Below are 72089 nucleotides of genomic sequence, written 5' to 3'. Positions count from 1 at the left end.
AGAAAATAATAGCAAATGAAGCAATTGACAAACAACTAATCTCAAAAATATACAAGCAACTCCTACAGCTCAACTCCAGAAAAATAAATGACCCAATCAAAAAATGGGCCAAAGAACTAAATAGACATTTCTCCAAAGAAGACATACAGATGGCTAACAAACACATGAAAAGATGCTCAACATCACTCATTATCAGAGAAATGCAAATCAAAACCACTATGAGGTACCATTTCAGGCCAGTCAGAATGGCTGTGATCCAAAAGTCTACAAATAATAAATGCTGGAGAGGGTGTGGAGAAAAGGGAACCCTCTTACACTGTTGGTGGGAATGCAAACTAGTACAGCCACTATGGAGAACAGTGTGGAGATTCCTTAAAAAACTGGAAATAGAACTGCCTTATGATCCAGCAATCCCACTGCTGGGCATACGCACTGAGGAAACCAGAAGGGAAAGAGACACGTGTACCCCAATGTTCACCGCAGCACTGTTTATAATAGCCAGGACATGGAAGCAACCTAGATGTCCATCAGCAGATGAATGGATAAGAAAGCAGTGGTACATATACACAATGGAGTATTACTCAGCCATTAAAAAGAATACATTTGAATCAGTTCTAATGAGGTGGATGAAACTGGAGCCTATTATACAGAGTGAAGTAAGCCAGAAGGAAAAACATAAATACAGTATACTAATGCATATATATGGAATTTAGGAAGATGGTAACAATAACCCGGTGTACGAGACAGCAAAAGAGACACTGATGTATAGAACAGTCTTATGGACTCTGTGGGAGAGGGAGAGGGTGGGAAGATTTGGGAGAATGACATTGAAACATGTAAAATATCATGTAAGAAACGAGTTGCCAGTCCAGGTTCGATACACGATACTGGATGCTTGGGGCTGGTGCCCTGGGACGACCCAGAGGGATGGTATGGGGAGGGAGGAGGGAGGAGGGTTCAGGATGGGGAACACATGTATACCTGTGGTGGATTCATTTTGATATTTGGCTAAACTAATACAATTATGTAAAGTTTAAAAATAAAATAAAATTAAAAAAATAAAAATAAAAAAAAATAAAAACAAAACTTTTGTGCACCAAAGGAAAATGTTAACAAAACGAAAAGGCAGCCTACTGAATGGGAGAAGATATTTGCAAGCAGTGTCTCTGTTAAGTGGTTAATATCCAGAATATACAAAGAATTTGCACAACTCAACATAAAAAACAATCTCAGTTTAAAAATGGGTGATGGGCCTCAAAAGACATTTTCATAAGATATACAGATGGACAACAGAAGCATTAAAATATTCAATATCAGTAATCATCAGCGAAAAGTAAATCTAAAGCACGATGAGATGCTATCTCCCACCTGTTGAATGGCTATCGTCATCAAGAAAACAAATATCAAGGTTGGCCAACTTGAGGAGAAAATGTGGGATTGTAAATTGGTGCAGCCCATTTGTAAAATGGTGTAGATGTGCTTCTGGAAATTAAAAATAGATCAGGCCATGTCATATGTGCATGTTTATGCAAAAAAAAAGGGAAACATTTATTTGAAAAGAAAATGCACATTAGTGTTTAATGCAGCATTGTTTAGTATGGCCAAGATGTGGAGTCAACCTAAGTATCTATTGACAGTTGAATGAATATGGATGATGTGGTATGTATATATATATTTATTCAGCAGAATATCCCTCTGCTGTAGGATATCCCTCTGCTGTAAAAAATGAAACCCTGCCATTTGCAACAATGTGCATGGCTCTAACGAGTATCATGCTAAGTGAAATAAGTAAAACAGAGAAATAAAAATGCTGTGTAATCTCACGTATATGTGGAATCTGAAAGGCAAAACAAAAGGAAGCAGAAGAAAAACAGGTTTGTAGTTAAAGAGGACAGAGTGATTGCCAGAGAAGAGGAGGGTGAGGCAGCAAAACAGGGTAAGGGCATTAAGAGGTATAAACCACCAGTTAGAAAATAAGTAATCCACAGCGTTGGAATACAGCATAAGGAATACGGTCAGTAATACTGTACTATGTATGGGAACGGATGGTTCCTAGCTTTATCACAGTGATCATTTCATAATGCATGTAAATGTCAAGTCAACACAAAATACTCATAAAAGTAAAATAATATTGTATATCAACTGTAGCTTAATTTTTAAAGCAAAATAGAAAAATATGCCCACATTAGCATATGGAATAGTATTAATAGATTTCAAAGAGAAGTCTTAAATTACTAAGAAAATTTATTGCCATATAAGTCCATGATTACAAGTTTCTCTTTATTATTCCTGTAGTTTTGGTCTTTCTTGTGCAAGAAATTTATCCATTGCCATTAACTATATAAATTTATTAGTGCTGTATTTTAAATCTCCAATTTAACAATTTTATCTTTGGTCTGTATATTTCATCAGTCTTGTCCAAATGACTCAAAATCTTGAGCAATCTTTGACAACATTTATTTCTTTTTAATCTTGGCTGTTTTTGTTTTCTATCTTATTGCTTTCCATCCTAATATCCTCTTTTATTTCTTTGATTTTATTCTGTTGTTTTTCCAGTTTCTTTAGGTTTTTTAATTCTTTTTTTCTTGTGTTGTGATATATTGGAGGTTGTGTCTTCTAAGTATTAAGATGTTCAATTTTTTTTTTATCATCACTGTGTGTTTGCATGTTCAGAGCCTAGAGTTATAAAAATGTCTAGTTGAATATTTATTTTAGTCTTTTTAGTGGATATAATATAGAATATGGACCATTGCCAGCTTTTAGGTGCCTCTTACTGACCTGTCTCAACTCATAAGCAGCAATTTAGAGAAAGTGTATGACTTTTATGGTAACTGGAACTAGACAGTTTTCATCATCCTTGATGCAATTAAGAGGTCAATCTGTTCAGAGTAGATAACAGGAATAATTAAAATCAATAAGGAGAGCATTTAAAATTTTTTTCTTTTTCTTTTTAGCATGCTCAGCATATGCAAAACAATGTGTTCAAACTATTCCATAATTTCAGTGTTCAGATATGTTTTATTACAGAAGTCATGAAAATGGGAAAGCTCCCCAAGCTAGAATAAAGAAATATTCAGTTAATGAATTTGAAGTGTTCGTATTTGGATATGTATCTATATTGCACAGTCATAAATCCGAAATCTATTTCTATTTTGTAATCTGACATTTTTATTTAGGTGGTAAATGCAAATGTCTTTAAAATTAAGAGTTTATTGACTCAATTTGTGGGAAAGCTTCTGGCTCAAAAACAATTCAGAAATAATATATTTATCTTAGTTTTTTCTTAAAACTTGTTTCCTGAGCTTCACAAGCTCCTTCTCATCTTGTGCTTCAAGGAGTCAAGGCAACGGCAGCATGTGGTTGCCGGGATACGCGGGCAGACCTTGCCTGATGAAGGTATAATGTAACAGCTTGATTTGGCATCAAAACGGAGCAATCTTGGAGGAAAGGTGATTTGGTGAGTGGCAACTAGAATTTGAAAATGCTGATTTTCCCGTAAGTTAACAAAACAAAAATTTTAGAAAGTTGGTAGCAGGCACACATGTGTGTGTGTTATCTGTATACTAAAAGTTGCATAGATATATATTCCTTCTGTGAAAACCACATGAGAAGAAATAATGATTTATTATTAATATTTGTTAAAGAGTTTGTGTTTCTTATATAAAATCAGTAGGTAATAAAATTGCATCATTTCCAGGATTAGCTTATCATACCTGCTTAGTCTTACAGTTTAAATACTGTGGCAACAATTGACTTTTCATTTATTTTTTATCGAGATAATGTTGGTATTTAATGTTATATGTCTCATGTGTACAGTATTATATTTCTACTTCTGTATATGCGACATTTGTGACAACCACCAAAAATTTAGATTCTATATTTATTTTTCATAGGTAGTAAATATTGCTCTCACCGAATTTCCAGAAAAAGATTAAATAAACTGAGATTACTGAGTTTACCATTTGCTATTTACACATTTCCAAAATAAGCATCATTTAAAAAAAATTAGTAAAGAGAGTCTCTGAGTTAATTTTAGCATTGTGACCCTATAACTATGTTCTTTGAAGTGTTCAACAGTTAGAATTTGTTAGGAGATGGAGTTCTGAAGCCCTAAGAGATATTCAGAGTTGCATGATATTTATTTATATAAGGAAAATATTTATAGAAATTTTTATGTATTTTCACAACATTGAAGCTATACATAAAGTGTTATATAACAAGCTATTGATAAAATATCAATTATGTACTTTCTTATTACAATTTGATACATTTTCTCCCATAGAATCCTTAATTTTGTGATTATATTTAGTTATGTTTTTAACTTAACTTTTTTATTTTTTATTTTTTAACTTTACAATATTGTATTGGTTTTGCCATATATCAACATGAATCCGCCCCAGGTATACACATGTTCCCCATCCAGAACCCTCCTCTCTCCTCCCTCCCTGTACCATCCCTCTGGGCTTATTAACTTTTAATGGAATCAAAGTGGTTAAAGATGATTGATAAAGAGGACTAAAAATGAAGGGGAAAAAAGATTAAACTTCTAGGTGTACTAGGAAATGAAAATTTTAAAAGACCTGTGAAGTGACTTATGAGTCGTTTACTGTTTAAAAATTGCAGAATTTCTGTAAATTAAATTTTCTCACTCCTCCAACCTTACCATGTTTTTAGAAAGGGCAAATATACAGATATAATCATTTTTAAGATAGAAAAACTCTTAAAGGAATATCAAGTTGTAAGAAATTTCTGTGTCAAAATCTTACATAACATATAGAAATTTAATTGAGGATATTAATTTCTGTGCTCTAGATGCTGACACATAGCCATTTAACATCCATGTCATTGACAGATATTTATTTCACCCCTGCAAGATATAACATATAAAAATTTAATTATGGATATTCATTTCCTTCTTTAGCCTTGATGTATACCCATTTAATATCATATCATAGTTACATATTTTTTCATCACTGCAAGCTGTGAAATGTTAAAATTAAACTGCGAATACTCATTGCTTTTTTGTAGTTCCATGCACATAAGAACCAACCACCAAACTGTAGACAGATATTTTGCTCTCAAATACTTGTAATAAAATGATATTTTCAATCATTAGTAAGTGAATTAAGGATTACTGTAACTATAAATTTAGATATGACCAATTATCAAACAATAAATAATATGAAGCTAAAGTCATTTAATACAACTTCAAAAATAAGACTTTTGTTTTTGTAAAAACGAAGGATGTGTGTTAAACATTGTCAAACTAGAAAGAAACAAACTTAAAAATTTGCACAAAATTCCTAACACTTGAAGACAGTCTCTGACAAGATTCATCCATGCTATAGACAGTATCTCTTTACTGTATATAAAGATATACAAAGATAGATAGGGGTCGCACAGAGTCGGACACAACTGAGCGACTTAGCAGCAGCAGCAGCATTTAAACAAAGAAAATGAAGCTAAAGTCAAAGTGAAGAAATTAATGAAAATGAATTTCAGATGAAGTTTGTTTTACCACAGAGATACAGTTACTAAAAATTGATTTAAATTTAGAAATATACCCAGAATTGATTAGCTCTACACTGGATCAACAGAGAGGCCTTATCAATACTGATATCTGAGTCTCCCCCTCACAGGTTTTGATTTAGGGTGTGGTTGGATTATCAAGAGCTTTAAATATGATTACAGTGTAAAGTCAGAGTGAGAATCATGGTTTTAAAGCAAGGAACATTATAGTGAAAATCCTAAGTTATGTAAAATTATACAATGTTAATTTTGTAACGTTAAATATCCTTTAACTATATAAAAGTACACATAGAAAAAAGAGAAGAAATTAGCAGACTCACGATTCTATTATTAGTCTCTCACCTCCCTATTTTTTTTTTTTTTCGTTGTTGTTGTTGTTACTTTAACGTCTAGGAGTGAAATGTGTTTTTTTATAATCAGATAATTCTCACTGTTGTTGAATTGGTTTGATGACCAGGATACCCTCGGCTAGCCCCACCCTTTTTTATTGAATATATTTTACTTACAATAGTGTATTAGCATACTATTGACTGGGGGATTTTTGCAGAAACTAATGTCTGTGGCCAGTGATGTAAATGAATATTGAAACACTCCAGTTAATAACATTCAGGTAACAAAAGACTTATTAATAAGTCTCTGGTCAATAAATTGTTAGTTTCAAGTATGTGCATGCTGTGTGCTAAGTCACTTCAGTCACGTCCGACTCTGCGACCCCCTGGACTGTAGCTTATAGGGCTCCTCTGTCCCTGGGATTCTCCAGGCAAGAATACTGGGATGCGTTCCCTTGCCCTCCTCCAGAGGAACTTCCTGACTCAGGGATCGGACCTGTCTTGAGTGCAGTCTAAGTGCAGAGGCTCCTGCAACTGCAGGCAGATTCTTTACCACTGAGCCACCAGGGAAGCCCAGTTTCAAGCAAACAACAAAGCCATTCATTTCTTTTTAATATAAATTACACTCCATTTAAAATTATTATAAAATATGGGTGATATTCCCTTTGCTGTGCATTGCAACCTTCTTTGTTTTATATGTAGTTTTGGTACCTCTTAACCCCTACCCTTATCTTGCTCATCTCCCCTCCCACTGGTAATGCCTAGTCTGTTCTCTGTATCTGTGAGTCTCTTTCTGTCTCATAATACTCAGTCACTGATTAATTTTAGAATCCACATGTAACTGAAAGCATATGTATCGGCCTTTCTCTGCCTTATTTCACTAAGCACAGAACTCTCCATATCCATCCATGTTCTAGCAAAAGACAAAATTTCATTTTAATGGTTGAGTAATATTCCATTCCATACACAAATACCACATCTTTATGCATTCTGTTAATGGATACTTAACTGCTTCCATATTCTGCTGCTGTAATTAATGCTGCTATCAACACTGGGCAGCATGTATTTTTACAATTCGTGTTTTAACTTTATTCTTTCATTCCATTCCTACATACTTAGGAATGGAGTTGTTGAATAATATGACAGTTCTATTTTTAATTTTTTGAGAAATCTCTATACTGTTTTCAGCAGAATCTATACCAATGTACATTACAACCATCAGTATACTAATGTTCCCTTTGATCCACTTCTTTCATCAACCTTTGTTATTTGTTGTCTTTTTGTGCATAGCCATTCTGACAACTGTGAGATGATATATTATTATGGTTTTGATTAGGATTTTCCTGGTGACAAGTTTTCATTGAGCATGTTTTCATGTGTCCATTGGGTATCTGTATGTCTTCTTTGAAAAAAAAAAAAAAAACGCCTATTAGGGACTTTTGCCCCATTTTTTTCTTTTCTTTTTTTTAAGATTTTATTAAAGTATACTTGATCTATAATATTGTGTTAATTTCTTCTGTATAGCAAAGTTACTCGTATATATATATGGAATATATTATATATTCCATATATATATATATATATATGAGTAACTTTGCTATACAGAAGAAATTAACACAATATTATAGATCAAGTATACTTCATATATATATACATATATATATATATGTACCTATGTATATTTATCGGAGAAGGCAATGGCACCCCACTTCAGTACTCTTGCCTGGAAAATCCCACAGACAGAGGAGCCTGGAAGGCTGCAGTCCATGTGGTCGCTGAGAGTCGGGCACGACTAGACGACTTCATTTTCACTTTTCACTTTCATGCATTGGAGAAGGAAATGGCAACCCGCTCCAGTGTTCTTGCCTGGAGAATCCCAGGGACGGGGGAGCCTGGTGGGCTGCCGTCTATGGGGTCACAGAGTCGGACACAACTGAAGCGACTTAGCAGCAGCAGCAGCAGCATGTATATATATATATATTATTTTTCACATTCTTTTTCATTGTGGTTTGTCACGGGATACTGAAAACTGTTCCCTATGCTATACAGTAGGACCTTGTTGCTTATTCATCCTATATATAATAGGCTGCCTCTGCTAATCCCAAACTTCTATTCCTTTCCCTCTGCTACCTCACCTCCCCATTAACAACTATAAATCTGTTTTCTATGTCTGTAAGTCTGTTTTTGTTTTATAGATATATTAATTTCCTAAATCAAGTTCTTTGTTCCTTTGATATTGACTTGTATGAGCTATTTATATATTTTGAATATTAACCACTTATCATACATCTCATTTGCAAATAGTTTCTCCCATTCAGTAAGTTGTCTTCTCTCTCTTTTTTTTTTGATAGTTCCATTTACTGTGGTAAAAGATTTTATATAATTATGTTCTATTTGTTTATTTTTGCTTTTCTTTGCTATGTTGACAAATTAAAAAAAATGTTTCTAAGCCTTCTATAAATGAGTGTATTGATTATGCAGCAATTTTCTCTAGGAGTTTTATGATTTCCAGTCTCATATCCAGGACTTTCATCCATTTTGAATTTATTTTGTGTATGGTGTGAGAAAATGTTCTAATTTTATATAGGGTTGTGAAGATTTCACCAAACCACTTATTGAATCAAATGTATTTTACCCATTGTATATTTTTGCTTTTTTTTTTTTTTTTTTTGCAATAGATTAGTTGACCGTATGGAGAAGGCAATGGCACCCCACCCCAGTACTCTTGCCTGGAAAATCCCATAGACGGAGGAGCGTCGTAGGCTGCAGTCCATGGGGTCGCTAAGAGTCGGACAGGACTGAAGCAACTTAGCAGCAGCAGTTGACCGTATATGTTAGGGTTTGTTTCTGGGCTCTCTATTATGTTTCGCTGATCTATGTATCTGTTTTTTGTCAACATTATGATGCTTTAATGACCATATATTTGCAGTGTAATCTGAACTCAGGGAGCATGATACCTCCAATTTTATTTTTTTTCTCAAGATTTCATTAGCAATTTGGGAGCTTTTCTTTCCTCTTTTTTCTTCCAAAAAAAAAAAAAAAGAAGAAGAAGAAGAAGCTATTTATGTTTCCATACAAATTTTAAGATTATTTGTTCTAGTTTCATGAAAATGTCATGGGTATTTTGATAGGAATCACATTAAATCTGTAAATGGCTTTCAGTAGTATGAAGTCTTTCACAATATCTATGCTTCCAATCAATTAACTGGGATATCTTTTCATTTATTTGTATCATCTTCAATTTCTTTCATCAATGCCTTGAAGTTTTAAAGAGTATATCTTGTTGCCCTCCTTGGTTAAATTTATTCCTAGATATTTCATTCTTTTGGAAGATTTTCTCTTTCTGACAGAGAGTTCATTATTAATGTATAGAGAAGCAATAGGTTTTTGTGTATTAACCTTGTATCCTGAAAATTTACTGATTCATTTTTTAGTTCTAATAGTTTTTTTGGTGGACACTTCAGAGTTTTTTATGCCAAGTATCATGTCATCTGCAAGTATACTTTTATGTCTTCCCTTCTAATTTGGATGCCCTTTAATTTACTTTGCTGATTGCTATGACTTGCACTTCAAATACTATGTTAAATAAAGGTGGTGATATTCGGAATTCTTTTTTTCTTGATTTTAGAGGAAAAGATTTCAACATGTGAGTACTGAGAATGATATTATCTGTAGGTTTGCCCTAAAGAAGTAAAGTGAAATTCGCTCAGTCATGTCGAACTCTTTGCGAACCCATGGACTATACAATCCATGGAATTCTTCAGGCCAGAATATTGGAGTGGGCAGCCTTTTCCTTTACCAGGGGATCTTCCCAACCAAGGGCTCAAACCCAGGTCTCCCACATTGCAATCAGATTCTTTACCAACTGAGCCACAAGGGAAGCCCAATAATACAGGAGTGGGTAGCCTGTCCTTTCTCCAGCAGAAATTCCTGACCCAGGAATCAAACTGGGGTCTCCTGCATTGCAGGTGGATTTTTTATCAACTTAGCTATGAGGTAAGCCCAGTGGTCTTTATTTTATTGAAATAAATTCCTTCTATACCAACTTTGCTAAGAGTTTTTTTTTTTATCATAAATGGATGTTTAATTTTGCTAAATGCTTTACAACATCTATTGAGATGATCACATTATTTTCATCCTGCATTTTATTAATATACTGCATATCATACTGATTTTTTGCATATATTGAACCACCTTTATGTTCCGGGAAGAAATCCTACTTGCTCATGGTATATGATCCTTTTTATCTATTGTTGAGTTCAGTTTGTTCATATTTTCTTAACAAATTATATCTACATCTATATATCTCAGAGATATTAACCTGTAACTTTTATTTTTCAGTTTTAATTTCTGCAGTATCTGTCTGATATTGGTTTTAAGATAATAGTGGCTTTATAGAATGAATTTAGAAGTGTTCCCACCTCTCCAATTTTTGGAAATGGTTTAGGAAGTATAGGGATTAATACTTTTTTGTATGGTTTGTAGAATTCCCCTGTGAAGTCATCTGGGACTGTACTGTTGCTTTTTGAGAGTTTTTTGACTAGTGATTCCGTTTCAGTACTAGTGATCTGTACTATTCAAACCTTTCTTCCTTATTCATTTTGGAAGATTACATGTTTCCAGAAATTTATCTACTTCTTCTAGGTTTCCCAATTTGTTGATATGGAACTAGTCATAATATTCACTTATAATTGTTTACATTTCAGTGATATCAATTATAATTACTCTTTTATTTCATGTTTTGTTTATTTGTGTTGGGGGAGTGTGTAATTTCCTTGGTTCTGTCTCACCCCAGCCAAGATGTGAAATGCAGTCAAGTGTTACAGCTCAGTTACAGCTCAGAGTTTTATTCAGCAAGAGAAGGAAATTACACCCTCACGAGTGCAGGTCGATCCCAAAGGAGAGGCCTTTATTTTTCGGGGCTCCAAAATTAAAATCAGTCTTGGCTTCCTCTTTTTATATGTTTGTCTACTGCTCCCTGAAGCCACCCTATGTAAATTGGGCTAGCCAGGAGGAGTGTGTGTTTCACCTGAGGTTCTCACTCCAGCCCTCAGATATTCTTTTGTTCCATTTTTGAGGGCTTTTCCTTTCTTGTCTTTAGCCACAGACATTTTGGACTCCTTTTTCCTATTCTAACTACCTAAACAACAATATGGCTTCAACAATATGTGGACTGTGAACTTCCAGATGTTCAATCTGGTTTTAGAAAAGGCAGAGGAACCAGAGATCAAATTGCCAACATCCACTGGATTATCAAAAAAGCAAGAGAGTTCCAGCAAAACATCTACTTCTGCTTTGTTGACTATGCCTAAACCTTTGACTGTGTGGATCACCGTAATCTGTGAAAAATTCTTCAAGAGATAGGAATACCAGGCCACCTGACCTGCCTCTTGAGAAAACTGTATGTAGATCAGGAAGCAACAGTTAGAACTGGACATGGAACAACAGACTGGTTCCAAATAGGAAAAGTATGTCAAGACTGTATATTGTCACCCTGTTTATTTAACTTATATGCAGAGTCCATCATGAGATACACTGGGCTGGATGAAGCACAAGCTGGGATCAAGATTGTCAGAAGAAATAGAAATAACCTCAGATATGCAGATGATACCACCCTTATGGCAGAAAGTGAAGAGGAACTAATAAGCCTCTTGATGAAAGTGAAAGAGGAAAGTGAAAAAGTTGGCCTAAAGCTCAACATTTAGAAAACAAACACCATGGCCTCTGGTCCCATCACTTCAAGGCAAATAGATGGAGAAAGAGTGTCAGACTTTATTTTTCTGGGCTCCAACATCACTGCAGATGGTGACTGCAGCCATGAAATTAAAAGATGCTTACTCCTTAGAAGGAAAGTTATGACCAACCTAGACAGGATATCAAAAAGCAGAGACATTACTTTGCCAAAAAGGTCCGTCTAGTCAAGGAAATGGTTTTTCCAGTGGTCATGTATGGATGTGAGAGTTGGACTATAAAGAAAGCTGAGTGCAGAAGAATTGATGCTTTTGAACTGTGGTGTTGGAGAAGATTCTTGAGAGTCCCTCAGACTGAAAGGAGATCCAACCAGTCCATTCTAAAGGAAATCAGTCCTGAATATTCACTGCAAGCAATGATGCTGAAGCTGGAATTTCAGTTCTTTGGCCACCTGATGGGAAGAGCTGACATATTTGAAAGGACCCTGATGCTGGGAAAGATTGAAGGCAGGATGAGAAGGGGATGACAGAGGATGAGATGGTTGGAAGGCATCATCAACTCAATGGACATTAGTTTGAGAAAACTCTGGGAGTTGATGATGGACAGGGTGGCCTGGTGTGCTGCACTCCATGGGGTCGCAAAGAGTTGGACACGACTGAGTGATTGAACTGAACTAAACTGAATTACCTAAAGTTCCCCCCTTAAGAGATGAGATGACCAATTTTGGGGAGAAGGGGGTGGGAGGTCTCTCTGGCTAGTTCCATGAGATCTGGGATGGTGAGGGGGCATGGGCCTCCCCCTCTTGCAAGTCTCAAGCCTCAGAGTCCTTATATCAAATCAGATCAGATCAGTCGCTCAGTCGTGTCCGACTCTTTGCAACCCCATGAATCGCAGCCCGCCAGGCCTTCCTGTCCATCACCAACTCCCAGAGTTCACTCAGACTCATGTCCATCGAGTCAGTGATGCCATCCAGCCATCTCATCCTCTGTTGTCCCCTTCTCCTCTTGCCACCAATCCCTCCCAGCATCAGAGTCTTTTCCAATGAGTCAACTCTCCGCATGAGGTGGCCAAAGTACTGGAGTTTAAGCTTTAGCATCATTCCTTCCAAAGAAATCCCAGGGCTGATCTCCTTCAGAATGGACTGCTTGGATCTCTTTGCAGTCCAAGGGACTCTCAAGAGTCTTCTCCAACACCACAGTTCAAAAGCATCAATTCTTTGGTGCTCAGCCTTCTTCACAGCCCAACTCTCACATCCATACATGACCACAGGAAAAACCATAGCCTTGACTAGACGAAACTTTGTTGGCAAAGTAATGACTCTGCTTTTGAATATGCTATCTAGGTTGGTCATAACTTTCCTTCCAAGTAGTAAGCGTCTTTTAATTTCATGGCTGCAATCACCATCTGCAGTGATTTTGGAGCCCAGAAAAATAAAGTCTGACACTGTTTCCACTGTTTCCCCATATATTTCCCATGAAGTGATGGGACCGGATGCCATGATCTTCGTTTTCTGAATGCTGAGTTTTAAGCCACCTTTTTCGCTTTCCTCTTTCACCTTCATCAAGAGGCTTTTTAGTTCCTCTTCACTTTCTGCCATAAGGGTGGTGTCATCTGCATATCTGAGGTTATTGATATTACTCCCGGCAATCTTGATTCCAGCTTGTGCTTCTTCCAGTCCAGCGTTTCTCATGATGTACTCTGCATAGAAGTTAAACAAACAGGGTGACAATATACAGCCTTGACGTACTCCTTTTCCTACTTGGAACCAGTCTGTTTTTCCATGTCCAGCTCTAACTGTTGCTTCCTGACCTTCATACAGGTTTAACAAGAGGCACGTCAGGTGGTCTGGTATTCCCATTTCTTTCAGAATTTTCCAGTTTATTGTGATCCACACAGTCAAAGGCTTTGGCATAGTCAATAAAGCAGAAATAGATGTTTTACTGGAATTCTCTTGCTTTTTCCATGATCCAGGGAATGTTGGCAATTTCATCTCTGGTTCCTCTGCCTTTTCTAAAACCAGCTTGTACGTCAGGAAGTTCATGGTTCCCATATTGCTGAAGCCTGGCTTGGAGAATTTTGAGCATTACTTCATTAGCATGTGAGATGAGTGCAATTGTGCGGTAGTTTGAGCATTCTTTGGCATTGCCTTTCTTTGGGATGAAAACTGACCTTTTCCAGTCCTGTGGCCACCGCTGAATTTTCCAAACTTGCTGGCATATTGAGTACAGCACTTTCACAGCATCATCTTTCAGGATTTGAAATAGCTCAACTGGAATTCCATCACTTCCACTAGCTTTGTTCATAGTGATGCTTTCTAAGGCCCACTTGACTTCACTTTCCAGGATGTCTGGCTCTAGGTCAGTGATCACACCATCCTGATTATCTGGGTCATGAAGATCTTTTTTGTACAGTTCTTCTGTGTATTCTTGCCACCTCTTCTTAATATCTTCTGCTCCTGTTAGGTCCATACCATTTCTGTCCTTTATCGAGCCCATCTTTGCATGAAATGTTCCTTTGGTATCTCTGATTTTCTTGAAGAGATCTCTAGTCTTTCCCATTCTGTTGTTTTCCTCTATTTCTTTGCATTGATCACTGAAGAAGGCTTTCTTATCTCTTCTTACTATTCTTTAGAACTCTGCATTCAGATGCTTATATCTTTCCTTTTCTCCTTTGCTTTTTGCTTCTCTTCTTTTCACTGCTATTTGTAAGGCCTCCCAAGAAACCATTTTGCTTTTTTGCATGTCTTTTTCATGGGGATGGTCTTGATCCCTGTCTCCTGCACAATGTCACCAACCTCATTCCATAGCTCATTAGGCACTCTATCTATCAGATCTGGTCCCTTAAATCTATTTCTCACTTGCACTGTATAATCATAAGGGATTTGTTTTAGGTCATACTGAATAATGTAGTGGTTTTCCCTACTTTCTTCAATTTCAGTCTGAATTTGGCAATAAGGAGTTCATGGTCTGAGCCACAGTCAGCTCCTGGTCTTGTTTTTGCTGACTGTATAGAGCTTCTCCATCTTTGTCTGCAAAGAATATAATCAATCTGATTTCGGTGTTGACCATCTGGTGATGTCCATGTATTGAGTCTTCTCTTGTGTTGTTGGAAGAGGGTGTTTCTTATGACCAGTGCATTTTCTTGGCAAAACTCTATTAGTCTTTGCCCTGCTTCATTCCGTATTCCAAGGCCAAATTTGCCTGTTAATTCAGGTGTTTTTTGACTTCCTACTTTTGCATTCCAGTCCCCTATAATGAAAAGGACATCTTTTTTGGGGTGTTAGTTCTAAAAGGTCTTGTAGGTCTTCATAGAACCATTCAACTTCAGCTTCTTCAGCATTACTGGTTGGGGCATAGACTTGGATTACTGTGATATCTAATGGTTTGCTTTGGAAACGAACAGAGATCATTCTGTCATTTTTGAGATTGCATCCAAGTACTGCATTTCAGATTCTTTTGTTGACCATGATGGCTACTCCATTTCTTCTGAGGGATTTCTGCCCGCAGTAGTAGATATAATGGTCATCTGAGTTAAATTCACCCATTCCAGCCCATTTCGGTTCTCTGATTCCTAGAATGTCGACATTCACTCTTGCCATCTCTTGTTCACCCACTTCCAATTTGCCTTGATTCATGGACCTGACATTCCAGGTTCCTATGCAATATTGCTGTTTATAGCATCAGACCTTGCTTCTATCACCAGTCACATCCACAGCTGGGTATTCTTTTTGTTTTGGCTCCATCCCTTCATTCTTTCTGGAGTTATTTCTCCACTGATCTCCAGTAGCATATTGGGCACCTACTGACCTGGGGAGTTTCTCTTTCAGTATCCTATCATTTTGCCTTTTCATACTGTTTCATACTGTTCATACTTTTCATACTGATCTCCAGTAGCATATTGGGCACCTACTGACTTGGGGAGTTTCTCTTTCAGTATCCTATCATTTTGCCTTTTCATGGGGTTCTCAAGGCAAGAATAATGAAGTGGTTTGCCATTCCCTTCTTCAGTGGATCACATTCTGTCAGATCTCTCTTTATATCAGTGTCCGTCTAAGGGTGAGTGATATTTTCTATGGTCAGCTGTAGTTTTATAGATCCTTGTTGAACTGACACTTCATGTTATAGCTAGTTGACGTGGGCAGAGACAAAGTGGGTTAGACAATGATACATGCAGCAATCATAAGCAGCATCAATACGGTGGAAACAGGGAATAGTAGAGGCATTAGCCAACTCCAAGTTCCCCCCTCCCCAGGAAAAGGATCCCCATAAAAAAGATTGTAACCACCCTGAGATCTCTTCAGCTTGTTCTTTGAGACCCCATAGGATCTGAATGGTTTTCTTGAGTACTGTGAGATTTTCTTTAACTTCAGTTCAGTTCAGTCGCTCAGTCGTGTCCAACACTTTGTGACCCTATGAACTGCAGCACACCAGGCCTCCCTGTCCATCACCAACTCCCAGAGTCCACCCAAACCTATGTCCACTGGGTCTGTGATGCCATCCAACCATCTCATCCTCTGTCGTCCCCTTCTCCTCCTGCCCTCAATCTTTCCCAGCATCAGGGTCTTTTCAAATGAGTTAGCTCTTCATATCAGGTGGTCGAAGTACTGGAGTTTCAGCTTCAACATCAGTCCTTCCAATTAACACCCAGGACTGATCTCCTTTAGAATGGACTGGTTGGATCTCCTTGCACCCCAAGGGACTCTCAAGAGTCTTCTCCAACACCACAGTTCAAAAGCATCAATTCTTCAGAGTTCAGCTTTCCTTATAGTTTGACTCTCACATCCATACATGACCACTGGAAAAACCGTAGTCTTGACTATGTGGACCTTTGTGGACAAAATAACGTCTCTGCTTTTGAATATGTTGTCCTGGTTGGTCATAACTTAGCTGGAGGTATTTACCCAGAAACAACACGTCTCATTCAAGATGGCTAAAGTCTCTCTTTATTCAGGGATCAGGAGCTCTATCTCCTGTCTATTTTGGAGTACAACCCCTGCCAAGCTGTGTTGGCTAATTAGAGCTATCCTGAGCCATCTTATCTCCAGAAACTTAATATTGGGGGTGTCCATTAGAATGGCACTAACTTGTAGTCCTAAATAAGTATCTGAGATCTCCCAGGGGCTCACAGGTATATTGCATGTCCTCTTCTGTTTTCTTCCATGGCTTGACTCATGAGTAGTGAATCCAGGAGTCCTGTCCTGGAACTTTGACCCCTCTGGGGATAGAAAGTATTACAGGGTAGGGGCCCTTCCATGTGGGCTGAAATTGAGCCTTTGGGGATCCATCTTACTAGATTTTAATTATGACATGAGTCCCTAGAGCATAGAGTGGTGGCTCTTTAGAATTCTTAGGGTCCTGGTTGACACTCCACAAGAGTATATCTTGTGGGTTTTTTTTTTTTTTAAACCACCTCCTCAGCCTTCTCAGTGTTGGTGGGAAAGCCTTCAATCCATCCTGTGAATGTATCCATCATGACTAGTAGAAATTTGTACCCTTGAAGAACTGGCATCTGAGTGAAGTCCATCTGCCAGTCCTCTCTTGGGTTGGCCCCATTCCGTTGGGTGGGCTGGGCCAGCTGGGGTCTTTGAGCTCCTTGGGGGCTGTTTAATTGGCAAGTGGACAAGAGGAGACTATAAGACTTGCCTTATAGTCATTTGGAGGCCTGTTCCTCTGAAAAACCTTTCTAGTCATCGTTGGAGGGCCTTCTCCCCTAAATGAGTAGTGGCCTTTAAGGAGTTAACCAACTTCCACTGACGTTCCCAGGCAGAAAAAGGAGTCCCTCCTTTTGGAACCACCCCATATGATCATCTTGAAAGCCTTAACTCTTAGCTTTAAGAGTCTCACCTTTAGTATATGAAGGAGTTTTTGGCTAATTAGATCTGTGGAACTAAGGTGGCAACCCCTATTAGGTCATTTTCCCATAATGCTTCTCTCTTAGCTGCCTGATCAGCTGCTTGGTTCCCTCATGCCACTTCTGTGCTCCCTTTCTGGTGTCCTTTACAGTGGGAGACTGAAACCTCAGCGGGTAGATGGACTGCCTCCAAGAGCCTAAGCGTTTGATCACCATATTTGATTGGGGACCCTCGGGTGGTTAAGTGGCCTCTTTCTTTCCAAATAGCAGCATGTGCATGTAGCTCCAGAAAGGCATACTTGGAGTCAGTGTAAATGGCTGCTCTTTTTCCTTTTCCAAGCTCTAGAACTTGAGTTAGGGCTATAAGCTCAGCCACTTTGTCTGAAGTACCTGGTGGCAAAGGGTTAGCCTCTATTTATCGTCTCAAAGTTGGAGACTACGGCATATCCCAGTTTTTCTTTTTCCGTCCAAGACAAAGCTGTGTCCATCACTGTAACAGATTTCCTCAGGATTGGTCAGAGGATCTTCTGACAATCCCTCTCAGGGTTTTGTCCAGTGATCCAAAGTTTCTAGGCAAGAGTGAAAGGGAAGAGAGCCCTTGGGGGTAGGCAGGAGGGTAGTTGGGTTAAGAACCTCACAAGGGGATACAGTGGGCTTGGATTTTCCATTAGCACAGTTTGATATCTGAGGATCCTTTGATCAGACATCCATAAATGCCCCCCCCTCCCCCATTCAGGAGTTGTTTCACTTGGTGGCTGGTAAAAATAGTTTGCCCTCAAGAGAGATTTTTAAAACATCTTCTATCAGGAATGCAATAACTGCAAGATTTTGAAGGCAGGGAAAGATCTCTTCCATATAAGGGGTAGGACACTCAGGGACTACCTGAAACTGGTGTGAAAATATTTGTCCATCCCAGCAACAAAGGAGTGCCTGGGTGAATATTTTGTAATTGTTTTTCCTGAAGCACCCCAAAGTGGAACAGATTTGAGAGGAGAAGGCTCTGGAGTAGGAGGTCAGGAAAAAGTGGGTAGCCCCTGTATCAACCAAGAAGTTCTTGGACCTACCTGCCACATCCAGTTTCACCCTTGGCTCCAGCCCCGTGATGGTTATCTGTGACAGGTGGGCTGGCTGGAGCGGGCCACTTCACTCCTGTTGAACCATCGTGAGGGAAGGCTTGCCGCTTGACCTTGAGGCTCTTGGGTCCCAAAGGCAGAGTGCCGCCCAATGTCTCAATTGATGGCATTTGTAGCAAGCCATTTTAGGAGACTTGTCACAGTTTAGACACTCTCTGGCCCAACATCCCTCCTGTCTACAGATTAGGCATTTGCCTCGTGCCTTGTCCTTCAAGGACTCAGGGTTTGCCATAGGGCTTCCCTGGAGGGCAGCCAGCTTCTGGGCATGCCTTGTCTCTTTCCTTCTCTCCCTTTCCTGGGCATTGACCTCCCTCCCCTGTTCTCTTTTATAAAAGGTATTGGTGGCTGTCTGGACCATCTCATCTAGAGAGGAAGCAGGGTCCTGCTACTGTAGCTATTGTAACTTTATCCTGATGTCTGATATACATTGGGACAGGAATTTGTCCTTTAAAATCATCTTTCCTTCATAAGAGTCTAAGTCTAGATTGGTAAACTTTTGGAGGGCCTACTTTAGGCTTGCCAGAAAGGCAGTGGGGTTCTCATTGGACTCCTGAGTTATTGATGAGACTGGGCATGGTCCCAAAACTAATAGGCTTCCTTCTGTTTCCATGGGTCAACTTCCTTAGGGGTGAGTCTTCCTTAAGCTTTTCCTACCCAGTACTGTTGCAGCCTGAGAGTCGGTATCTCCGGGTCAGGGTGCAGATCCCCAGACAGGTTGAGGTGTGACAATCTCCTGGAGATCCAATCCCCAGGCAGGGTGAGGCTTGTCAGACTTCTGAGAATTGGGTCCCTGGGCATGTTGAGGCAGGCCGATCTCCTGGGAGCCCTGGGCTGGTGGGTTCCTGAGCAGATCAAAGTGTGATAACCTGCTGAGGACCATATCCTCAGGCAGGCCGAGGCAGGTCAACCTCCTGGGATTCCCCGGGCTGGAGTTGGGTGTCCCCAGGGCTCCAGAGTGACTAGTGCTGGGTAGGATTAAGGGGTTGTAATCTTAACTCATTGCCAGTTTGTCCACTGTGGATGGGAATAGATACCATGATGTAAAGCAATCCAAGCCTGTGCCCTGAGACTGGGAACCTGGCAAAACAGCCATAAGGCTTATCCTCTTATTGCTCTGAGGGAATGTAAATCACTGGTTTCTTCCCTCGTCCTCCGTAAGAGCAGTTTAGGGTTTTTCCAATGGTCAATCGTGGTGACACACCCAGAGGCGCCATGACAGTTGCAAGGCACTATTAAAAGACCATGGAGTGGGTGGTTCTCCAGTTGTTGGAATGATTCTCCCACTCATTAGCATATGAAATCATCCAGCTCACAAAAACTAACCACACCACATTTCATGGCCGCTGCATACACCCTCTGTGATGGCCCACACTCTGTGGAGTGTGCATCTCTCTGAATCTGAACACATCTAACTCTTACCTATCAATGTGTATCTCACTGAAATCTTTTTGCAATAAGATGTCAAGAACCTGAGCTTCATTAGGTCCTAAAACCAGGAACCATGGGTTTTGGCCAGGTTAAAGTTCTGGTTTGACACGACTGAGTGACTAAGCATAGCACAGAGTCCCTGCCATATGGGTTTAAGTCCCAATCGGGTAAACAGTTTCAAACACACCTTTCAGAAATGTAAAGATGATGGCCTGCCCAATGCTTTGTAAACAGTGGCATAGATGGAGAGAGGAACTGAAGGACAGGAGGAAAAAGCAGTGGGAAATCGTGCCGAGGAACTCCTTTCATAACTTGCTGGAAAACTGCTAAATGCGTGACCTGTGTCTACAATTTTCATTGGCCTGATCCTTGGCACAAAGGAGATTAAAGACAGCAGAACCCTTACCCCCTTGGGCAACAGCTACTAAGGCGCAGCAGATAGTGGAGCCTTCAGGACACACTGGGGAGTAGCCCCTGCCAGAGTCCCTCAGTTGCACCCACTGCTGCTTGCCTGTTCACAGGGGGTTTGAGGAAACAAGAAACAAGAGATTGTAAAGGAATTAAGATTTTGTTAGCCGTATGTCCTTCCAGCCATGGGGTGAGGACCTCCTACCTTAATTGAAGGTCTTCTGGAATCTGAGACTAAGCTGCATGAGCTTACTGCTGAGTTTCTTTTTGTCCTGGTTTCCAGCACGCTGGGCTTCTTGTCACTTCCACTGCACTGGGTGTCCTTCGCCTTCAGCTTCCACAGCATGAGCTTTCACCGAGTTGGACTCCTGCTGTGCTTGGTGTCTGCCTCACTGAGGCCAAGCTGAAGTTGTTTCAGCCAGGTTAAATCTGAGACACAGCACCAGATATGTCCTGGGAGTGTGCAATTTCCTTGGCTCTGTTTTACTAGAGCAAAGATTTGATACGGCGGGCCAGTGTTACAGCTTGGTTACAGCTCAGAATGTTATTCCACAAGCAAAGGAAAGTACACCCTTGAGGGGTGAGGGTGGGCCAACCCCAAATGAGAGGTCTTGGCTTCCTCCATTTATGTGTTTGTCTCCTCCCTGCTGAGCCTTCCATATGTAAGTTGGGCTGGCCAGGAGGGCTGCTTGTCTTACCTGAGGTTCTCTCTCACTCTGGTCCTCTGATTTTCTTTGGTTCCATTTTCATGTGTTTTTTTTTTTTTTTTTTTTTTCCTTTCTTTGTCTTTTAGCCACCACCATTTTGGACTCCTTTTTCCTATTCTGACTACCTAAAGTTTGGATCCTTAATCTTTTTCCTTGATGAATCTGGCTAAAAGTTTATCAATATTTTATCCTTTTATAAAACCATTTCTTGGTTTCATTAATCTTTTCTGTTGTTTTTCTTTTCATTTCTGTTTTATTTATCCCTTCTCTGGCCTTTATTATTTCCTTCATTATGTTGACTCTGAGTTTTACTTGTTCTTCTTTATCTAATATTCTTGCCTGGAAAATCCCATGGAGGGAGAAACCTGACAGGCTACAGTCCATGGGGTTGCAAAGAGTAGGACGTGACTGAGCAACTTTGTTTTATTTTATTTTCTTCTTTGCTTTATCTAATACCTCCAGACATCAAGTTAGACTGTATATTTGAGTTTTTTCTACTTTTCTGAGGTACTGTTATACTATATATTTATAAAATTATCTCTTAGAGTTAGCTTTGCTGTGTCCCATAAATTTTGCAATGTTGTGTTGTCATTTGTATTTGTCTTAAGGCTATTTATAATTTCCTCTTTCATTTCTTCATTGACCCATCGGTTTCTTGGTAGCATGTTGTTTAGTTTTTGTAATTTGCCCATTTTTCTTCATAAAGTTGATTTCTGGTTTCATATCGTTGTAGTTAGAAAAGTTCTTGACTTAACTTTTATCTTTTGTCATGTGTTTGGACTGCTTTTGTGGCCAGCATATGATCTATTCTGGAGAAAGCTTCATGCGTAGTTGAAAAGAATGTGTATTCTTACATTTTTGTATGGAAACCTGTAGATTTCAATTAAATCCAACTGGTTTGTCATTTATGGCCACTATTTCCTTATTAAATTTCTGATCTTGATGATGTAAATGGGATGTTAAAATTCCCTATACTTAATTATGGGCTTCCCTGATAGCTCCATTGGCAAAGAATCCACCTGCAATGCAAGACACCGTGGTTTGATTCCTGGGTTGGGAAGCTCTGCTGGAGAAGGGAAAGGCTACCCACTCCAGTATTCTAGCCAGGAGAATTTCATGGACTGTATAGCCCATGGGGTCACAAAGAGTGAGACACAACTGAATGACTTTCACTTTCATTATTCATTATGGTATTATTATCAATTTCTCCCTATATATTTCTTAATATTATCTGTCTATATTTAGGTTATTCCACTAATAGGTATATAACTAAAGGACTTGAAGACTTAATCCATTACAATGAACAAATGAACAAATAAACAAACGAATATGAATATTCATAGCAGCATTATTTATAATTAAGGCTTCCTTGGTGACTCAGATGGTAATAAATCTGCCTGCAATGTGGGAGACCTGGGTTCTATCTCTGGGTCAGGAAGATCCACTGGAGAAAGAACTGGCAGCTCCCTCCATATCCTTGCCTGGAGAATCACATGTTCAGAGGAACCTGGTTGACTACAGTCCATGGGTCCACAAAGAGTGGGACACGACTAAGCAACTGACACACAAAAGGTAGAAACTACTCAAATGTTTGCCATCAACTAATAAATAAGCAAACTGTGATATATTCCTTCAATGGAATATCTATCAATCATCAAAGTGAATGAAGTATTGATACATGTAACAATATGGGTGAATATTATGCTAAATTAAAAAGGCGCAAGAGACCATGTGTTTCACAATTCCACTTATGTGAAATGCTCAGAAGAGGTGAATTCATAGAGACACTGAGCAAATTAGTGGTTGCTAGGGGATGGAGAAAGGAGATAATTGAGAATGACTACAAATGGATATAGGTTTTCTGTTTGGATGATAGAAGTGTTCTAGAATTAGATAGTGGGGTGATCACACAACCCTACAAATATACTAAAAACCATTGGAGTGTACACTTTAAAAGGGTGAATTTTATGGGATGTAAACTATATCTCAAAAAACAATGACATTTTATGCATCTAGATAAAGTCATCCATTGACATTAAAACTATTAGGTGAAAGATTGATGAGGAATTTATAATACGTGAATCTATCTGACAGGCAGTGAACTTATTCAAAATTGGACTTTTAAAGTGCCTTCTGATATTATACAGTGGGAAGAACACACCATATAGATAGTATTCTTTCTAAAAAATTGAACGTGGGTTTATCAAGTCTATAAGATTGTAGGAAATATGAAGGATAGATAAACATATTAAATTATGTTTATATCTATATATATATACCACAAGAATATAAGAAATCAAGTCAAGAAGGTGGGAAATTCAATAAGAAAGCAATTCAATCTTTTTGATAGCAAGTGTTCTGGAAAGAAAAAATGTAAGGAATGGTAATGCAGACTCAAGGAGACTTAAAACATAAGAGATAAAAATTTGAACAAGAAAAAAGATATTTTTCTAAAAATTTATGGAAATGTGCATGGCGGATATTAGGAGATATTAAGAAATTATTATACCCCTTAAAGTTCATAATTCATTAATACCATCTAACACTAAACCTGTGTAACTTTGCATATTGTTGACTATAGTTGATAACTGGCATTTGCGATTCATAGTACTATTTCTTCTCTTTTGTGTATGTTTGAAAATTTCCCCGTAATACAAAATTAAAAAACAATAAGCCTAATATTCAGTGGCAATTGGTCAGTATTAATGAATTCACCTTCTGATCTACAATTGCTTTGCTGGAGAAGGCAAAGTTGAGTCAATGAGATCTTAGGCCTTAGAATTATAAACACTTTGGTTTGAATATGGCTTTGCTATGTTTAAGCACTATTACCTTGGACAAGTAATATACTTTTCTGGATCAATTTTCCCATTTATGAACAAGAATAATATTACCTACTTAAGAAAGCTTTGGAGAAACATGTGTAATATATTTGACATAGAATAAATGCTCTCTCAGTGTCAATTATCTTAAAACTTGACACAAAGTACTCTCTATTGAATATGACTCCCAAATAAATGAAAAAAGTATATATTTTTTCAATTTTAAGTTAATTCTCATTAAAGGTCAATCAATGATCATTCCCTAACTCTTCATGAATCTCCGTAATGTATTAGGGAAACCAAAATAGGCAACTCATAATACGTGAAAATAATTTGACAGTTTCTTATTTTTTAAGGAGCTGCCTGATACAAGGTGTCCCTATTTTGAAAAAAATCATGAATACTAAAAATGCCAAGAAGCTTATTTCTGAAGGAAAAAAAAACCCAAAAACCTGTTTTAAGATATTGGAGGGGGAAAAAACAATAAAAGCCAAACTATTCTAGCCATTAACAGTAAATTCAAGGTGAGGTTTTGAAACTGTCTTCCTTCATGAGATTAGCCATCTTTAAGCTAAATTCAAGATACTATACAGAAATTTTGCTAAGCATTCTTACTTTACTTTAGCTTACTTGTCTGTCCCCAACTTTGAATCATTTATCACCTCATTTCCAAGAGCCAGAAGCTATTCAGGTAGCTTGTATTTCAAGCCTATTAATCACTTCTGTATGTATAGATTGCTTTCCTCATTGAAGAGGATAAAGAAAAGGAATATGACCTCAAGATTTAAATTGTTTAATCTCCTTTATGACTTCCTATTACGTTTGTCAATTGTTGTCACTTTATTTTCTTCATAATCAATAACATATATAGTTTTTATATTTTGGGGGTCCTTATAGTTCTATTTACATCTAATAGAAAACTGGTATATGTTCTTTTTATAATTTAAATTTATTTGTTTTTAATTGGAGGATAATTGCTTTACAATGCTGTGTTGCTTTATGCCATGAACCAGCCACAGCGATACATATGTCCCTTCCCCTTGAGCCTCCCTCCAACCTCCACGCATCCCACACCTCTAGGTTGTCATACAGCACCAGATTTGAGCTTCCTGTGGCTTGGAGTAAATTTCCACTGGCTGTCTAATTTTATATAAGGTAATATGTATGTTTCTATGCTACTCTCTCAATCCGTCCCTTCTTCTTCCCCCACTGTGTCTCTTCTTTATGTCTACCTCTCCAGTGGTGCCCAGCAGATAGGCTCATTAGTATGAACTTTCTAGATTGCATATATATGTGTTAATATATGATACTTGTTTTACTCTTTATGAGTTACATCACTCTGTATAATAGGCTCTAGGTTCATCCACCTCGTTAGAACTGACCCAAATGTGTTCCTTTTAATGGCTGAGTAATATTCCATTGTATATATGTACCAAACTTCTTTATCCATTCATCTGTCAATGGACATATAGGTTGCTTCTGTGTCCTAGCTATTGTAAATAGTGCTGCAGTGAACACTGGGGAATGTGTCTTTTTCATATTCTTTATGAAGAAAAATCCAGAGTCTCTGAAAATCTCCTATGTACATATTTTCTTTATCTTTGCATATTTGAAAGTTCAGCTCACGAACTTGGAGAGTAAATTAATTTAAACATTTTATTAGTCCTTATTCTGAGCCTGAAATTACATAGTAATATAACATTAAATATATTTAAATTAAATAATTTGAATTTAATGTAGTCTATATTAAATGCACATTTTTCTGTTTATTTTTAAATTAATAGGAGCAAATAGTAAAAAGTGGAAGTGAAATAAAACAATTTACTGTAAAACAACAAAAAAATAGAATGAAATCTACATTTCCCTTATCAACTTACCAATCTTTTCAATCAGAAATGTGTATATTATTTTAAAACAAAATACTCTACATAATATTGTGACACCTTCTTTCTAGTTAACAACATATTTTAGTGACATTTCCAAATCAGGAGAAATAGTTGTGTCATTTGCCTTAAAGAATACACAGTATTTCACTTTAAAACTGTACCAAGATTAATTTTAATTACCCTATTTAGATAATTTATTTTTATTTATAGATTGATGATATTGAAAATAATGCTACGGTTAATATCCTTCCATTTGTATCATGGCAAAGTACTGCAGCTTCTTAGAGAGTTGGATTGCTAGTGTAACTGGTACATTTATACCCAAATCAGTTTCTGAAATATGTGCATTAATTGACAATGATAGCAAAAAGGATACTTGTGTCTAATTTTTTCAAATCCTTTGTTTTTACCAAATATATGCAAGTTTTATTTTACTACAGTGGGTAAAACATAGCAGTTTGCAATTTTATTTCTCATATTTTTCAGGCTATGTGTGATACACAGCATTTTCAAATATTTGGGAGACTTTATTTTATTTTGTTTAATTTTGTTTTATTTCATATTCTTGTGTCAAGCTAATGGTATCTTTTCCCCAATTTTTCCTTTTTTAATAATTGATTTCTATAAGAACACATTTGAAGAGATTAGCCTTTTGTCTCTAGGAGGTACTACAATTATTTCCTCAAGACTGTCATTTCAGTATTGAATTTATTTACGATATTTTTTTCATATTTGAAGTCTATTTTTGCTTTTAAAAATATTTTCTATTTTATTGTGTCCAAGCTTTTCGTTTTTCCTAATTTATTAAAACTATTAGGTTCTATGTAGAATAAACGACTTTTCTCTTGAATGATTTCTTTTTAATTAAAAGTTCTGTTAGATTTAATCCTTTTACTTTTATGGTTTCATTTAAATGTTTTTTCCAAATGTTCCTCATTACAAGAATATTTTAAAATGCTGCCATATTAATTTTGGAGATTTTCTACCTTTTTATTTGTAAAAAAATGTCCAAGGAAGTAAGTATTTTCTTTAAATTGCTTTAGTTAATGTGTTTATGTCTAGTTTGGTATTTGGTATTCTATTCAGTATATTGTTTCATTTAGCTATATGTCTGTTGTGTACAGATATTGAGAGTCAGCAGTTTTAATCACTAGGACTTTAGAAAAACTTTTAATATTTTCTGATGCTTGTTTGTTTGCATTGCCTTTCTTTTATGTATTTTACTTGATTTTTCAATCATGCTTGTATTTTCAGAGAAGCTAAACCAAGACTCTATAAATTTGAGACAAAACTTGGAAAATAATTGAACAAGGCAGCCCTGGATTTTGTGAACAAATTACAGAGAGAAGAAAGCCCATTCAGGTGAGTCTCAAATTCATAATTGTTTTTAATATGGAGGCACTTTTCTGATTTGTAAATGGCTCGGGCTAAAGGCTAAGCATATGAAAAGAAAGCAGGGATTGCTAAGAGGTAAGAACTCAAGCAAGATGGCTTTGGGAGCCTCATGAGGCCGGGGCGAGAAATATTTAAGTGGGAAGTCATTTCAGGGGGAAAACAAAACAAAAACAAAAACATAAAAACTCCTAATAGCTGCAGACTCTATTGGTAGGATGAGCCATTTCTTTTTTGGAGAAGGGAATGGCAACCCACTCCAGTGTTCTTGCCTGGAGAATCCCAGGGACGGGGGAGCCTCATGGGCTTCCGTCTATGTGGTCACACAGAATCAGATACAACTGAAGTGACTTAGCAGCTATTGGTAGGATGAGCCATTTTTAGCAAAAGGCTTCAGCTTCAGATGCCACTGACTAGCAAGGGCAGATGTGGTTCCAAGTGAGTGGCACAACTGCTGAAGATTGATCAAAATAAAAAATACTCTGTCTCTAAGAAAGCACAAGTAGAAAACAAAGGTATACTTGAAAGCACTTTTCTCTAACCTGACTTTTTTTGCTAATTTGATCAGTTTACTTAAACTGGAAGGATTTTACACAATCAGAATTTCTCCTCTGACCAATCACATATCCTCCTTCTATCTTGAAAAATGATGATCACCCAACCTGGAAAGCATATGTAGTGGGAAATGATTGTGTGCATGCGTGCTCAATCACTTCAGTCGTGTCTGATGCTTTGTGACCCTATGGACTATATGTAGCCCAGCCGTCTCCTCAGTCCATGGGATTCTCCAGGCAAGAGTACTGGAGTGGGTTACTCTTTCCTCCTCCAGGGGATCTTCCCAACCCAGGGATCAAACCCACAGGTCTTGCATTGCTGGTGGGTTCTTTACCGCTGAGCCACCTGGGAAGAGCAGGGAATCTGGTACTTGGGGTCATATTCAGGCATGTTTACCTGTTAGGTGAGATTTGATCCACCCATGTGCCTTCAGCTTTCCATGCCACTATTACTCTTTTCACTTGAAAATAAATATACTATTATTTACTTACTGGGCTTCCCTGCTAGCTCAGTCGGTAACGAGTCTGCCTGCAGTGAAGGAGACCTGGTTTAGATCCCTGCTTCAGGAAGATTCCCTGGAGAAGGAAATCGCAAACCACTCCAGTATTCTTCTCTAGAAAATCCCATGGACAGAGGGGCCTGGCTGGCCACAGTTCATGGGGTTGGAAGAGTCATACAGGACTTAGTGACTAAACCACTTATTTACTTTCCACAATTGTTAGGATGATTAAATAATTTAATAGAGAAAAAAATCTTTAGTACTAAATACATAGAAAAGCTCATTAAGTAAGCTGTCATTATTATCAGGAAAAATAAAGAAATATAACCATTGTGTAGATAGGCCTGGTAATTTAATTAAATAAAATCTGTTAGGAAACGAAGAGCTAAATTACAAAGCAAGTATATTACTCTAAATGTAGATTTCTCCTAGTAAATATTAGATATCAAAGTGAAATAAAATAGCCATAGAGTTTGAGAGTTATAATGGTTATATAATGACTGCATACCAAGTAATATGTAATTTATATATGAATATAATATAATATTCAATGGACATGAGTTTGAGTAAAATCCAGGAGTTGGTGATGGACAGGGAGGCCTGGCGTGGTGCAGTCCATGGGTTTGCAAACAGTCGGATATGACTGAGTGACTGAACTAAACTGATAATATAAAACATATTCAGATATTTCTAAAAAATCATATATACTTCTCATAAATTGGTGAAAGGGATAAGACTCCCTAAAGAACATATTAAAAGTCTTATGAAATAATCAAAGTGAAAGACTCAGGATTATTTGAAAATCATACTAATTTTCATATGATAATATTTAAATTAATTATATCATGAGTAGAAATGTACTCTAAATTTTCAAGAGTAAGATTTAATATATGTAACAATAGTAAGAAAACAAAGGAAGAAGCAAAAATCAGCTTATAAAATAGTAATCAACCAATCTATAATGAAATAAAGATTAATGAGATCTTTTAGTTTGAAAACCCTACTCAAATGCTTTCATATTACAAATTACTCAGTATAAGCAAAGGTGAGAAGAGTTGACTCATTGGAAAAGACTCTGATGCTGGGAGGGATTGGGGGCAGGAGGAGAAGGGGACGGCAGAGGATGAGATGGCTGGATGGCATCACCGACTCGATGGAAGTGAGTCTCAGTGAACTTCAGGAGTTGGTGATGGACAGGGAGGCCTGGCGTGCTGCGATTTATGGGGTCACAAAGAGTCGGACACGACTGAGCGACGAACTGAACTGAAGCCTGGAAAATGTAAACATAAAATGAGCAGATATTTTAGTATCAACATAAAATATGCAATAGAATGTAATAGCATAGCTGAAAATTAATGTCTTTTTAATGAAAAAGTGTTCAATATGTAATGGAAAAGTTTATTCAGTATCGATTTATATAAAACATATATCGCTAATTACAGTGGAAAAGTAGAGTAAAAATACAGTTGAGTTTTCTAAACATTTTTCTCAATTTGAATGTATCAGATTCAGGAATAAATAAAAACATGGAGAATGAAAGCATTTCAATTAAAGATTGATGTCAAAATTCATATCGTATAAATAACTTTATTAAAACTAATGTAATAATTATAAATGTTACCATGTGTAAGAAAAGTTTAAGTAGTGGTAAGTTTGAAATAAATGTTTGACAAGGATATACACAAAACTGTAACCATATTCTACTAATAAATGTGTGAATGGATCAAATTTTGTGGAGGAGAAATAGGATCATGATAATATATGTGTATATATTTACCCATATCAGAGTTATTTTCAAAGCATGTACCGTTTGACCAGAAAATATTACCTTAGGAGTTCACCTTTAATGTAAAACCTGAAAATTACATAAAAACTTAGATACAAAGATAACTGTGACTACAAATTTGTAACAGCAGCAAATTATCACAGAAGCAGTCTTTGGCTACCCATGTGTATTTCTTAAATAACTCTCATACGCTTTTCATAATGAAGCCCAGATAAAGAAAGTGAATAGTCAATGCCTGTTTGAACATGCAGAAGAGAAAATACCTGTCATTGGTTCCTTTATTTTTTATATTTAAAATTGTGACTTAAATTGAATAGCTTTCAACAGAGATGGAATTTTAAAATAAACAGCTATTTGAGGTGTATTAGAATATAGCATTGTCATGTCTTACTTGTGAAAAATAGTTTCAACCTTATTGCAATCGGCTGTATGTATATAAATTACAGATATTTTCCCTGAGCATTCCAGTTCTTAAAACTTTTTCTCAGAGTGATATTTGAATAAATTTATACAGATATACAAGGATATCCTCTGAGCAATATGTAATAGTTTACAATAGAAGCAGCCTATAGGACTATCAAATAAGGTTTGGTTTAGTATTATTTTATATCCTATACTGAAAAAGTATGATGCATTTTAAAATTCACACCTATATAGAATCATCTGAATTAGTATGTGCTTAGCATCAAATTCATATGAATTTAGCTCCATATTTAGTCAATAAATGAAAAACGTGTTGGTAAAAAGTATCAACAGCGTCATATTTGAGAGAGAAGGAGAATGAGAAAGAAAGAAGGGAGGGTGGGAGGAAGGTGGAATTAGTAAGCCTGTATACTAAAACATCAGTCATGTATCCTTTGATATAGGATCTATAGAGATCTTTCCTTTGTATCTAAAGTGAAAAATGGAAGAGATTTTTACTTATTGCCTTATCTATAAAACAGTTATTTTATACTATTTTACTATAGAATAGTATAAAGTAATAATATTTTCTTATTTTTACTTTTCTGTGAAACATATATTACTTTTAATTTAAACAATTTTAAAGGGAAAATAAAAGCATCTTTGCATGTCTTCAAAGTATATTGTATATTTTTATTATTTTCTAATTGATGTGCAATAAGAAAATATCTTTTTCATTTAACAAATCACAGTACTGTGAACTATTTTTTAGAAATGTATTACCCAGGCTAAAAATATGTTTCAACACAAAACTTTTCCCAATGAGTTTGTTTTGATACTTTTTATTAGTTCTCAAAAGAATACAATATTTATCTTACAAGCAATGGAAGGCATATCACTGCGGCAATAGGGTACCATACAAGATGCACTTTCTCCTATTCCCCTTTTTCCAAGCATTAATATTTTTAATACTGCTAATAATTTAACATTTTAAATGACACCACCAATTCCAAAAGAAATAATTAAAAGATAAATCTCAAAGGAGCTGCATGTGTAGAAAATTAATGTAACTCACTGCCATGTATTTAGTACCATTTATTCCATTAGGCTTATGATCTTGAACATATATATGAACAAATTTATTTGATTAGAAAAACCATTACCCCTCCTGTGTGTAGTTATATCAATTCTTCTGTAGTTTTATTCATTTACATATATGGAAAATTTTGGTATGAAAAGGAAACATCGTAGAGTACTAACCTATGGTGATAATACATTTTATGGAACAGTATTATAGTGATTTGTAATTATGGGCAGATCATTACTTGTCATATTCTCTGAATGAGGAAACCAACCTATGGTGAATTTGTCACTTTTACCCCCAAATACCACAAATAGTTATTTCTATCTCTAGCTGAAATCATATTTCATAAAATATCCAGTACTTTAATTCTACTTATTTTGGAAAACTTCATCATCATCATTATAATATATTTATTTTTAGTGTACTTTATAGGAAATTATGTCTTATATATGATAGAACTTACATGTAAATTAAAAAAAAATGAATGTAACATAAATAATCACAACAGACTGGTTTCAAATAGCAAAAGGAGTATGTCAAGGCTGTATATTGTCACCCTGCTTATTTAACTTATATGCAGAGTACATCATGAGAAATGCTGGGCTGGAGGAAGCACAAGCTGGAATCAAGATTGCCGGGAGAAATATCAATAACCTCAGATATGCAGATGACACCACCCTTATGGCAGAAAGTGAAGAGGAACAAAAAAGCGTCATGATGAAAGTGAAAGAAGAGAGTGAAAAATTTGGCTTAAAACTTAACATTCAGAAAACTAAGATCATGGCATCTGGTCCCATCATTTCATGGGAAATAGATGGGGAAACAGTGGAAACAGTGGCTGACTTTATTTTTCTGGGCTCCAAAATCATTGCAGATGGTGACTACAGCCATGAAATTAAAAGACGCTTACTCCTTGGAAGGAAAGTTATGATCAACCTAGATAGCATATTGAAAAGCAGAGACATTACTTTGCCAACAAAGGTCCATCTAGTCAAGGCTATGGTTTTTCCTGTGGTGATATATGGATGTGAGAGTTGGACTGTGAAGAAAGCTGAGCGCTGAAGAATTGATGCTTTTGAACTGTGATGTTGGAGAAGACTCTTGAGAGTCCCTTAGACTGCAAGGAGGTCCAACCAGTCCATCCTAAAGGAGACCAGTCCTGGGTGTACTTTGGAAGGACTGATGTTGAAGCTGAAACTCCAATACTTTGACCACCTCATGCGAAGTGTTGACTCATTGGAAAAGACCTTGATGCTGGGAGGAATTGGGGGCAGGAGGAGAAGAGGACAACAGAGGATGAGATGGCTCGATGGCATCACCAACTCAATGGACATGAGTTTGAGTAAACTTTAGGAGTTGGTGATGGACAGGAAGGCCTGGCGTGCTGCAATTCATGGGGTCGCAAAGAGTCGGACACGACTGAATGACTGAACTGAACTGGACTGAACTGAACTGAACATAAATAATATGTAATTATTAAGCTGAGATAGGATAGGCATTTAGTCTATAAATCATGCCTGACTCTTTGCAACTCCATAGGCTGTAGCCAAACAGGCTCCTGCATCCATGGAATCCTCCTGGCAAGAAAACTGGAGTGGGTTGTCATTTCCTTCTCCGTGAGATAGGATATTGGTTATTAAAATAGGTATTTAAACATGTTATAACTTCCTATCCAACAGTCCAGATACAGTCACTTCAAAGCACCACAACCATGAAACTCCCCTCATTATCATAAGAAGAGAGAAACTTGGAAATATGGGCATAGAAGTACTAAAATGCAAACAAAAATGAGCCAAAATAGCAATATCATTTTACATAATTACAAAATAGAATTTAAGAAGAAAAGGAGCAAAAGAACTGAGAATAATGTAACGCTCTTTTAATTTTAGAGTCATAGTAGTTTTGTTGTTTAAATTCCTGCTTTGGCAATAGTAATAGTAATAGACTCATCCAACCTTGTCCAGTTAAGAATCCCTCTTGGTCTCAGTAATTTTTATCTATAAAAAGTATCACAGCTCCATCTCCATTGTATATTTGAGATAAATGAGTTAATCTGACACAAATCTCACAGAAAATTGCAGTTGACATATATTGAGCAGTATGGATAAACTTTTACAATAATAATTGTGTTTATGTGCAGCTGCAAAGTCATGTCTGACTCTTGTGACCCCATGGACTGCAGCATGCCAGGATCCTGTCTCCTCCACAATATTCTAGAGTTTGCTCAAATTCATGTCCATTGAGTATGACACTCTGCTGCCCCCTTCACCTTTTGCCTTCCAACTTTCCCAGCATCAGAGCTTTACCAATTTGTCTACGCCTCACATCAAGTGGCCAAAGTATTAGTTCTTCAGCTTCAGCAACAGTCCTTCCAATGAATATTTAGGGTTGATTTCCTTTAGGATGGACTGGTTTGATCTCCTTGCAGTCCACGGGACTCTCAAGACTCTTCTCCAACACCACAGTTCAAAACCATCAGTTCCTCAGCACTCAGGCTTGATTATGATCCAACTCTCACATCCATACATGACTGCTGGAAAAAAATATGGCTTGGACTAAATGGACCTTTGTGAGCAAAGTGATATCTTTACTTTTTAATACACTGTCTAGGTTTGTCATAGCTTTCCTACCAAGGAGTAAACATCTTTTAATTTCATGGCTGCAGTCACCATCCACAGTGATTTTGGATACCAAGAAAATAAAATCTGTCACTGCTTCTACTTTTCCCCCATCTATTTACCATTAAGTGATGGGACCAGATCCCATGATCTTAGTTTTTTTTTTTTTTTTTGAATGTTGACTTTCAAGCCAGATTTTGAATTCTCCTGTTCACTTTTATCAAGAAGCTCTTTAGCTCCTCTTCACTTTCTTCCACTAGAGTGGTATTATCTGTATATACGAGGTTGTTGATATTTTTCCCAGCAACCTTGATTCCAGATTGTGCTTGATTCAACCTGGCATTTCACACGATATACACTGCGTAAGTAAAGTGGACTGGAATGGGTAAATTTAACTCAGATGACCATTATATCTACTACTGTGGGCAAGAATCCGTTAGAAGAAATGGAGTAGCCCTCATAGTCAACAAAAGAGTCTGAAATGGAGTACTTGGATGCAATCTCAAAAATGACAGAATGTTCTCTGTTCATTTCCAAGGCAAACCAGTCAATATCACGGTAATCCAAGCCTATGCCCTGACCAGTAATGCTGAAGAAGCTGAAGTTGAATGGTTCCATGAAGACCTACAAGACCTTTTACAACTAACACCCAAAAAAGATGTCCTTTTCATTATAGGGGACTGGAATGCAAAAGTAGGGAGTCGAGAAACACTTGGCATAACAGGCAAATTTGGCCTTGGAGTACAGAATGAAGTAGGACAAAGCCTGATAGTTTTGCCAAGAGAATTCACTGGTCACAACCAAGCATCATTTTCCAACAACATAAGAGAAGATTCTACACATGGACATCACCAGATGGTGAACACTGGAATCAGATTGATTATATTCTTTGCAGCCAAAAGTGGAGAAGCTCTATGAAGTCAGCAAAAACAAGACGTGGAGCTGACTGTGACTCACATCATGAACTCCTTATTGCCAAATTCAGACTGAAATTGAAGAAAATGGAGAAAACCACTAGACCATTCAGGTATGACCTAAAGCAAATCTCTTATGATTATACAGTGGAAGTGAGAAATAGATTTAATTTAAGGGACTAGATCTGATAGACAGAGTGTCTGATGAACTATGGATGGGGGTTCATGACACTGTAGAGGAGACAGGGATCAAGACCATCAACAAGAAAAAGAAATGCAAAAAAAAAAAAAAAAAAAGGCTGTCTGAGGAAGCCTTGCAAATAACTGTGAAAAGAAGAGACGTGAAAAGAAAAGGCGAAAGGGAAAGCTATACACACTTGAATGCAGAGTTCCAAAGAACAGCACGGAGAGGTGAGAAAGCCTTCCTCAGGAATCAGTGCAAGGAAATGGGGGAAAACAATAGAATGGGAAAGGTTAGAGATCTCTCCAAGAAAATTAGAGATAACAAGGGAACTTTTCATGCAAATATGTGCTCAATAAAGGACAGAAATTGTACAGACATACAGAAGCAGAAGATATTAAGAAGGGTGGCAAGAATACACAGAAGAACTATACAAAAAAGATCTTCATGACCCAGATAATCACGATGGTGTGATCACTCACCTAGAGCCAGACATCCTGGAATGTGAAGTCAAGTGGGCCTTAGAAAGCATCACTATGAACAAAGCTAGTGGAGGTGATGGAATCCACTTGCAAATCCTAAAAGATGATGCTGTGAAAGTGTTGCATTCAATATGCCAGCAGATGACACTTCCCTTCTGGCAGAAAGTGAAGAAGGAGCCTCTTGATGAAAGTGAAAGAGGAGAGTGAAAAAGCTGGCTTAAAACTCAACATTCAGGAAACTAAAATCATGGCATCTAGTTCCATCACTTCATGGCAAATAGATTGGGGAAACAGTGGAAATATTGGCAGACTTTATTTATTTATTTGGCTCCAAAATCACTGCAGATGGTGACTGCAGCCATGAAATTAAAAGATGCTTTCTCTTTGGAAGAAAAGGTATGACCAACCTAGACCGCAACAGCATATTAAAAAGCAGAGACATCACTTTACCAACAAAGGTCTGTCTAGTCAAGGCTATGGTTTTTCCAGTAGTCATGTATGGATGTGAGAGTTGGACTATAAAGAAAGCTGAACACTGAAGAATTGATGCTTTTGAACTGTGGTGTTGGAGAAGACTCTTGAGAGTGCCTTGGACTGCAAGGAGATCCAACCAGTCCATCCGAAGGGCAATCAATTCTGAATATTCATTGGAAGGACTGATTTGATGCTGAAACTCCAATACTTTGGCCACCTGCTGCGAAGAACTGACTCACTTGATGCTGGGAAAGATTGAAGGCAGGAGGAGAAGGGGACAACAGAGAATGAGATGGTTGAATGGCATCACTGACTCAATGGACATGAGTTTGAGTAATCTCCAGGAGTTGGTGATGGACAGGGAGGCTTGGTTTGCTGCAGTCCATGGGGTCACTAAGAGTCGGACATGACTGAGCGACTGAACTGAACTGAACACTGCATAGGAGTTACACAAACAGAGTGACAATATATAGTCTTGTAATTCTCTTTTCCCAATTTTCCCAACGTTGAACCAGTCAAGTTCCATGTCTCTGTGAAGTCTTTCAGTCGTGTCTGACTTTTTGAGACCGCATGGACTGTAGTCTGCAAGGCTCCTCAGTCCATGGGATTTCCCAGGCAAGTATAATGGATTGGGCTTCCATTTCTTTCTCCAGGAGATCTTCCCTACCCACAGATCAAATCCTGGTCTCCCACATTGCAGGCAGACTCTTTACCATCTGAGCCACCAGAGTTCTAACTTTTCCTTCTTTACCTGCATACAGGTATTCAGGAGACAGATAAGGTTGTCTGATATTCCCATCTGTTTAAGAATTTTCTTCAGTTTGTTGTGATCCTCACAATCAGAGGCTTTAGTGTAGTCAATGAAGCATAAGTAGATGCTTTTTCTGGAATTTCCTTCCTTTGTCTATGATTCAATGAATGTTGGCAGTTTGATCTCTGTTTCCTCTGTGTCTTTGAAACCCACCATGTATAGGTGGAATTTCTCAGTTCACATACTTTTGAAGCCTATTTTGAAGGATTTTGAGCATAGCCTTGCTAGCATGTAAAATGAGCTCAATTGTTTGGTAGTTTGAACACTCTTTGACATTGTCTTACTTTGGGATTGGAATGAAAACTAACCTTTTCTACTAGTCCTGTGACCAACGCTGAGTTTTCCGCATTTGCTGACATGTTAAGTGCAGCCCTTTAACTGCATCATATTTTACCATTTTAAATAGCTCAGCTGGAATTCCTTCACCTCCACTACCTTTGTTCATAGTAATACTTCCTTCCTAAGGCTCACTTGACTCCATACTCAAGGATGTCCAGCTCTAGGTGAATGAGCACACCGTTGTGGTATCTGGGTCACTAAGCCCTTTCTTGTATAGTTCTGTGTATTCTTGCCACCTGTTCTTAATCTCTTCTTCTGTTAGGTTCTTAACATTTCTGTTCTATATCATGCCTATCATTGAGTGAAATGTTCCCTTGATGTCATCAATTTTCTTGAAGAGATCTCTAGTCTTTCCCATTCCATGGTTTTCCTCTATTTTTTTTTTTTTTTTGTTCATTTAAGAGAGCCTTTTTATGTCTCCTTACTCTTCTCTGGAATGCTGCATTCAGTTGGGTATATCTTTCCCTTACTCCCTTGCTTTTGCTCCCCTTCTTTCTTCAACTGTTTGTAAGCCCTCCTCAGACAACCACTCTGCCTTTTTGCATTTCTATTCCTTTGGGATTGTTTTGGTCACTGCCTCCTGTAAAATGTTACATATCTTCATCCATAATTGTGTTATTACTTATTATACATTATAATATATTATTTTGTTATCATATAATGTAGCAGAAAATAAAAGGTTATTATAGGTACTATGTCACATGTATCATTATATTTTATAAAAATAAAATTTACTTGAAATATTATAAATCCAATGTGTATTAAAAATGCATCAGTGGAATACTTATGGCAAATATTCTGTAAGTAGACAAAAGCCTCGTTTTCTATGCATGTTTATGTTTATAATTTGTTACTATCTTATTATCCTACAAACAGAAAAAAATATATATGTTCCTGAATATTCACAAAATGTACATTGAAATACAGGTGCAAAATTTCTCAACAACTCTTATCAAGTAGAATCCAACTATGTACAAAAAGAATTATACACCATGACCAAGTGGGATTTAGCCCAGATATTCAAGGGTTATTCACAGTTTAAAATCAATTACTGTAATCCATCACAACAGACTTAAAAAGAAAATCACATTTTCACATCAGTAGCTGAAGAAAAAGCATCTGACAAAATTCAACACTCATTCATGATAGAAACTCTCAGTAAACTATGAATAGAAGAAAATTTCCTCAACCTAGTGACGAACAGCTACGAAAACCTATAGCTAGCATTATTCTTAATGTTGAGACTAGAAGCTTCCCCCCAAGGATCTAAGGTACAAGGCATCCTTACATCTTCTCTTTAATATTGTACTGGAAGTTTTAACTGATATAATGTTTTAGCTAATGTAACAGGAGAAGAAAAGGAAATAAAAGGAATACAGATTGGGAAGAAAGACATGAAGTTGTTATTGTTCATAGATGACATATTCATATATGTGAAAGTTCCAAAAGTATTGACCAAAAAACCTCCTTGGGACCAAAAAGTTTTGTAGCAGGGCTGTAGTGCAGCCCTGTAGTCAATTGTTTTCCTATATATCAGCAATGAACAAGTATAATTTGAAATAAAAAATACAATACAGTTTACATTACCACCTTCAAAGATAAATATTTCAGTGCATACCTAACAAAATAAGTATAAGATCTATATTAAGAAAACTGCAATACTCTGATAAATCAAAGAATTCTATAGATAAATATTTCATATTCACTGATAAAGAGTCTCAGTATTATCAAGGCATTAATTATTCTCAACTTGGTTAATAGATTCAATGCCCTCAACAAAAGTTCCAGCAAGTGACTTTGAGAATATCTCTAAACTGCTCCTGAAGTTAACATGAAGGGGCAAAGACCTGATATGACAGCTCAGGATAGGAGTAGGGGAACTAAGTTGGATGACTGATACTACCTGACTTCAAGACTTAATATTTTGCTGTATGATGCAGGGAGCTCAAACCACTGCTTTGTGATATCCTAGAGGGGTGAGATAGGGTTGGGGGGGAAGTTTAAGAGGAAGGTAATACATGTATTCCTTGACTGATTGACTGATTCATGTTGACATGTGGCAGAAACCAACGTGATATTGTAAAGCAATTATCGTCCAATTAAAAAAATATTTAAAAAGACAATATATAATTAAACAATACAGCACGGTATTGGTGAAAGAATCCACATATAGATCAGTAGAACAGAATAGAGAGCCAGAAATAGACCCACATTAACAGAGTCAGCTGATCTTTGACAGAGCATCATATGAAGATATTGCATTATTATTGACTGTCTTCCCCCTGCCGCACATTTTATCCACATGGCTCATTTATTCCATAACTGGAAATTTGCACATCTTTATTTTCCTCGCCTTTCTCACACATTCCATACCTCTATTCCTTCTAGCAACAACCTGTTTGCTTTTGCAATATGAAACCCTGTTCCCTTTTTTTTGTGTTTGTTCTTTTTTCTATTTCCTGTAAGTGAAATAGTATGATATTTGTCTGATTTATGTCACTTAGCATAATATCCCCTGGGTACATTCATGTTGTCTCAAGTGGTTGCATTTCCTTCCTTCTCATGGTTGAAGAAAATTGCAAGTATCCAATGGAATATTATTTCACATCTTTATCTAATGTTCAGCTATGACTGTCCATCTTGAGTATGTTGATATTAATATAAAATAATTTGGCAGTAATGAGGGGAAAATTAATAGAAAATACTTCATGTTTATATATAAACTTTGATATACAATTATTCAAAAGTATTGAAAGTTATCTTATTCATAATGGGAATGACAGGGAAATACATTTGAAAATTTGGCAGTAGTGGTGAGTTTTAATATCAGGAAATAAATTAAAAACATAGTTATTTTTACTCTAAGAAACAAGTAAATTTATTCTATGTAAAACACATATTTATTGGATTGAGGCTATCCCTTGTTTGTGATTGCATTATTTTTTCCTCTGTTCAGTTTTTTACATCACCCAGTAATTTTACATTATCCTTTTGGTTCAGAAAAACTTTTCCCTAGGGGTTGCTGTTTGCTTATATGCTTTGTTTTAACTCCTCAAATGTGACATTTATCTAGAATACACTTAGATGGACAGTGAAAATACAGCTTATTTGTTAAAATTGCTTTTATTTTCTTCATGAGTTGAAGAAGCAAACAGGAAACAGAAAACATAATATTTCCAGTAAGATATTATTGGGTTAATCCCTTGCCTCTTTAGATTACTTAATACGTTTTTGGTTAAGTGATCAGCTTTTGAGATATTCTGTGTAAGATCTTTCTCTTGTCCAAAACATTATCTGCGTTCCTAAAGAATTGTGACCAATTTTAAGCTACAGATATGAACTTACAAACAAGAAGTTAGAAAAGCATACCTATAGTTAGCTCCAACCTAGTAAAATGTAAATGTCAGAGAAGAGTAGGTTTAGTTCTGAATCATAAGCTTAACAGTTAAAGTAAGCCACTATCTTTTGAAAATAGTCTCAAATTTTCAGACTTCATTGTATTCCCTGCTCTTCCTCTAGCTGATAGCTAAGGAAATAAAGGAAGGTTTGCCAATTTCCTTTCAAATCCCCAAATTTATTGTCTAGTGATGAGGATGGAAGGTGGAGAACTGCAAGGTTAAGTTTAATTTTTTCATGTCAACCTATCCTCAAAATGCAAACATTTAAATAAAAAAGACCTTTTAATACAAATGCCTTGGTTTTCGTATCTGAGAGTGCCCTGCTTCTGGATGCTGTAGTCACAACAAGGCCCCTTGATCAAAAGGTCATTCTTTATTCTGATGGCATTCATATAATGACTTTTAATGCTGTGTTAATAATTTAGCTTGATTATTAGGAAATAAATCAGAATTGAGATGTACATTATGCAGTCTGATCTCTCTTCAGACTTGGTCAAGGTGTATGCAACTCTGATATAAGATATAAAAGTTGGTTCCCTTTTATATCTTACTAGAAATATGGTCACCTATGAGTCTTGATCATGTTCTCCATCGAACCACCGTGAAAGTCTGTCTGTCAAGTGCCTTATGTGGGGTCACCAGGATCTTTGCTGTGTCAGGAAAAATGGAGGACTTGTCTCAACTTGGGGTCACATTACATACTACGTGGACGTAAGGCTTAGTTCACCGCCCTGTCTCTGAATGATGTTGCTGTGAAGGTCGCATCTGCCTTGGGTCCACTCCCTTGATGAGGACTCACCATTCCTCATCTCAGGATTACAGTGAGAATGTGGAGCAAGTAACTCTTCCACTCTGAGTTTTTAAAACTCAGAAGAACTGTCACCATGATAAAAATCTTGCTATTATCCTTTCATATCTCTATCTTTCTTCCTTACAAAAAAAAGAGGAAATGAGGAAGAAGTCATTTTTTTTAACTTTTATTTGTTCCACTTTGGATGCATGATTCTATGTTTTCAATTCAGTTCAGTTCAGTCCCTCAGCCGTGTGCTACCCCCTGAATCGCAGCATGCCAGGCCTCCCTGTCCATCACCAACTCCCGGAGTTCACTCAAACTCACATCCATCCAGTCAGTGATGCCATCCAGCCATCTCATCCTCTGTCGTCCCCTTCTCCTCTTGCCCCCAATCCCTTCCAGCATCAGAGTCTTTTCCAATCAGTCAACTCTTCACAGGAGGTGGCCAAAGTACTGGAGTTTCAGCTTAGCATCATTCCGTCCAAAGAACACCTAGGACTGATCTCCTTCAGGATGGACTGGTTGGATCTCTTTGCAGTCCAAGGGACTCTCAAGAGTCTTCTCCAACACCACAGTTCAAAAGCTTCAGTTCTTCGGTGCTCAGCTTTCTTCACAGTCCAACTCTCACATCCATACATGACCACTGGAAAAACCATAGCTTTGACTAAACGGACCTTTGTTGGCAAAGTAATGTCTCTGCTTTTGAATATGCTATCTAGGTTGGTCATAACTTTCCTTCCAAGGAGTAAGCATGTTTTAATTTCATGGCTGCAATCACCATCTGCAGTGATTTTGGAGCCCAGAAAAATAAAGTCTGACACTGTTTCCCCATCTATTTGCCATGAAGTGATGGGACCAGATGCCATGATCTTCGTTTTCTGAATGTTGAGCTTGAAGCCAACTTTTTCACTCTCCTCTTTCACTTTGATCAAGAGGCTTTTGAGTTCCTCTTCCCTCTCTGCCATAAGGGTGGTGTCATCTGCATATCTGAGGTTATTGATATTTCTCCCGGCAATTTTGATTCCAGCTTGTGCTTCCTCCAGCCCAGTGTTTCTCATTATGTACTCTACATATAAGTTAAATAAGCAGGGTGACAATATGCAGCCTTGACGTACTCCTTTTCCTATTTGGAACCAGTCTGTTGTTCCATGTCCAGTTCTAACTGTTGCTTCCTGACCTTCATATAGGTTTCTCAAGAGGCAGGTCTATATTTTACTGAGATGTAATTTATGTATTAAAGAATTTCACATAAATTAAATGAACCATTTTAAGTGGTGTAATTATTGAATTTTAGTATATTTAAATGCATAAAGTTATGCAATCATCAACAATTTTCAATTCCAGAATATTTTTATTATCCAATAAGAAACACTATAAATATTGTCACTCATGCCCTCTAGTCTCTGAGAAATACTAATCTACTGTCTGTATGGATTTATCTATTCTGATTATTTCCTATAAATAAAATGTGGCCCTCGTGCCTGATTGCTTTCACTTAGCAAAACTGTTTCTGAGTTTGTTCATGTTTTTCATTATTAGTACGGCTATAGTGACTACAATGAAAAATTATAGATGTTTGAGATGACTGGATGCCTCATACTTCGCTGATGTGAATATTAAAAAATGCAGCTTGTGTAGAAAATAGTTCAGCAGTTCCTCAGAGCATTATAAATACAGTTATGTCACCTAAAATTTCACTCCTGGATATATATACACTAGAACTGAAATTATGTTACACAAAGTATTGGACATGAATATTCACAGCAGCATTATTCATAAGAACAACAAAAAAAGAGGAAACAATGTAAATGTCCATTAACTGATGAATAAGGGATTCCCTGGTGACTCAGACAGTAAAGAGTCTTCCTGCAATTTGGGAGACCCAAGTTCTATACCAGGGTTGGGAAGATCACCTGGAGAAGGAGATGGCAATGATGAATGAAGGAACTGATGAATGGATGAAAAATTGTGACATAGCAACACAACGGAATACTACTGAGCCATCATTGTTGTTACTGCTCAGTCACTAAGTCGTGTCCAACTCTTTGTGATCCCATGGATGGCAGCATGCCAGGCCTCCCTGTCCATCACCAACTCCCAGAGTTCACCCAAACCCATGTCCATCGAGTCGATGATGCCATCCAACCATCTCATCCTCTCTCGTCCCCTTCTCCTGCAGCCTTCAATCTTTCCCAGCATCAGGGTCTTTACCAATGAGTCTGTTCTTTGCATCAGATGGCCAAAGCATTGGAGTTTCAGCTTCAGCATCGGTCCTTCCAATGAATACTTAGATCTCCTTTAGGATGGACTGGTTGGATCTCCTTGCAGTCCAAGGGACTCTCAAGAGTCTTCTCCAACACCACAGTTTAAAAGCATCAATTCTTTGGTGCTCAGCTTTCTTTATACTCCAACTCTCACATCCATACATGACTACTGGACAAACCATACCTTTGACTAGATGGACCTTTGTTGGCAAAGTAATGTCTCTGCTTTTTAATATACTGTTTAATATACTAATATACTGTTTGTTATAGCTTTCCTTCCAAGGAGTAAGCGTCTTTTAATTTCAGTCACCATCTGCAGTGATTTTGGAGGGCAAAAAAATAAAGTCTGTCACTGTTTCCATTGTTTTCCCATCTATTTTCCATGAAATGATAGGACTGGATGCTATGATATTGTTTTTTTGAATGTTGAGTTTTAAGGCAACTTTTTCACTCTTCTCTTTCACTTTCATCCAGAGGCTCTTTAGTTCTTATTCACTTTCTGCCATAAGGGTGGTGTCATCTGCGTATCTGAGGTTACTGATATTTCTCCTGGAGATCTTAATTCCATCTTGTGCTGCATCCTGCCTGGCATTTTTCATGATGTACTCTGCATGTAAGTTACATAAACAGGATGATAAAATACAACCTTGACATACTCCTTCCCCATTTGGAACCAGTCTATTCCATGTCTGGTTCTAGCTGTTGCTTCTTAACCTGCATACAGATTTCTCAGGTGGTCTTGTAGTCCCATCTCTTTAAGAATTTTCCACAGTTTGTTGTGATCCACACAGTCAAAGGCTTTGGTATAGTCAACGAAGCAGAAGTAGATGATTTTCTGGAACTCTCTTGTATTTTTGATGGTCCAACGTGTGTTGCTAATTTGATGTCTTGTTCCTCTGCCTTTTCTAAATTGAGTTTGAAACTGGAAGTTCACGGTTCACATACTGTTGAAGCCTGGGTTGGAGAATTTTGAGCACTACTTTGCTAGGGTGTGAAATGAGTGCAATTCTGTAGTAGTTTGAACATTCTTTGGCATTGCCTTTCTTTGGGATTGGAATGAAAACTGAACTTTTCCAGTCCTGTGGCCATTGCTAAGTTTTCCAAATTTGCTGGCATATTGAGTGCAGCACTTTCACAGTATCATCTTTTAGTATTTGAAACAGCTTAATTGGAATTCCATCACCTCCACTAGCTTTGTTTGTAGTGATGCTTGACTTCACATTCCAGGATGCCTGGCTCTAGGTGAGTGATCACACCATCGTGATTATCTGGGTCATGAAGATCTTTTTTGTATAGTTCTGGCTTTCAAGACTTCCCTGGTGGCTCAGACAGTAAAGTATCTGCCTACAATGCAGGCGACCCAGGTTCAATCCCTGGGTCAGGAAGATCCTCTGGAGAAGGAAATGCAACCCACTCCAGTATTCTTGCCTGGAAAATCCCATGGATGGGGGAGCCTGGCAGGCTATAGCCCATGGGGTCGCAGAGTCGGACACAACTGAGTATATTCAGTTCCTTTCTGTGTATTCTTGCCACCTCTTCTTAATATCTTCTGCTTCTGTGAGACCGGTAGCATTTCTGTCCTTTATTGTGCCCATCTTTGCATGAAATGTTCCCTTGGTGTCTCTAATTTTCTTGAAGGTATCTCTAGTCTTCCCCATTGTGTTTCTTTTCTCTATTTCTTTGAACTGATCCCTGAGGAAGGCTTTCTTATCTTTCCTTGCTATTCTTTGGAATTCTGCATTCAGATGGATGTATCTTTGCTTTTCTCCTTTGTCTTTTGTTTCTCTTCTTTCCTCAGCTACTTGTAAGGCATCCTCAGACAACCATTTTGCCTTTTTCCATTTCTTTTTTCTTGGGAATTGTCTTGATCACTGCCTCCCATACAATATCATGAACCTCTTTCCACAGTTCATCAGGCACTCTGTTGGATCCAATCCCTTGAATCTATTTGTCAATTCCACTGTATAATCATAAGGTATATGATTTAGGTCATGCCTGAATTCCATGGACTATCTAGTCCCCATGGGGTTGCAAAGAGTCAAACACAACTGAGCACTTTCACTCAAATATTGAATGGTCTAGTGGTTTTCCTTACTTTCTTTAGGTCTGAATTTGACAGTAAGGAGTACATGATCTTACTCAAAGTCAGTATCCAGTCTTGTTTTTGCTGATTGTATTGCGTGTCTCCTTTGGCTTCAAAAAATATAAGCAATCTGATTTCAATATTGACCATCTGGTTTTGTCCATGTGTAGTGTTGTCTTTCCTGTTGTTGGAAGAGGATGTTTGCTATGACCACTGCATTCTCTTGCCAAAATTCTGTTAGCCTTTGCCCTGCTTCATTTTGTACTCCAAGGCCAAATTTGCCTGTTACTTCAGGTGTCTCTTGACTTCCTACCTTTGCATTCCAGTACCCTATGATGAAAAGGACATCTATCCTGGATATTAGATCTAGAAGGTCTTATTGGTCTTCATAGAACCATTCATCTTCAGCTTCTTCAGCATCAGAGGCTGGGGCATAGACTTGGATTACTGTGCTATTGAATGGTTTGCCTTGGAAATGAACAGAGAACATTCTGTCATTTTAAAGACTGCACCCAAGTAGTGCATACTGGACTTTTTTGTTGACTATGAGGGCTACTCCATTTCTTCTAAGGGATTCTTGCTCACAGTAGTAGATATAATGGTCATCTCAATTAAATTTGCCCATTCCAGTCCATTTATTTCACTGATTCCTAAAATGTTGATATATTACTAACAAGACATATATAAAATATATTGCTAACAAGATATATATAACTCAAAGATTATTTTTGAAAGTATTAAATCATGAGAGCTGACAGTATAATATGAAAGTGAGATATGTAAATATTTAATTCAATAGAGTATGAGAAATAGTACTCTCCCTGAGAATGGTGTATCAGGAGACCTTAATTTAACTCGACAATGCATAATTATTTATCAAGGGACAAGCAAGAAAGAGGCTGCCATTCCATGCAAGGAGGAAAAATACATACAAAGAAGGTGAGGCATAATATAGTTTGAAGCTGAACCATAGGACATGATACTAGACAGTGTCCACTAACAAATCCAATATGGTCTGAACTAAGGGAATGTAGGTTTCATTGTACACGCTGTGAAAAGTTGTGTATGGAGGAGAAGAAAGGTGAAAGAGAGGAATTCACTTAGGAGGCCAATGACATGTTAACTTAAAGATGGCTGAGGCATCTAGATAGAGTGTACACGCATACTAAGTCCTTCAGTCATGCCCAGCTCTGTGTTATCCCCATGGACTGTAGCCCACTATGCATTATCATCCATGGGGTTTTTCAGGCAAGAATATGGGAGTTGGTTGCCATGCCCTCCTCCAGGGAATATTCCTTATCCAGAGATCGAACTGCATCTCTTTTGGCTCCTGAATTGACAGGAAGGTTCTTTAACACTAGCACCACCTTGGAAGATCAAATGGAGAGCATAAAACACTAAAGTTCAGAGAAAAGGTCAAGACTCTAGACACAGATTTAGGATTCAGTCATTATTTATTGATTATTGGAGCAATCATAGCAGAATGCAATTGAATTATTTTGTATTGGGTTGGCCCAAAAGTTTATTTGGGTTTTTCCATACCATCTTCACTTCAGTTCAGTCACTCAGTCATGTCCGACTCTGTGACAACATGAATCACAGCACTCCAGGCCTCCCTGTCCATCACCAACTCCTGGAGTTCACTCAAACTCATGTCCATCGAGTCGGTGATGCCATCCAGCCATCTCATCCTCTGTCGTCCCCTTCTCCTCCTGCCCCCAATCCCTCCCAGTATCAGGGTCTTTACCAATAAGTCAACTCTTCACATGAGGTGGCCAACATACTGGACTTTCAGCTTCAGCATCAGTCCTTCCAATGAACACCCAGGACTGATCTACTTTATAATGGACTGACTGGATCTCCTTGCAGTCCAAGGGACTCTCAAGAGTCTTCTCCAACACCACAGTTCAAAAGCATCAATTCTTTGGTGCTCAGCTTTCTTCACAGTCGAACTCTCACATTGATACGTGACCACTGGAAAAACCATAGCCTTGACTAAATGGACCTTTATTGGCAAAGTAATGTCTGTGCTTTTGAATATGCTTTCAAGGAGTAAGTGTCTTTTGATTTCATGGCTGCAATCACCACCTGCAGTGATTTTGGAGCCTCAAAAAATAAAGTCAGCCACTGTTTCCAATATATCTCCATCTATTTCCCGTGAAGTGATGGGACCAGATGCCATGATCTTCGTTTTCTGAATGTTGAGCTTTAAGCCAACTTTTCCACTCTCCTCTTTCACTTTCTTCAAGAGGCTTTTGAGTTCCTCTTCACTTTCTGCTATAAGGGTGGTGTCATCTGCATATCTGAGGTTATTGATATTTCTCCTGGCAATCTTGATTCCAGCTTGTGCTTCATCCAGCCCAGTGTTTCTCATGATGTACTCTGCATATAAGTTAAATAAGCAGGCTGACAATATACAGCCTTGACGTACTCCTTTTCCTATTTGGAACCAGTTTGTTGTTCCATGTCCAGTTCTAACTGTCTCTTCCTGACATGCATATAGGTTTCTCAAGAGGCAGGTCAGGTGGTCTGGTATTCCCATCTCTTGAAGAATTTTCCACAGTTTATTGTGATCCACACAGTCAAAGGCTTTGGCATAGTGGGAACCCAAATGAACATTTTGTCTAACCCAATATAATGAGATCCATGTATACACAAATATTCACATGCAATATGTGGGTTTACACATTTTCAGCTAGAATTATTTAGAATTTCAGGGTGTAGAGGAGGAATTTAGAGTCAACATATATCATGAATGCTTAAATATTCGTAGAAAATTTCCCACTGAAATATTTTAAGCCAAATTGAAGGTACAATATTATTGAAATGAAAGTGCAGTACCTAAGATTACAGGCATTTTGTGTTATTTAAAAAATAATGTGAAGATTTGTGTTTTACATTGGCTCTAGACTTGTATTACTTTGTTGATAATAGCATCGGGTCCTAGTAGTACTATATGTATAGTGTCATTCTATAGAAACAATGATTGCTCTGAAAAATTTAGCTAGACTCATCCTATTTTGATTTACATTTTTGTTACCCCTGGGCCTAGAATTTAAATCTGTTGAATTGCAGTTTTCCCCTTTTATTGGGGATGCCTAAGCATTTTGGCCAGCATTTATATACTCTTACTGCCTCACCACAGTTAATTTGCATGTCTATTTCATATTCCATATTAACTCTTTTGGATGTGTAGAATTCTCTTTAAAGAATTCATTGATGTATAATTCATTAGGATTCACTTGGAAGCTCCTGTTCTTATAAGATTTTAAGGAAGATAATTACTAGTACTGAAAGATGGTTTTTGGTATATTTTCTATATTAGGAAATATGCTTTACATTAAAAACTCATCAAATATGCATAGTACCTTATTAAGACCATTATTATTATTTACTGAACAAATATATGGAGTTGACTCCCTTTGAATAGTACAATATACACTTATTAAAGGTATAACGCTTAAGTCTGTTGATACCACATAGCAGTTAACTTGTTTTACTTTATAAAGTGATTTTGTAAATGATTTTGCTGATTAGGGTTTTAAAGAATATAGAAGGGAATTAGGGGAATAATATAAGAAAAAGACTAATGGCCTCATTAAAAACTGTTTTGCAGAAACTGCATGCACTAAAATGCACACAGTAGCAACAATTAGTGAGAGAATAGGCAATGGGTTCTGATTCTCTTACGTCACCAGTAAATTCTGCCAGTACATAATTTGTGAGGCATAACCTTACCTGCTAATGACTTTATGATACAGTGCAGATAGATTTTTTACAAGGAAAATCAATAACTTCAGAAAGCATGTAGAAGGTTTTACTTAGACTGCTAATATGATTAAGTGTGGGGAAAAAGACATCTATAATTTCTTTAAACCTTTCTCTTACTAGAATAGAACATTAAAAAAATAAAAAATAAAACCATAGTGACTTCTACTCTAAAGGAAAGTTTGTTTAAAAAACAAAACAACAGACCCAAAATGAAGTCACTTATTATAAACCACAAGTCACCAAATCAAGACTTACAGGTTTAGTCTCTTCCAGAAATTAAATCTTGAACTAGTTAATCAGGAATCATGTGGTCAGCCCCAGTAAGGTCATCAGCTCAGTGGACAACTTGCCATCCCCTAAAAGGAAGTGACCTTTGCCACAACCAATCCACCTTTTGCTAGCATAACTTCCTTGTTCCCACTTCCTCTGTCTCTAAAAGTCTTTCATTTTGTACAGCTCTTTGGAACCTTTTGCTGTCTGCTAGATAGAGTGCTATATGATTCATGAATTGTTGAATAAAGCCAGTAAAATATTTTTAATTTACTCAGTTGGATTTTGTTCTTTTCTTTAAAAATTTTCCAGTGATTTTAGTGTAATAGTTATATGCATATTTTTACATAGTTTTAATAACCACAAATCTATTTTGTAATATTATTGCTAAAGAAATAATATCCTACTGTGAGCAAGCCACGACAAAGCTATCTTCAATTCTGAGTAGATATAATTTCTATAGTTGCATAATATAATTTTATATAATTTTTTTTCTGAGTACATGGCACTGTACATTATGTTACTGTGGAGAATTAGTGTATACTTTTGTGGTCTTGTGGATTCTCCTCTGCCTGAAAGATAATAGAGGATCTTAGGTTTCCTCAGGCTACATGCTTCCCTATAGAGCTTTGACTTAAGATCCTCAGGAGGATTTTAGATGGAGTTAGGGAAAGGAAGTGAAAACTCAATGATGAAAATTATGGTTTTTATTTGCAGTTCAATTTCTTGACTCTGGCTGCTGTGAATTATAACTTAACTACCAGTTACATGTAGATTTGGAGGCTGCATGTGTAATGAACATACACATAAGTCTTTAAGTGCTTTTAACTGTGGTTGATCTAACTAAAAATTCATTGCTATCCTTTTTAAAACTCATCTGTATTTCTGCCTACACATTCAGTGGAAAAATCACTTTGTATAGACTAGCCTTCCTTCACCCCCGCCGTACGTGTTTTTACAGACTTAATTAGAGTTCAAAGATTCCAATATGAAATATTATCTTAGCCATAAATCTTATGTCTTTTTTCCTGCTTTGCCTTTTGAAGTTTCATTCTCAAGTTTATCTAGTAATAATTGGTGTATCCTTCATTCAGTTCCCTGGAAATCATTCAGTGAAGCCGATTGCCAATTTTATAATATACTAGCCTTAATGGGGTATTTTTAGACATCCAGAGGAAATGACACATTTCATTAATTTTATTTACATAGCTTTTATGATTCCTGCACTGATTTTTTTTTTCTTACAATCATTTATTTGACTCAATCTGTACTCACTGATGGGGCTTCCCTGATGGCTCAGTGGTAAGGAACCCACTTGCCAATGCAGGAGATGTGGGTTCTATCCCTGTCTGGAAGATCCCCTGGAGAAGGAAATCACAACTCACTCCAGTGTTCTTGCATGGGAAATCCCACAGACAGAGGAGCCTGGTGGGTTACAGCCCTTGGGTTTGCAAAATAATTGGACACAACTTAGTGACTAAACAACAATATAGTCACTAATGGAATGATAATATGGAAACCATAATACTATCAGTCAGTTACAATTTGGCACATATTTACTGAACACTCACCGTGTTTTGGTATATTTCTAAGATCAGATAAAACAAAGATAAATAATAAAAGCTCTGTTTCCTATGATGTTTCATTAGTACCTAAAAGAAGGAAAAAAAAAAAAAAAAACACAATAAAGAGATAGCTAAAATATCATGTGATGAGTTTAAAAGAAGTAGATAATATGGGATAACATTGAAGGAGACTCTGACTAAGCTAGATTTGGTCTAAACTAGAGTGGATTTTGGATGCTGTTCTAGAATAAATGACACCTAAGAGGAGACCTGTATTTCAAGCAGTAAGTGGATGGGTTCGGAGAAATAAGACAAATATTTTAGACAGAAGAAACAGCATGTACTTCAAACCAGGGTAAAAGAGTGGCATTTTTAAATAACTGATAAATGTTATTTAAATATGGAAGACGGGATGAAGCTAAGAGTGGTAAGGTAAATAGGAGCCAGATCATACCATATTTGGATGTCAGCAGATGAGCGATGGGGAGCCAGTGAACAGCTTTTTAGATAAAGGGCAATTCAATCAAATGTGTCTCTGGAGGCATCACTCTGTACATAGTATGGAGACTAAATTGGAGGGAGAAATTTTATGAGAGGAAAACTATTGAAGCAATTCAAGTCAAGGATATCAGTTATCTAAATTAGTAAACTTGTTGAAAATTGAGAACTACTGAGCAAAAGAAATTTATATAACTTGGTTAATGAAGGGATAGGAGAAATGTAAGTCAAACATGGCTACCAGAAATGTGTGCACTTTTCATTTGCTAAAGTGGAGATTACCATCATTCTGCTTATGAAACACATTAGGAGGAGCAGATTTTTTTGGAGAAGATAATGAGTTTTCTTTTTGATCAAATAAGTTTAAGGTGATCTTGGGGCATCCAAATGAAGGTGTTTAAATGTTTAGCAGGAAATGTATAGGCAAAATATACCAATCAAGGACTTAGGTGAAATTTGCCAAAGAGAGTCTAAATCAAAAGAGAAAAGAAAGGGGTGGGGAAAAAAAGCTAAGAAGAACAGAAAGAAGGAGCAGCTTCAGAAATGTGAACTGAACCTACTCTTGTTGGGTCCCTCTTCTTTAAACAAGTGTCCTCCCCTGATGGTCCCAGCCAGCCATCCCTCCTGGAGGTGCCCTGACTCTCTCTACAGAATGATGACATTCCCTTTTCTCAGTCCCTTCTGTCTTACAATACCCTAGTGCTTGATATCTGCTGACCTCCCATCGGTTTCTTTTGGCACCTTAAATAAAAGGGTAAAAGGACTTACATAACAAGGCAAATGGCTTTCCAGGCAAATATTAAGTTTTGGATCTTCCATGGGAGTGGGAACATGCTGGGGACTTTCATGTCCTAGGTAGAATGTGTTTTCTCTATTCCTTAGGTGAAATAAAGTACAGGTTAACATCATATGAAACGTGTTCTCATTTAGAGGAGAAATACAGAAAATGTGTCTATATCATAATAGAAATGAGAGCATGAGGTAAAAGACTTTATGCTTTCACTTATAACTTTGTAACTGAGGCCACACTACTTAGGATCTCTGATAATCAGTTATTTTGATGAGTAAAGTAGGGACAACCGTGATGTTTACCCACTAGGACAGTAGTGAGAATGAAGAAAGATAATGTAAGGAATTCCTCGTATGTGATAGACTTTCAATAAATGCAATCAATTATTATTAGTGCCTTTTACTTTTGGAAACTAATAGTGTTACTTTCTAATCTTATAATTCTTTTTTTTATTTATTATTTTATTTTATTTTTAAACTTTACAATATTGTATTGGTTTTGCCAAATATTGAAATGAATCCACCACAGGTATACATGTGTTCCCCATCCAAAGGAACTTTATTACATTTTCACCTAAACTGTTTCCAAGCTTCTTAAGGTCAATAATTGTCAGCTGTCAATGATTCCATATTGCTCAATGTAATGTTATCTAAAAATTAATGATGCTACATGTTTGACTATGAGGTGGAAGTGGGAGGTGTTTTGAAGTGCTTGTTCCCATTTTCCTACTAAGGGGGCAAGAGAACTTCTTTCATAAAAGAAAGACAGGAAAAGATATTTGCTAGTGTGATGAGCTGCTGCTGCTAAGTTGCTTCAGTTGTGTCCAACTCTGTGCAACCCCATAGAGTCAGCCCACCAGGCTCCCCCATCCCTGGGAATCTCCAGGCAAGAACACTGGAGTGGGTTGCCATATCCAACTCCAATGCATGAAAGTGAAAAATGAAAGTCAAGTCGCTCAGTCGTATCCGACTCTTCGCGACCCCATGGACTGCAGCCTACCAGGCTCCTCCATCCATGGGATTTTCCAGGCAAGAGTGCTGGAGTGGGGTGCCATCGCCTTCTCCGAGTGTGATGAGGGTAGCAGCAAACTTTTAAAAGTTTTTTCAATGAATGTTTAAAAATACAATTTCTTTACAATTAAAAAATTGTGTTTTTTAATGTTATTTGGGTTTGAATTTGTTGTAAAATTAAACATTAGTAAAATTCTTAGTATATATTAAGCTTTACTTCTTGTACATATATGTTATGATTTAAACACCATTATTAGTTCATGTTAATGAATTTTCTAAAGAGCAGTGCAACTTTTCTCAAGCATTTGGTCATTTTAGTTATACTAAGCCTTTTTTAATAGTGCCCCAATGGAACTATTTTTTTAAGCACTGACTTTCAATAAATACTAAATTGAGTGGTTGCAGACACAAATTTCTACTTGTTCTCTCTGACTATAAGAAATAAGGAAGGAAGAATAAGAAAGCACACAATTGGGTTTAACATTTTAGGTATAATTTAATGGAAAATGTAATTTTCAATACATAATTCTCTGTGGTCACAAGGAAGCAAAATGAGAAACGTGTCCTCTATTTAACAAAATTTTTAATATGATTTCCAATAATTAATTTGAAATCCCCAGCTGACATACCTCAGTAAACAAGTACACTTCTTAAGCTGTTTTTTCCTACAGTCCATGAATTTATGTTCAGGAAATAAACTAATATTTAAAAATGCCAAGCAACTTTTCAGCCCGAATTTACTATTCTTGGAATGAGAAAAATAGGAGAAGGAACACCCTAGAATTAAATTCAAACTCAAGTAGACATACTATAGTATTATCTGACATGAAGAAAATGCTAGGATTCATCTTTTAAGAATAAGACAACATATATATATATTTCTTTTATATAAAAGAAGAAAATAAACCCTTAGCAACTGCTGCTCTTGGCCCTCAGCTAGTTACTTTCTCTTGGAATCCTTTTTCTTATGAGAGAATTTGTAGTGCCCCTCTCAATCTTCATGCTTCTGTAAACAGGGGATTTGCACAAAGAATACATATTCTACTGTTATATTTTTAAATAACGGAATGCAGCTTTATTAAGTTACAATCCGCTAGGAAATCAGTCCTGAAGATTCATTGGAAGGACTGATGCTGAAGCTGAAACTCCAATACTTTGGCCACCTGATGCAAAGAGCTGACTCATTGGAAAAGACCCTGATGCTGGGAAAGATTGAAGGCGGGAGGAAAAGGGGACGACAGAGGATGAGATGGTTGGATGGCATCACCGACTCAATGGACATGAGTTTGAGTAAACTCCGGGAGTTGGTGGTGGACAGGGAGGCCTGGTGTGCTGTAGCCCATGGGTTCGCAAAGAGTCTGACATGATTGAACAACTAAACTGAACTGAATCCTCTAAAGAGAAATGTTAACATATAAAGAAGAGTATTTTGGAAACATGGTAATGAAAGAACAAATGTAACTTTTTTTTCCCTCAAACCACAATTCAAAAATTTGCACTATTTAGTGCAAATGTAGGATGAAATATAAAAAATTTGAATCCATTACTTTTTTTATGAAAACGCATACCTGACTCTTACCTGGCAGTTTGTTAGAAAGAAAGAAATTTAAAGAAGAAAGCTAAGGAAGGAAAGAATAAAGGAATTAAACAAGCTAGCTATGAAAGTGTTGGAAAATAATGCCTCACTGAATAAAAATATGGGCTTAAAGTTGGAGTATTAATAGAGAGCTGGGGGAACTTTATTCCTGTCCACTAGCTGCAAGGGCAGAAAGGTCTCAAATGTATCTAACTCTCAGTGGATAAATCAACCCCAATTTTAAAAAGGATTTTTTTAACCTTAAAAGGTCTATTTCTATGCCACAGTAAGTGGTTTGGGGATTATCTAACACTTTGGATTATCTGCACCATTAGTGAGGATAATAAAGAGCTGACTGCATTTTGCATTGAAATAGCATGGTCTATTACGCTCATGAATAGTCTGAGAATGAAGCTTTGGAAAGTCTTTCTTGCTGCGTTTATGCACAACAGTTTAATTGACTGCAGCATGGTTGATGGGATTTTTACGTTGTTTACAAATTATGGTACATCCATCACTTATTCAGTAATTAGTTTCAAAATTATCAAAATTGATTATAGCAGATAATTTTATAGATACGATCTTAAGCTTTACATTTCTATTCTTGCAAACAATGAAGTATTATTTCACAAATGTCTTGTCCTGGGTTTCTTTGTTCCAGTTTTCTTGATGGAAACATTTTTGCCCTGCTCCTTTTTTCAATGGTGTCAAAAGGAATTATCAAATTTTAATAATTTTAAGAAATGTATTTCAAAGTAATGTAAAGGAAACCAATCTCAGTTACCAGAGTTTAAAACTCTGACATATTGGTAGAAATTCATTTTCCTTAAAATATTCCAAGCATTTCTGCTCATGGAAATCATAAAAACTTAAATGAGTTTTTTTCTCCCCCCTCTAAACACTACCACATGTCTGGGACTTAAATATCCCTATCAAACTTATGATAAAGATAAAATTCCTTTGTGTTCCTCTCCAAAGCTATTTTTGTTATTTTTCCATGGTTCACGAATCATAGTAATGCTGGAGAAAATGGCATTCTTCACTCACTAAATCAGGCATGAATTTGCAACGGTATTTCATGCAGAATGTCTGGCATAGATCATATTACTCTTTCTAATTTTAAAGTTTTAAAAATAACTGTGCAGTGTCTTATTTCTTCAAAAGAAAATAACCCAAGTACTAGGAAATCTTGAAAGGTAATATTAACTGCATCATTTATCTCATAATGATAATATTTAATTATAAATAGCCTTTGGTACATGTTTTGGCATTTATTCATTTATAAGGAAATAATAAAGACATAATTTTTATGCTACTATCACTAAAGAGGTTTATATAAATGGTTTAAGTAAAATTTTCACATATAACAAAGCTAATTCATAAATTATTCATTCTCATCTTCAATTTTGTTGTTGTTAAGTTGTTCATAATATTGCAAGTTCTGTTCTCATTGGTAGGGAGATATTTTTAAAAAAGGTAAAAAACAAACAAACAAAAAAAAACCCTTTTTTTCTTATAGAACTTACATTCTAGGAGTAGATTAACAGTACACAATAAAGTCTGTTTTTGCCTTGCTTCTTCCTTGAACAAAATGCCACAATTTAGTGGTGGAATCTCACTTCCTGAGTGGCAGCAAGGTAATGCCACCCAGGTGGGTGGGAGGAGTTAACCCTCTGAGGAATGAATTTTACTCAGGATAAATTGAAGATGCTAAAGGAATAGGCAGAAAATAGTTTTCTCATTTCCTCTTTTGATGCATTATTACAAAAAAGAAGAAAACTGTCTTTAGAATGAGGGTAAAAAAGTTTTCAACATATCAAAACCTAGAAAATTTACTATTAATAAACTCTGACTGAAGAAAATTTCAGTGTATGAACAAATTTAAAAATGGTTTAACATAGGATTAATCTTGAAAAAATATATAAAAATATTTTATTATGAACAACTTCATACTATTCTAAAATGGGAAAAAAGTGTCATAACAAACTCATATATTTACCATTGTTTCAGCAAGGATCTAAGAAAGCATGGCTGATCTGGTTTGACTTATTCTCTCTCCCAAAATAAGTCCCCTTTTAGAGTAATCTGAAATGAATCCTAGCATCTGTCATTTAATCCACAATACTTTAAGATATAAGGATTATTTAAAATAAACCATCAGCTATTATTTTAAAATAGAATAATAATCAGGAAATACTCAATATGTGTCCAAATTCCCTTAATTAAGACATACTTTTGACATTTTATTTGCATGAATAAATATTCAAAGAAGGCTTATGCATTGCAACCAGTTGTTATGCCTATCACACATCTTTTAAACTATAATTTTAAACTACAGTTTCTCTTTCTGTGTTACAATTTATTTGTTGAATAAATGAGAGCATATGTTTCACAGGATTTCTGATGTTTTCATTTGCTAATTAAATTCTCATAATACACCTAAACAGCATATTCAAAAGCAGAGACATTACTTTGCCAACAAAGGTCTGTCTAGTCAAGGTTATGGTTTTTCCAGTAGTCATGTATGGACGTGAGAGCTGGACTGTGAAGAAAGCTGAGCGCTGAAGAATTGATGCTTTTGAACTGTGGTATTGGAGAAGACTCTTGAGAGTCCCTTGGCCTGCAAGGAGATCCAGCCAGTCCATTCTAAAGGAGATCAGTCCTGGGTGTTCTTTGGAAGGAATGATGGTAAAGCTGAAACTCCAGTACTTTGGCCACCTTATGCAAAGAGTTGACTCATTGGAAAAGACTCTGATGCTGGGAGGGATTGGGGGCAGGAGGAAAAGGGGACGACAGAGGATGAGATGGCTGGATGGCATCACTGACTCGATGGACATGAGTTTCAGTGAACTCCGGGAGTTGGTGATGGACAGGGAGGCCTGGCATGCTGTGATTCATGGAGTTGGAAAGAGTTGGACACGACTGAGTGACTGAACTGAACTGAACTGAACTGAAGTTGTATAGTTTCTGTATTTTGGTAGATAGACCTTTAGACTAATAATTGACAAATTTCATTCAAAGTTTTGTTCTGATTTCAAGAAGTGGTCTCATTTTTGTGATATTATCAAACAATGAATATTATTGTTTATATCTATTTTTTTAGCTTGGGGGTGCAAAATTATGCTATTTTATTTCTGAAGTTCATTTTTGTTATACACAAAATTACTTCATCATGAGAAATTATTTGGTGTCATTAACTATTTGGATCTTCTAAGGTGCTATTTTAAAGGAAGGCAGAACAAATTATATCAGTTTTTTAAAACAGAGTTAAAAATTAGTATCCTCCTATGGTGATTTTTTTTTTCTTTTAGCATCACTATAGGCTAATGCATTAACATGAATTCGAATCTCTTAGATTTATTGCAATTGCTACTCTTATTGATGATCAAACTCTATTATCTTTGCTCAAACTGTAGGTTCACTTCACTGTGATTCTTGAGTCCTTCTGATATAATTTAATACTCTTTAAGTTCATCACCGACTCAATGGACATGAGTTTGAGTAAACTCTGGGAGTTGGTGATGGACAGGGAGGCCTGGTGTGCTGCAGTCCTTGGCATCGCAGAGTCCAACATGACTGAGCAACTGAACTGAAATGAGCTGAAGTGTTTTCTAACTTTCTGGCATTACAAAAAAATTCAGGCTTATCTTTTACCTTTTCTGTACCAAATCTTTAATCAGGAATTTTGCTTTCCCCAAGAATCACTTGTTCAGAGCAAGTATTGATTTATTTTGGATTAAATGTTAACATTGAAAGTACTCATGATAAGAAAAGAAGTAGAATATATCACATGCAAACTGGTAGAAAACTATGAAATAAAAAAGCCAATTCAAAATACAGTAGACAATTTAAAATGAGACATGATTTTTAAAACTCTTGAAATTGGGTTTAAAAAATATAGTCCTTTGTTATTTGCAAGAGACACATTTAACATCTAAGAACACTGAAACTTTGTTATTAAAGGGAAAGAAAGAGAGATAATTGGGTAATACTATCAAAATGAAAGTTGTAGCTCTATTACAATTTATGACAAAATAGTTATTAAAGCAAAGATAATTTCCTAGAGATAAAGACCAAATTGTCAACATTTGCTGGAACATAGAGGAAGCAAGGGAATCCCAGAAAAACATCTACCTTTGTTCCATCAACTGTGCTAAATCTTTTGACTGTCTGGACCATATAACAAACTGGGAAATTGTGAAAGAGTTGGGAATACCAGACCATCTTACCTGTCTCCTGAGAAACCAATATTCGGGTGAAGAAGCAACAGTTAGAAACCCATATGGAACTCATATGGATTCGTTCAAGATTGAGAAAGGAGTATGACAGGGCTGTCAGCTTTCACCCTCTTTAACCTATAAGCTGAGCACATCATGAGAAATGCTGGGCTGAATGACTTACAAGCTGGAATCAAGCTAGGTGGGAGAAACATCAGCTACCTCAGATGCATAGATGATACCACTCTAACGGCAGAAAGTGAAGAGGAACTGAAGAGCCTCTGGTTGAGGGTAAAGGAGGAGAGTGAAAGAGCTGGTTTAAAACTAAATATTAAAAAACAAAAAAACAAAAAACTAAGATCATGTTATCTGGCCTCATTACTGCATGGCAAACAGAAGAGGGGGAAAAGGTGGGACAGTGACAGATTTGTTCTTCTTGGGCTCCAAAACCACTGCAGACAGTGACTGCAGCAATGGAATTAAAGAGGATTGTTTCTTGGCAGGACAGCAATGACAAACCTAGACAGTGTGTTGAAAGCAAAGACATTACTCTGCCAACAAAGGTCTGTAGTCACGACTGTGGTCTTCCCAGTGGTCAAGTACAGTTGTGAGAGCTGCACCATAAAGAAGGCAGAATGCCAAAGAATCGATGCCTTTGAACTGTGGTGCTGGAGAAGACTTTTGGAAGTCCCTTGGACTACAAGGAGATCAAGCCAGTCAATCTTAAGGGAGATCAGCCCTGAATATTCACTGGAAGGGCTGATGCTGAAGCTGAAACTCCCATATTTTGGTTATCTGATGCAAACAGCCAACTCATTGGAAAAGACCCTGATGCTGGATAAGATTGAGGCCAGAAGGAGAAGAGGGCATCAGAGCATGAGATTGAGTGGCATCACCGATGCAATGGACATGAACTTGGGCAGACTTTGGGAGATGGTGAGGGACAGGGAGGCCTCGTGTGCTGCAGTCCATGAGGTCACAGAGTTGGACATGACTGGGCAACTGAACAACAAAAAAAATTAAATATAGTCACAATATAATGATACATGCTTAAAAGAAAATGCAAAATCCTCAAATATAAAGATATAAAATTGCATAATGTCAAAATACATAAATCAAGAATTTGATATTTACAATAAAAATTCTGTAAATCATAATCATAGTAGAAGGTTTGGCTTCTTTCTTTGTAAATAACACATTAAGAGAAAAAAACTCACTGAAGCAAGAGAATATGAATACATTAACAAAAAGAACACTGTGCCTAAATGTAGGAAACACTTATGCATTTTATATAAATGTACAAAATAACTAATTGCAAGTCATTTTACAATGACAGCCATTCAAAAAAAGAACAAATTAGATTCTTCCAAAAACTTTTCCAGAGAATATATAAAAATATGTTTTATGAAATTAGGGTAGCTTCAAAATCAATAAGAATCCACAAATTTATAGTATAAGACATCTAGAGCGACATATTTAATTGTTAAATTTTGAGGGGAAGTAATGGGTCTATCAAAGTAGCTTTTGTCTGTTTCCTCTTTTTTCAAATAAGCCAGCCAGTGGGTAGGCTACATTCTGTTCCTTCTTTCATACTTTATAGGGGTAGACTCTACTGAAGATTTGAGAGATAAATTGAAATCCAAACTGTATTATAAAAGAAATCTATCTAGAAGTGCGAATTATAGACTCTTTTGGAGTGAACAGTACATGATTTTGCCCTTTATACTATAAACGTTTAGAAGCAGCTTGTACTTATGAGACAGACTTATATGTTTGCGCTCTTTGTTTCTCCTGTTAGAAACTGGACATGTACCCTTAGGCATTAAATGCCAGTGAAGCAGCATTTTCAGACTGGCAAACGGTACATTTATAGAATAATTGGCTATAGGCTAGCAGCTGTTTTAGTTACTTGTATGCATCAGACATTTTAGTTCAGAACTCTAAAGAGGTGGAGATCTCACTTAAGCAAAATCTAACATCTTGGGAAAGATAAAGAGGCTGTATGTCTGAGCAATTAATGGAAGCTTGGATCTTCATCGTATGTTGGATGGTAGAGACCTCAAAGACACATGCATCTCATTGTAGAATGAGTATACGCCAGTGACCTGGGTCTCAGAGTGTGGTCCATGGAGGCCATCTTAACCAAATGGAAAAGAGATTTCTGAAATGTTTATGTGGAATTGCACAGGTACAGCTCTGTCTGCAGTTACGAACCTGGCAGAAATGGTATCATATCAAGTTAGGTATTGTTGAATAGAATATGTGTTACTCTAAAACAGAAGGCAACTGGATTTTGCTTGCACTCTCTTGAGAAACCTATATGCAGGTCAGGAAGCAACAGTTAGAACTGGACATGGAACAACAAATTGGTTCCAAATAGGAAAAGGAGTACCTCGAGGCTGTATATTGTCACCCTGCTTATTTAACTTATATGCAGAGTACATCATGAGAAACACTGAGCTTAAGAAGCACAAGCTAGAATCAAGATTGCCGGGAGAAATATCAATAACCTCAGATATGCAGATGACACCACCCTTATGGCAGAAAGTGAAGAGGAACTCAAAAGCCTCTTGATGAAAGTGAAAGTGGAGAGAGAAAAAGTTGGCTTAAAGCTCAACATTCAGAAAACGAAGATCATGGCATCTGGTCCCATCACTTCATGGGAAATAGATGGGGAAACAGTGGAAACAGTGTCAGACTTTATTTTTTTGGGCTCCAGAATCACTGCAGATGGTGATTGCAGCCATGAAATTAAAGACGCTTACTCCTTGGAAGGAAAGTTATGACCAACCTAGATAGTATATTGAAAAGCAGAGACATTACTTTGCCAATAAAGGTCCGTCTAGTCAAGGCTATGGTTTTTCCATTGGTCATGTATGGATGTGAGAGTTGGATTGTGAAGAAAGCTGAGCACCAAAGAATTGAAGCTTTTGAACTGTGGTGTTGGAGAAAACTCTTGAGAGTCCCTTGGACTGCAAGGAGATCCAACCAGTCCATTCTGAAGGAGATCAGCCCTGGGGTTTCTTTGGAAGGACTGGTGCTAAAGCTGAAACTCCAGTACTTTGGCCACCTCATGAGAAGAGCTGACTCATTGGAAAAGACTCTGATGCTGGGAGGGATTGGGGGCAGGAGGAGAAGGGGACGACAGAGGATGAGATGGCTGGATGGCGTCACTGACTCGATGGACGTGAGTGTGAGTGAACTCCGGGAGCTGGTGATGGACAGGGAGGCCTGGCTGCTGCGATTCATGGGGTCGCAGAGTCGGACACGACTGAGCGACTGAACTGACCTGATCTGAACAGCACTAGTGCAGTGTTACCTTTGACCTCTCGGTGACTGTGATCAGCAGGCTCACATCTTCTGGTTTATTGAGGAGGTTGGGTAAAGAACGTCGACAATTCATATAAGGCTTGGTAACCAAGACCTCTACCATTGCATAATCCAGCAAGAGAACCTTCAAAAAAATCTTTTCAGAGCATGTTCTTCAGAGACTGAAGTTGGACTTGTTTCCTAAAACATGGCAAACATGTGGCCAGTGATCTGATTTCTGCTTATCTTAGGTATATTATTATATTTGAGTGCTATAAAAAGCAGAGCATAGAGATATCAAGTTCTGGGTACAGTAAAGCTACTTAAAAAAAAAACAGATAAAGTACAAATGCAAGTGTGTATGTATGTGTGTGTGTTTACCAATATTAACTCATAATTTTAATATTAATGTAATTAATAATAATACCTATAATAACTAAATGTGTATACTCTTTTAATATTTTAGGCATAATTCTATAATCTTAATATATATTAATTTGTGTAATCCTTTAAATAACTCCAAAATATAGATAGTATTCTTGCCATCACTGTTTATAGATATGCATACTGAGGCTCAGAGAAGTTACATAATTTGCTGGACAGTATAAATGATGAGATTGAAATGGGATTTAATCTATAGTTTGCTCTTAACTACAACAATATGTTAAGTCTGTTGCTAAAATGAAATAAAACCTGTTTAATTTTTTTGAAGCAGACAGCTCCTAATATATAAATTACAAAATAAGAAAATTCAGAAAGGCTTTGAAAAAAATGAGTAAAGAGAGTAAAATAGGTTTTCCTCAGAATGTTATAAATCTTCAATAATTGAAATTTGAATTTGGCTCATGAACAGAGGGAAAAAAATGGAACAGAATAGAAGATCCAGAAACAGACCCAATTATACATGCTGTTTTAGAATGCAGTAAAGGTCTGTCTCAAATCTACAGCATAAAATTAGACTTTTTGAATAAATGATATTTAGACATCTGGTTAGTCATATGGAAAAGATAAATTTTGTTTCCTACTTCACCAAATTGTACATCAGGATAAATTCCAAGTGGATTAAAACTTAAATTAAAAATATAAAATAATAAAAGTACCAGAAGCAAATATGTGTATGTATGGGGGGAGAAAAGGCCCCCCAAAATTGGAACACTATAAGCATTTTAAAAACACAACACAATTTGTTAATGTGGTGTATTACATTGATTGGTTTGCGGATATTGAAGAATCCTTGCATCCCTGGGATAAAGCCCACTTGGTCATGGTGTATGATCTTTTTAATGTGTTGTTGGATTCTGATTCCTAGAATTTTGTTAAGGATTTTTGCATCTATGTTCATCAGTGATATTGGCCTGTAGTTTTCTTTTTATGTGGCATCTTTGTCAGGTTTTGTTATTAGGGTGATGGTGGCCTCATAGAATGAGTTTGGAAGTCTACCTTCCTCTGCAATTTTCTGGAAGAGTTTGAGTAGGATAGGTGTTAGCTCTTCTCTAAATTTTTGGTAGAATTCATCTGTGAAGCCGTCTGGACCTGGGCTTTAGTTTGCTGGAAGATTTCTGATTACAGTTTCAATTTCCGTGCTTGTGATGGGTCTGTAAAGATTTTCTATTTCTTCCTGGTCCAGTTTTGGAAAGTAGTACTTTTCTAAGAATTTGTCCATTTCTTTCACGTTGTCCATTTTATTGGCATATAATTGCTGATAGTAGTCTCTTTTGATCTTTTGTATTTCTGTGTTGTCTGTTGTGATCTCTCCATTTTCATTTCTAACTTTATTGATTTGATTTTTCTCCCTTTGTTTCTTGATGAGTCTGGCTAATAGTTTGTCAATTTTATTTATCCTTTCAAAGAACCAGCTTTTGGCTTTGTTGATTTTTGCTATGGTCTCTTTTGTTTCTTTTGCATTTATTTCTGCCCTAATTTTTAAGATTTCTTTCCTTCTACTAACCCTGGGGTTCTTCATTTCTTCCTTTTCTAGTTGCTTTAGGTGTAGAGTTAGGTTCCTAGAGGAGAACATAGGCAAAACACTCTCCAACATATATTACAGCAGGATACTCTATGACCCACCTCCCAGAATATTGGAAATAAAAGCAAAAATAAACAAATGGGACCTAATTAAACTTAAAAGCTTCTGCACAACAAAGGAAACTATAAGCAAGGTGAAAAGACAGCCTTCAGAATGGGAGAAAATAATAGCAAATGAAGCAACTGACAAACAACTAATCTCAAAAATATACAAGCAACTCCTACAGCTCAATTCCAGAAAAATAAATGACCTAATCAAAAAATGGGCCAAAGAACTAAACAGACATTTCTCCAAAGAAGACATACAGATGGCTAACAAACACATGCAAAGATGCTCAACATCACTTATTATCAGAGAAATGCAAATCAAAATCACTATGAGGTACCATTTCATGTCAGTCAGAATGTCTGCCATCCAAAGGTCTACAAGCAATAAATGCTGGAGAGGGTGTGGAGAAAAGGGAACCCTCTTACACTGTTGGTGGGAATGCAAACTAGTACAGCCACTATGGAGAACAGTGTGGAGATTCCTTAAAAAACTGGAAATAGAACTGTTTATGACCCAGCAATCCCACTGCTGGGCATACACACTGAGGAAACCAGAATTGAAAGAGACATGGGTACCCCAATGCTCATCGCAGCACTGTTTATAATAGCCAGGACATGGAAGCAACCTAGATGTCCATCAGCAGATGAATGGATAAGAAAGCTGTGGTACATATACACAATGGAGTATTACTCAGCCATTAAAAAGAATACATTTGAATCAGTCCTAATGAGGTGGATGAAACTGGAGCCTGTTATACAGAGTGAAATAAGCCAGAAAGAAAAACACCAATACAGTATACTAACACATACACACGGAATTTAGAAAGTTGGTAACAATAACCCTGTATACGAGACAGCAAAAGAGACACAGATGTATAGAACAGTCTTTTGGACTCTGTGGGAGAGGGAGAGGGTGGGATGATTTGGGAGAATGGCATTGAAACATGTATAATATCATATATGAAATGAGTCACCAGTCCAGGTTCGATGCAGGATACTGGATGCTTGGGCTGGTGCACTGGGACGATCCAGAGGGATGGTATGGGGAGGGAGGAGGGAGGAGGGTTCAGGATGGGGAACACATGTATACCTGTGGTGGATTCATTTTGATATATGGCAAAACCAATACAATATTGTAATGTTAACATATAAAATAAAATAATAAAAAAATTAAAAATAAAAACACAACACAAAACCTGGAAGTCATAAGTTAAAGAATGATGAAATTTATTACATTAAAAATCTAGAAACAAAGTACTATAAACAAATGAAAAATTTAATGATATATTGGTAAAAAATATTGGCAGTTCATCACAGGCAAAAGGGCTCATGCCTTACTATACACAAGACTCCAGAAATGAATAACAAAAACTAAAAATCCATTATAAAAAAGGAGGAACGGACATACATGGACATTATACAAACAGATAAATGGTTGTAAACACATAAAATATGCTTACATGATAATCAGAAAAGTGCAAATTAAACTCTATTGATATATGCCATTTTCATCTAATGGATTGAAAGAAATACTAACTTTGATGACATACTTGATGGCAAGATTGTGGAGATACAGTCTTTTTCACTAATTTTGAAGGTGAGTATAAAATGCTATAATGCCCATGCAACATGTTTTGGAAAAAAAGACATTTGTTTACTTACTTGATACAACAATCTCACTTTGGGGAATTTATTTTCCCTGCGTATTTACCAGCTTACAAAGTAACATTAAATACAATTTGTTGCAGATTTATAATAATAGAATATTGAAAACAATATTCTGCTCTTTTTATAATGTCCTTTAATTCCATCAATAGGGCACAGTTTCTATAAAATATTTATCGTATACAAAATAAGTATTATGTAGCTACAATGCTTCAGATTTTCTAGTTTTAACATGCATAATATTAAAATTAAAGAATAATAAAATTTAGCAATGATCTGAGAGGCAATCTATTCTACAAGCAGGTGGGAAAATGATCAATTTGAGCGATTCTGTATTAACTAAGTCATTCCCTAGACATAAAATGATTATGGAGACTCTTTTCAGTGAATGGTAAGCCACTCCTTTGGTTCAGTAAGGTAGCTCCTCTAATTTGTACCTAAATTTTGAAGATAAGCCCTACTGGAATTTAGAAAGATTTAGTTTTCATCTCATCTCTTATTTTAATGAAATACAGCTACTTTTTCATTTGGCATTCTCATGTAAAATAAATATTTTCTTGTGTTATGATTGACATTTGATTTTGAACAGATTAATCACATCTCTTACAAAGCCTGTATTATTGGCCTAACTGAAAGACAGAAATACTAGATTTTTACTTTTTTTTTTTTTTTTTGGTGTTCCTGCCATTAGACTGTTATTACCACTTAAAATTGCTAAAATTGGTAAAGTTTTAGGTGGTAATAAAGGTGATAAAAATTCCTTCTATCCTTCTAATTCAAGTTTTTTCTGTAATACAGGAGTGGTGTTTTATCATCTCCTTATGTCATTTAAATATATAACCTCTTTTTTAATGAGGCTCAAACTCTCAAATGTTATAACTCACCTCAGCTAAAATCTATAGTATCTTTTCAGTTTTACTGAGAAATAATTGGCATACATCATTGTATAATTTTAAGAATACAGCATGATGATTTTACTTATATACATTATGAATTGATTACCAAAATACCCAGCTAAAATCTATTTTCTTCTTCACCTGCATACAGGTTCCTCAGGAGGCAGGTAAAGCGGTGTAAATTCTCTTTAAGAGTTTTCCACAGTTTGTTGTGATCCACACAGTCAAAGGCTTTAGAGTAGATAATGCAGAAATAGATGTTTTCCTGGGATTCTCTTGTTTGTTTTTTTTTTTCCTATGATTCAACAGATGGTGACAATTCGATCTCTGGTTCCTCTGCCTTTTCTAAATCCAGCTTGAACTTCTGAAAGCTCTCGGTTCACATATTGCTGAAGCCTGGCTTGGAGAATTTTGAGCATTACTTTGCTAGCTTGTGAGATGAGTGCAATTGTGCGGTAGTTTAAGTATTCTTTGACATTGCCTTTCATTGGGTTTGGAATGAAAACTGACCTTTTCCAGTCCTGTGGCCACTGCTGAGCATGTTGGGTGCAGCACTTTCACAGCATCATCTTTCAGGATTTGAAATAGCTCAACTGGAATTCCAGCACCTCCACTAGCTTTGTTCATAGTGATGCTTCCTTCCTGAGGTCCACTTGACTTCACATTCCAGGATGTCTGGCTCTAGGTGAGTGATCACAGCATCGTGGTTATCTGGGTCATTAAGATCTTTTCTGTATAGTTTTTCTGTGTATTCTTGCTACCTCCTCTTCTTCTTCTGTTCGGTCCATACCATTTCTGTCCTTTATTGAGCCCATCTTTGCATGAAATGTTCCCTTGGTATCTCTAATTTTCTTGAAGAGATCTCTGGTCTTCCCCATTCTATTGTCTTTCCCATCTTATACTGACTGTACCAGATTGTGATCCCACCAACAGTGCACAGGGCTTACGTTTTTCCACATCCAATCTGGGGTTTGTTATTTCTTGTGTTTTGGATGATGGCCACTATAACAGGAATGAGGTTTTACCTCTTGTGGGTTTTATTTGCATTTCCCTGATTATTAGTGCTTCTTGGCCATTTATCTTCGATCCACTTCATCTGTCCAATGCTCAGTTAGATTATGTGTCATTTGTTTTTGTTTTGCAGTTCAGTTGGAGATACATGGTTTGTAAATATTTTTCCCATTTGTAGGTTGCTTTTTCACTTTGTTAATTCTTTCTTTTTTTTTGTACAGAAGCTTTTTAGTTTGAGGTAGTCCCACTTGTATGTGTTTATTTTGTTGCTGATGCTTTAGGTGTCATATCAAAAAAAAAATTGCCAAAACTCATGTCAAGAAGACTTATTGCTATATTTCTTTCTAGAAATCTCTTGATCCCACGTTCTACATTTAAGTCTTTAATCCATTTTGTGTTAATTTTTGTGAGTGGTATAAGATCTGGTTCCATTTTCGTTCCTTTACATGTGAGTACCCAGTATAGGAGACAGGGATAAAGACCACTCCCATAGAAAAGAAATGCAAAAAAGCAAAATGGCTGTCTGAGGAGGCCTTACAAATAGCTGTGAAAAGAAGAGAATTGAAAAGCAAAGGAGAAAAGGAAAGATATAAACATCTGAATGCAGAGTTACAAAGAATAGCAAGAAGAGATAAGAAAGCCTTCTTCAGCAGTCAATGCAAAGAAATAGAGGAAAACAACAGAATAGGAAAGACTAGGGATCTCTTCAAGAAAATCAGAGATACCAAGGGAACATTTCATGCAAAGATGGGCTGGATAAAGGACAGAAATGGCATGGACCTAACAGAAGCAGAAGATATTAAGAAGAGATGGCAAGAATACACAGAAGAACTGTACAAAAAAGACCTTCACAACCCAGATAATCATGATGGTGTGATCACTGACTTAGAGCCAGACATCCTGGAATGTGAAGTCAAGTGGGACTTAGAAAGCATCACTACAAACAAAGCTAGTGGAGGTGATGGAATTCCAGTTGAACTATTCCAAATCCTGAAAGATGATGCTGTGAAAGTGCTGCACTCAATATGCCAGCAAATTCTGGAAAACTCAGCAGTGGCCACAGGACTTGAAAAGGTCAGTTTTCATTCCAGTCCCAAAGAAAGGCAATGCCAAAGAATGCTCAAACTACTGCACAACTGCACTCATCTCACACGCTAGTAAAGTAATGCTCAAAATTCTCCAAGCCAGGCTTCAGCAATATGTGAACTGTGAACTTCCTGATGTTCAAGCTGGTTTTAAAAAGGGCAGAGGAACCAGAGATCAAATTGCCAACATCCGCTGGATCATGAAAAAAACAAGACAATTCCAGAAAAACATCTATTTCTGCTTTATTGATTATGCCAAAGCCTTTGAATGTGTGGATCACAATAAACTGTGGAAAATTCTGAAAGAGATGGAAATACCAGACCACCTGATCTGCCTCTTGAGAACTTTGTATGCCGGTCAGGAAGCAACAGTTAGAACTGGACATGGAACAACAGACTGGTTCCAAATAGGAAAAGGAGTTGGTCAAGGCTGTATATTGTCACCCTGTTTATTTAATTTATATGCAGAGTACATCATGAGAAACGCTGGACTGGAAGAAACACAAGCTGGAATCAAGATTGCCGGGAGAAATCTCAATAACCTCAGATATGCAGATGACACCACCCTTATGGCAGAAAGTGAAGAGGAACTCAAAAGCCTCTTGATGAAAGTGAAAGTGGAGAGTGAAAAAGTTGGCTTAAAGCTCAACATTCAGAAAATGAAGATCATGGCATCCAGTCCCACCACTTCATGGGAAATAGATGGGGAAACAGGGGAAACAGTGGAAACAGTGTCAGACTTTATTTTTCTGGGCTGCAAAATCATTGCAGATGGTGATTGCAGCCATGAAATTAAAAGACGCTTCCTCCTTGGAAGGAAATTTATGACCAACCTAGATAGCATATTCAAAAGCAGAGACATTACTTTGCCAACAAAGGTCCGTCTAGTCAAGGCTATGGTTTTTCCTGTGGTCATGTATGGATGTGAGAGTTGGACTGTGAAGAAGGATGAGTGCCGAAGAATTGATGCTTTTGAACTGTGGTGTTAGAGAAGACTCTTGAGAGTCCCTTGGACTGCAAGGAGATCCAACCAGTCCATTCTGAAGGAGATCAGCCCTGGGATTTCTTTGGAAGGAATGATGCTGAAGCTGAGACTCCAGTACTTTGGCCACCTCATGCGAAGAGTTGACTCATTGGAAAAGACTCTGATGCTGGGAGGGATTGGGGGCAGAAGGAGAAGGGGACGATAGAGGATGAGGTGGCTGGATGGCATCACTGACTCGATGGATGTGAGTCTGAGTGAACTCCGGGAGTTGGTGATGGATAGGGAGGCCTGGCTTGCTGGGATTCATGGGGTCGCAAAGAGTCGGATATGACTGAGTGACTGATCTGATCTGATCTGATCCTGTTATCCCATCACCAAGGAAATGGCAACACACTCCAGTATTCATGCCTGGAGAATCCCATGGACCGAGGAGTCCAGCAGGCTACAGTCCACGGTATCACTAGAGTTGGTCACAATTTAGTGACTAAACCACCACTATTTTTTAAAGAGACTGCCTTTTCTTGACTGTTTTTGGCTCCCTTCTCAAATGCCAGTTAACCATATATACTTGGGTTCATTATGGGTTCTTGATTCTGTTACATTGGTCTATTCATCTATTTTTATGCCAGTGTCATACTGTTTTGATGAATATGTATAGCTTGAAATCACAAAGGTTGATAGCCACTGCTTTGTTCTTTCTCAGAATTTCTTTGGCTCTTCAGGATCCTTTGTGGTTTCATATAAATTTTTGGAATACTTTTCTACTCTAAAACATGTCATTTGGAAAGTGATAGCATGGCACTGAATCTATAGATAGCTTCTGGTAGTAGATATTTTAACTAATATTCTTGAAATCTGTGAACACAGGATACTTTTTCATTTATTTGCATCTTCTTTGATTTTTCTCATTAATGTCTTATAGTTTTAAGAGTAGAGAATGTTTACCTCCTTAGTTAAGTTTATTACTAATTATTTTATTTTAAAAAATTTTTAAGTGGAATTAATTTTTATAGTGACTTCCCTGGTGGCTCAGACGGTAAACCAACTGCCTACAATGCGGGAGACCCAGGTTTGATCCCAGAGTGGGGAAGATCTCCTGGAGAAGGAAATGGCAACCCACTCCAGTGTTCTTGCCTGGAAAATCACATGGATGGAGGAGCCTGGTAGGCTACAGTTCATGGGGTTGCAAAAAGTCGGACATGACTGACTGACTTCACTTCACTTAATTTTTACATTTATTTTTAAACAATATATTGGATGTTCTATTTGGGATTTATTTTGATTGGAAATATGCCCAGTGATTTTCAGTATATTTTTGCCACCATTAATTTAGTGCATATACGTGAGAACTTATCATATTCTGCCTATTGTAGAAGAAGTTTAGCACAACTGTTTCATTAATAATGCAACCAGTGGATTGATAGTAACATTTTATACTTAAACATGAGCCTGGTATCTTCTTATTTTGTTTATGGAATATGATTCAAAAGTTTGTGCATCAAGTTAACGG

This window comes from Bos grunniens, chromosome 7, assembly GCF_055505025.1.
Source record: "Bos grunniens cultivar Pamir isolate PY7600 chromosome 7, Bosgru_T2T1.0, whole genome shotgun sequence".
NCBI classification, from domain to species: domain Eukaryota; kingdom Metazoa; phylum Chordata; class Mammalia; order Artiodactyla; family Bovidae; genus Bos; species Bos grunniens.
This window is presented reverse-complemented; position numbering follows the sequence as displayed.